Source organism: Dunckerocampus dactyliophorus, chromosome 2 (assembly GCF_027744805.1).
Source record: "Dunckerocampus dactyliophorus isolate RoL2022-P2 chromosome 2, RoL_Ddac_1.1, whole genome shotgun sequence".
Classification (NCBI taxonomy): Eukaryota; Metazoa; Chordata; class Actinopteri; order Syngnathiformes; family Syngnathidae; genus Dunckerocampus; species Dunckerocampus dactyliophorus.
Genome location: NC_072820.1, coordinates 4898649 through 4970737, shown reverse-complemented (window position 1 = coordinate 4970737; position 72089 = coordinate 4898649). Strand labels below are relative to the sequence as shown.

Here is a 72089-nt window from a genome sequence, read left to right as displayed (position 1 = left end):
CTTCCTTTTCTTGATCCATCCATCAATCTGTTTCCTGGAGCCCGGCCATGCTGACTTGGGGCTACACCCTAAACTGGTCGCCAGTTAACTCATTCAATCCCAGCCATTTTTCAAAAGACAACCCCTTCAGTACCGGCCATTTTAGACAAAGTAGGGGTACATCCTAAATTTGTCACCGTTTAACTCATTCAATCTGCAGGCTAAAAACTGATTTACTGAGACAATTTAATTAAGTAACATATACAAATAGATTTTAGAATAACTGTTTGCATTGATCTTTGTTGATTGAATTATTAATTGACAATTAGCTGAGTAGATGAACACCTGTTTAAATGTGTCAAAAGTTCAACAAATAGTGAGTGCTCACACACAGTGAAGGCCATCCGGGACCAGCAGCCAGATGAGGGCACAAACAAGTCAGTAAGCCTTGAGATAGACTGGGAAGTGTGTGACGTTTATGCTACATAAGTGTCAACAACTCAGCAACTATCACCTGCTGGCGTCACACAACTTCGTCAAAGAATCTTTGTCTTTGGAGAGACTGGCGCCAATGGTCTGGGATAACAGTTATAAAAAGCCTGAAGAGGGGAGAGTCCGGGAGCCTCTCTCATTCAGCTGGTGTGGAGGACCAGGGGACCGGTGGGGATGAGATGGGGCACGGAGCTTCGGAACCGTTATCCTATTCTGACTGATTTGTTCTCAATACAGTTGTTAAACGTAATCTAGTGTGTGAGTCTTCTTTCCTTCTTATAACTGGAGATTAAAGAGCACGTAAGGGGGAAGTGGAATTGGCTTAATTCATTTTCTAAAGTGGTCCTTTGACCTTTATTAGGTTATGGAGAACTTCATTTCCAACAAATCCCAGCCATTTTTCAAAAGCCCTTTTAGACAATTTTGACTGATTCCCCAAGGCACATATTGTGCTCTATGGCTAAATGAACATGGAACCTACCAAAAGAAAGATTAGCCTCCCGTCTGTCATCAGAAAAAAAAGTTTCTTTGTACTTTTTTCCGTTCTTTTGTAATCAGCAGTAGAACCTAAGTAAGTTTCAGGAAAATATCAGTTCCTGACTAAAAAAGGGAGAAAACCATTTTTTTCTTAACTTTTCTTTCACTTTGACACGAATATTTTTTACCTCAACATAAACAACACAAAAAGGGGTTGTTTTACATTAAAAAAAATATTTTCAAATTTTTTTTTTTTTTTTTTTTATAAATATACCACCATGAACTATTTCCAATTTTCACATTTGGAACTGAACTATGTGTGTGCATATGTGTGCATGCCTGCGCGCGCGTGCATGCGTTACAATTTCCTTACAGTGCGTAACCTTCCGCACGCTACAGTCGTCCACGCTCTCTCACTTCTTCCTTCTTGTCAGGTGTGATTTTTCCGTCCCATGACCCCTGCCGAGCTCTTATCAAATGCACTTCTGCCACCTTGTGGCCGTTTTCATGGCTTAAAATTGCTCTGAAGTAAAATGCATAAGTGGAGAGTTGCGGCATCACCTCTTTTTGCCTCTCGCTCAAAAAAATGTAAAAGACGAATAAAGACGTTATTTGGGGTCGGGCGTTCGGGTTTATGAAAACGTCTTTGGTATCGAATGAGTTCATCGCAGTGCACAACCATTCACATGCACATTCTGAGTGGGGAGTGAACCCACGCTGCCTTCACAGAAGTCAGGTGAATCAATCACTAGTAATTAGGTAGAATCTGAAAGAGCCTTTCACAAGAAAAAAAGTCGAAGAAAGGCTCGCAGCTGGCTATGGACCTTCGGTCGTCTTGGTGGTTGATGCAAAATCAAGCTGACAAAAGGAGAAAATGTTCTGATTGGGCCGCACATGTTCATTGATATTCATTTATGTGATAATTAAAAGACATCCGACATAACTGCAAAAAAAAAAAAAAGTTAGCCAGAGGGCTGCAAAGTGGCTAGAATTGAAGGAAATCAAGGTTTCCAGTCGCTGTCCATACGCTAAATTGTCCACAGGCGTGAATGTGAGTTGCTTTCAAACACATCAACCTTTCTTAATATCACAGAGCAGCTTGCAGCTTGAAACAATAACAGTTTTGTTGTGTATTTAGTCCTGATTGGCTATTGTTCTCGCTACACTAATTGGCCCCGTCTAACGTTGCTCCAAGCTGTCTGAAAATGTCCGCGTAAAGCACGGCTATTAATCTCGAGGAGTCACACTTCAGTTTTTCGGCACACTGCTGCGGCGGCATCAACGCACCTCTGCTGAGTATTGTCAGCTCAGGGCTTCTTTTTAATTGCACCGTTGCACACTGAGGTGGATTGCAGTCATTTCATTTTGGTAGGTATAGGATGGGTAAATGGTTAGGGAAGCACTGATCTTAACCTTACTTTAATCTCTGTTTATCTGAAGTGCATTAAAGGGGGCGACACGCGTGTCATATAACACAAGGCCACATACGGTACACAAATTACAATGACAACCTTCTTACAACACCGCTTTGAGAGGAAAATGTCACAAGTCAGCAGCACCAGACTAAATGCTTGAGTGTGTGTGTGTGTGTGTGTGTGTGTGTGTCGTGTCCCTACAGGACAAAAACTTTTTGAGAGGCTCTATAAAAAAAAAAAAGAATAATGATAATGATAAGAAATGAATGTTCTGTATGATTCCAATTGCTTTAACAGTTGTGTATGTAAAAATGGCAGAATTTGCATTTCCTAATCAAACACAGGGCAGAAACCTAAGCTACAAAAGAACTACAGTTCCCATGATCCCGAAACAGAAAGTGGTGCACTTCCGCAATAGAAGCTAATCTCACATGCTTTGAAGCCTTGTGTGTCGTGTTTTGATCTGACAAATCTTAAGTAAGTTTGATCAAGGGTAGACTTACTACAGCTTCTGCTTGGACTGGGCCTCACGTCTCATCAGAGCTAACGAGTGACACTGGGAACACCGAGTGTAGGTAGGATTTCAAGGTTTATAGTGTCTTTCTGTGTAAATATACCATGTTACAAGGTGGACACCTGCGACTTGTAGACACGTGTGGCCTGTATATGTCCAAAAATTTGTTCACTTTGGCTTATTCAGGTATGCTCAATCATCTGGAATTTAAGGTAATGTTGCAGAAACATTGACTGTATTGTACGCCATGACATTCTACAACCTGTCTTTCATGTTAAGTGTGACATCATTATTCTTGATAATCGAACAATAAAAAACAGAGACCTATCATACAGGAGGCGCTGGCAGTACTCGCTTCATCCTGAAGGGGTGGGGGGAGCGTGAGCTGGAAGGTGCTTGTCACTGCCGTCCGTCCATAGAGAGAATAAGCCAGCCTTTGTTTTGACAGCAGTCGAATGCAAGATATTTGTATGCTCTGCTCATTAACTGAACGAATTAATTGGAAGCTCACCAGGAGGTGATCACACTTTTACAACAAAGCATCAGAGCTTTTCTTGGGGAAGGATAGGGTGCCGACACTGACCTGAATGTTGATTATGCAGCATCTCTTTAAGTGAAATGTATATTTTAATGACCATGTAAATCACCATGTAAATCGCTAATGCTAATTGCTAGCACGTATTATGGGACAGCCAATGTAAATTAGCATTGAGCTAGTGCATTTGTTTTAATGCATTTTATTGATGGGTGTTTTTCAGTAGTAAAAAAAAAAATCACGCCACAATTTTGCCTCGGTTTGCGTGCATTCTCCGGTTAGAGTACAATCTGGCACTCGTCTTGTCGTGTCGTTAATATGCTGCGTGAGTTCATCTGTATTCTTAATGTATTTTTTTTGTTTGTTCGTTTACCGTCATATTAACTAGCTAACAAAATAGCAAACGCAACTGGAAGTTAGCTACGTTACGCTGCCCGTCTATGATATCATCAGCAGGTCATTCTCAAAAATGTTAACACAAAAACATTTTCATAGTTTTACAGTTATAAATTTACATGCTTAAAACTTCCTAAATGCATGTAAATGACGAAAGAAAGGGATAAATGAACATTTAAGGTTACGTTTACCTTCACTAAATGACTGACTTCATTCACTGTTCCCAAAGACACAGCGTGGTAGCGAGCTCAACCACCACCACCTTCCTGTTTTGCTATGGGTTTCTCACCCATGGCAAAACAGGAAGGTGGTGTCCGTGTGGTGTCTTGCTGCCACAGCATGTCTTTGGGAACAGTCACGTCAAGAATCACGTCTTCAATGAAGGTGAAAGTAACTTTAAATGTTCATTTATCCCTTTCATCCATCATTTATATGTATTTATATGCATTTATAATTGTTTTCCGCATGTGATACTATAAAAACTTGTTTTGTGTTAACATTTTTGAACGTTTTGCAACAAATGAATGACGCTAACCAAGGTTCCACCAGTAGCAGTGACAGCAGAGAAGGTTTTTGGAGTCTTTCTATGTCCAAGAACAGGACCTTAAATATTGTCAGGGGCCCCACACACCCACTTCATGGACTCTTTAAAGTCAGTTTCTGAACTTTGTAAAGTGATTTTGGATGGGCATTGCCAAATGTTGCAATATCCGTACAGTGCAGTAGCTCCGCCCTTTTCACAGTGGTTAAATCCACGAGTAATTGATATACTCATAAAAATGTCTATTTTTGACAAATCCTCCTGCCTGCTTCACATCCTCCTGCGATTTCGGATCAACATTTGCAATAAAAGTGACTTTTGTAATGCTAAGATTAGGTGGTGCTCTAGAACGTCTCTCTTCAATATGCCTCACACACTTATTAAACGCATTTCAAAGTATGAAATGTATCGGTACGCACCACTAATAAATGACGATATGAGATGATATGGTGCGTTCGAGGACCGCCAAACCAAGTGCGAAATCTCAAAGCTTTACGAAAAACCATTATTAGTGAAGCATAAAAACATAAATATGTTTACATTGTGGGCTTTTTTTAATAGAGGTACATGCATGCTGTGCATTTTGCCTATAAGGTAATCCCTTGTTTATCACCGTTAATTGGTTCCAGACCCGACCGTGATGACCGTGATGAGTGAAGTAAGATTCCTTATTTATAAATGGAACATTTTCATCTTTAGAAGCTAGAAAACCTGTTTACAATCTTCAAAATACTGTTTTGAACATTATTAGAGCACTCCAGACATGGAATAACACCCCTCTAGTCACCTTTACACCCCTATTACCCAATATAGCAGACATAAGAAGAAGAAAAAATAAGACATAGTATAGACGCACACATATTAGCATTGGTTGTTTCTTTTTTTTTACTTCCTGTTTCTGTACAGAACTTCCTGCGGTGGCTATTGCCTCATCAGTGTAAAATTACTGACACCTATTGACCAGTGTAGACTACTACAAATCACAACAGTTTTGAATGGGTCTTCTGCATGCCTTAAATGTGTATTTTAGTTCATTTAGCCATTTTTATGCTTGCAAATGCTGCATTTGTGCAAAAAAAAAAGCGCAACATTTGCTGAAATATGCATATTCTTGACTAATAATAACTTGTATTCAACCATAAAACAGCGATGATTTATTAACTTCTATATTTTTGAAAAACTATGAAGCCACGGAATTCAATGTGCAAAGTATTTGCAGTTGTATTCATGATATCAATCGCATTTTCTGCAATGGCGGTTTTCTTTCGGATGTAGCGCCATAACTTTTGAAGATACAAGAAATCCGTTGGCACACTCCAGTGTCTTGGCGATATTTAATGGTGTTTGTTGCGTGTTTATAGCTCCATTTGTTGTCTTCTATGATGACAATTCCAAAGGTTCAATGGTATCAGGAATTATTCCATTATCTGAATCAGTCTTTGCTATTTTGTAGAACCTGTTGGGAACTTGGCCTGTGTTTTGTTTTGTTCCCCCCCCCCCCCCCCCCACCACCACCACCCAAGTGTCCTGACCATTTTTTGTGGCTTTATATGCACCAATGCTGAAAATGGTCCTGTCTCGCAACATAAAAAAAAAAATCCTGGATCCAGACGGTGATCCGGATCACCCCCAAAATGTAATCACTCCTTCCATATCCCATTTCTGACAATTCCTGGAAATTTCATCCAAATCCATTCAGAACTTTTCAAGTTATCCTGAACACAAACAAACAAACAAACAGATAAACGCCAGCAAAAACAGAAGTAAAAATAATTTTCTGACCAAAAATCAACAAACGTGTGCGGTGGTGAATGCTGAATTGTGACTGTGCAGGGACCCACTATATACCACACATTCCTGAGTGGTTTCTTTTTTTTTTTTAACTCAATGTACCTCTGAGATTGGGCCAACGATTCTTTCTGAAATGTTGGTAAATGTTCGATTTGTTTGACGGCAGGATCAATTTTCCCCCACGGAGGAAATAACAGACATTTAATTCATCCCTTTCAGGGTCAAGCTGTCACCAGCATAAAATATTTATTACACAATTTAACTATTAACCATCCATTTTCTACAGCGCTTGGCACATACAGCCAAACATCCACTCACACTCACGTTCACACCGATGAACAATTTATAGTCTCCAATTAACCTAACTGGTATGTTTTTAGGACGTGGGAGGAGAAAACCCAGAGAGAATACGCAAACTCCACACAAGAGATATTCCAACAAACATTCTTACATGTCTTATTATTTTTATTACCCCTAAAGTCAAGGGTGTCCAAAGCACTGCCTGGGGGCCATTTTTGCACCCCAAGGGGCTGATTTAAAAAATATAAAATATAATTATTTTGAAAAAATGAAAGGTGAGGAGACGAAAAGCTGCAATTTACCTATAAAAAGAGGGAATGTGGCCACAAATAACCGTTTGCTTAGCCGCCCATAAGACGAACCTGAGATGTGCGCCCGCTTCGCTCAGCTCAGACGTTCCTGCTTCAGATGTTCACTGAGCAGAAGTCTCAAAGTAGACAATCAAACCATGACATGCTGCCTCCATTATTGATTTGGTTCGGCATCTGTGCATTCAAAGAAAGAGGGTTAAAAAAAAGAGGTAAATTGCTGCAGCTGCTGTCATTAAAATAATAGAACTGTAAAGCGTTGAAATACAGCACGTGTAACTCAAATCAGGATGGCCTTGTTACACATAATTGTCGTTCCCCCCCCCCCCCCCCCCCCCCCCCCCCCCCCCCACAATCCTTAATCATAGGAATACATAACTATGCAATACATTCTCCTGAATATCTCCCTCTGTAGATGTTCACAATAATAACCATTTCTTTCGAACTTACACTTATTATTTACTACCAACACGTGTGACGGTGTTCAAGTGAAACGTGTACTCACTGATGAACGGCACTACCCAGTGGTGACTTTGTAGTACTACATCTTCTTTACAATGACACCGATATGACCGCCTTGCTGGCCAATTGTCCCCTTATCTCCACTCATTTCACTATGGATGTATTCCATGTGTTGTTCTCCTTGGATTATCTTGCAACATCAGGCCTAAGGTTGGCGTATAAATAAGCAGGTTTACGTCTCGAGGCAGCCCCACCTGACAGGATGGTAAATCCACTGCTACTTGAAATTGCACGGCACCTCTGCTCTGTAGGGGACCTGTCAGATTGTGTTTGCAGATATATCTCGCCACGTTTTGTTTCTGCACCATACTTGTTACGGGGCTTTGCTGTTTTACATGCTCGTGATCTGAATGATAAACAGTTCTGCACACATCAATGTCTTCCCACATCAGTCACTCAAGAGCCGTAACATTAGGTACACCTGCTAAGCCTAATGAGATCCGCTACATCAGGGGTGTCAAACTCACGCGCACAGGGGGCCAAAACTCAAAGCCAACTTTAGAAACTGACACGTCAGAACACGACCCAATAATCCAGCACCAAAAGTAGTATTTAGTATGGTCAGATTTGGAGACGTTTTGACAAACAGATAATAAGCAGCACGACATGACTTTCTTATCTCGTGATCTCGACTCTTTATGAGTCGATTATGACTTCATATCTCATAAATATGACTTTCTTATCTCATAAACATGACTATTTAGCTCATAATTTCAACTTTGTATCTCATAATTGACTTTTTAATCACATACTGTAATTTTGAGTTGTTTTATCTCTTAATTATGATATTTAATCTCATAATTATGACTTTTATCTCGTAATGATGACTATCTCATAACTATGACTATCTCATAAATATGACTTTTTATGTCATGATGTCAACTTTTTATCTTTATAATTATGACTTTATCTCATAATTGACTTTCTATCTCATCATTTCAACTTTTTAGCTCATAATTATGACTTTATTTCATAATCATGACTTTCTTATCTCATCATTTTGACTTTTTAGCTCATAATTATGACTTTTTTTTATCTCATATGTATGACTTTTTATCTCATAAATTCAACTTTTTATCTCATAATTGACTTTTTAAACACATCATTTTGACTTTTTATATCATAATTATGACTTTCTTATCTCATCATTTGAACTTTTTACCTCATAATTATGACTTTACCTCGACAAGGGTTTCCGCCACTATGACCTTATCTCATAATTATAAGACAATTAATTTAATTTTAATTTTTATCTCATGTATTCAACTTTTTATCTCATTATTATGGCTTTTAGCTCATAATTATGCCTTTTTTCTCATAATGTCAACTTTTTATCTCATAATTATGACTTTCTTATCTCATATATATGACTTTATCTCATAAATTCAACTTTTTAGCTCACAATTATGACTTTTTATCTCATAATTTCAACTTTTTATCTCATAATTGACTTTTTAAACACATCATTTTGACTTTTTATATCATAATTATGACTTTCTTATCTCATCATTTGAACTTTTTACCTCATAATTATGACTTTACCTCGACAAGGGTTTCCGCCACTATGACCTTATCTCATAATTATGAGACAATTCATTTCATTTTAATAGTACAGTACATGTAGTTCACTTCCTGCATTCCATGTCATGTTTTCTGTGATAGTCAGGATAATACATAATAGATCATTTTTATCTTATGTATTCAACTTTTTATCTCATAATTATGACTTTATCTAATAATTGACTTTCTATCTCATAATTTCAACTTTTTATCACATAACTGACTTTGTATCACATATTTTCAACTTTTTATCTCATAATTACGACGTTCTTATGTCACAAGTATGACTTTTTATCTCATAATTACGACATTCTTATCTCATAAGTATGACTTTTTATCTCATAATTATGACTTTCCTATCTCATACATGACTTTTTATCGCATAATTTCGACTTTTTATTGCATAATTAGGACTTTATTTCATAATTATGACTTTTTAGCTCATAATTCTGACTTTCTTGTCTCATAATTCTGACTATTTATGATTATGATGTTCTTATCACATAATGACTATCATAATTATGACTTTTTATCTCATAATTTAAACATTTTATCTCATAATTGACTTTTTAATCACATCATTTTGACTTTTTATATCATAATTATGACTTTCTCATAATTGATTTCTCGTAAATTTGTGACTTTTTCTCGTACATTTGCGACGTGTTCTTGTAAATTTACAACTTTATTCTCAGAAATTTGCGACTTTTTCTCGTCTATTTCGACTTTTTCTTGTAAATGTATGACTTTATTCTCGTAAATTTGCGACTTTCTCTCGTGCATTTCCGACTTTGTCTTTTATATTTTTGACTTTATTCTCGTAAATGTACGACTTTTTCGCGTAAATTTCCGACTTTTTCTCGTCTATTCCGACTTTTCCTTTTAAATTCACAACTTTATTCTCCGAATCTCAAGGTTTTTTGTTTTTTTCCACGTGGCCCTAATGTGCCGTCGTGAATTACTGCTGCAGCTGCAGGGAAACAGCTTTGCCCGAACAGTAAAGGCTAGTAGCGATCCGAGAAAGCAATAAAGCGTTAAGTCGATGGGCAATTCTCTCAGGCTTCATGACAATGAGTGATCAATATGCTGATTGTTAAAAAATGGGACACAATACAGTTAGTGGAGAAAACGGTCCAGTCATGTGACATACTGCATGCAACCATCGACCATCAAAGCGTCAGTGGGGGCTGAAATCTTTACAGCATCGGAATGATGCGGGTCAGCCAGGCTGCATAATGACGCACGCCCCAGGCTCGTCTCCTATGTCCCGGGGATAGCCCAAACGATGTCAGCGCTAACAGACAATGACCATCAGCTGTCATTTATCAAAAGTTTGCATAAAGCCAAGCAAAGTAAGTCCCATATGACGTTGTTAGCGTCGATATGGGTGTTGGGAGGGGCATCGGTCGCTGTCATGCGAGCGTGCAGGATGAGGGTAGTCAGTGAGGCCGACAGAAAATCCGACAAGAGGAGGAGGAAGTTGAGGGAAGACTAATTGATGTGCAGAGAGGAGGAGCAATGAGTTGCAGAATGCCATAAATATGCTATGACAGGTCATCAGCGCAGTTAAAGCACGTCCCCCAAGGACGGCGCTGGCCGACCTGTCGGGACTGTCCTGCGTCTCCGCGAGCCTGAGAGATGGACTCCTGATGGAAGCTGGTGTGCTGAAGAGATATTCCCCCAGAAGAGGAGAAGTGCGGATGACCTTTAACCCGTGCCGTAGAAGGCAAACGGTGACGGATCGAAGGCAGCAGCGGCGGATCGAAGGTGGCAGCGATGGGATCTATCAATCACCTGGCCTGGAGAAATATTGGTTGTTATATAAGGTGACAGTGATCAAGCCGGTGGGGATTGCAGGAATGCCGCAACGTGCAGCGTTTCTGAGCCGCCTCATGAGCAAAGACAGCAATATGTTGTCCAGGGTGTCTCTGACACAATCTGGAATTCTTGCTGACATTGTAGCTCAGCTTTGTAAAATACTGGAGAGCAACTTTTACAACATCAGCAGCTACAAAGACACTTGCTCGTGGGCAGGATCCAAGTCCTTTAAAGCCACCAGACCCCCAGTACCGTACACGGGGCAGCTAACGCTAATGGCCAACTAGCGACTAGCTTCACCACACACGCTCGCTCACAATGCCTCAGGCCTCGACCGAAATGTAACGCTACATGTTGGAGCTGCCACCACTGCTGCTGTGTTTTGGTTTTTGAGTTTGGAAAAGCTAATGCTAGGTGTAGGCGTTCGTTTCTACGGGTATGTTGCTATGTGAAATAAAGAAGGAAGTTCCGGTAATGCTTAAAAGGACCAAAATATGGAAAAATACGGAAAAATACTGTAAGTGTTACATGTTATCATGAATGTACCCGTTACTACATGGTCACAGCATGTAGTAACCTCGATGGAGGTTAAGAACTCTAGCCGGGGCTTGAAGAGGCTCTGGCATGAGTTTTTGTGGATGGACTGTTGTGACACGGAGCAAAGAGCACAAGTGGTGGTCACGGCTGTTTTGGTCCCAGAGGTCCTACGACACCTACGTGGTACGCCATCTTGCTTATGAACGGGTTTTGGCACGTGCCAGGGGTGTATGCTATTGGCCTACTACTTGTATGTACAGTGACATCAGAACCTGGTGTGACCAATGGTACGCCTGTCAACGGAGAAAGTCCCCTGTCCCACGTCAGCAGGCCCCGTCTCACATGGTGAGGCCTTTTCAACGTGTCGCAGAGGATGGACTTGAGTTGTGCCTTTCTGACGGGGACTCGGATGACAGTCTGGGACCTGTTCTGGTTCTGGGGAGTCCCCTTCTCTGCCGTTTACCCCACCTAGGCTGTCGTGGGTTGGTAGGCCTTTGTGACATCCTGTGCAGTTTAAGGATTATGTGTGCAGGTGACTGTTGGGGTCCTATTTCTGTTTCCTTCTTGTGTATGGAGTGATGACTGTTCTCTACGTTATTTGCGCTTAACTGTAATATGTTATATGAGCATGTTTATATTTGTATATCTACTTTATATGTGTATTTATATGTGTTTATATTGTCCATAGGTATGAATGTGAGTGTGAATGGCTGTTTGTCTATATGTGCCCTGCCATTGGCTGGCGACCAGTCAGCCTCTCGCCCGAAGTCAGCTGGGATAGGCTCCAGCATACCTCGGCGACCCTAATGAGGATAAGCGCCATAGAAAATGGATGGATGGATGTTTCTTGTCATCTGCTACATATGTCATGTTGTGGGTGCTTTTGTTTCTGCAGAAATTGGGAGATTTCTTTGTATAAGTGGGGGACGCATGTAACATTTGGATTTGACGGAAGTTGATTGGTCGTGCCTGTTCGGTGGGGCGCACAGATGACGTCATAAAAAAGGGGAGTATTGTAGTTGGGCTGGCTGGCACATGTTGAATAAACGGAGCCGACACGTCCTCCCCAAAGAGCACAGGCTCATGAGTTTTTGTCCCTCAAAGAGTGACTATACACCCCACACCTCGGACGCTACACTAGCGATTGACCACAACAGGAAACGGCACAAAGGAGATTGACTGACAATGGTCTAAAACCAATCAGGGCGCAGAACATAATGGGCGGGTTCTCCCTTATAGCTAATGAGGACTGCTGTGACTCTATATTTGCTGTGGGTTCCTAATATGCTCGTACAGGTACGTAAACACATTCTGAGAGAGGTGAACCGCGATGTTGCGAATGTCCATCCATCAATTTTCTATGCCGCTTATCCTCACTAGGATGACAGGGGGTGTGCTGGAGCCTATCCCAGCTGACTTGGGGCGAGAGGCGGGGTACACCCTGGACTGGTTTGGTTGCAAATGGTGATTGTTTAATTCATTTGAAAATTGATGATCTGATTAAAACATTTATTCATTTTACAGCCGAAATAATTTATATATTTTTTTTTATTTTTCAAAAGGCTAACAAACATCATATTATGTAATAAGTGTTATAAGTTCCCATGTTTCTCTTTACATTGTAATTTTGCTAAAAGTTTTTGAGCTTAATTTCTCCAAAATGTACTATTTTTCATATCCAGGATGTTTTTCCCTTGTCTGCCTTTTCCCACTTTCTTTAAATCAGTGCTCCCCGACCTTTTTTGACCCACGGACCGGCTTGTGTTCCCACAAATCTCCCGCGGACAGTGGGGGGGGGGCACACTTCTTAATGTGAAAACATTTGACTTCTGACTTCTTTAGCACCCACTCTGTATTAGACCTGGTCCACTTTGAAAACAACTAGCCTCAGACTTCTCAAATCTGGACTGGACTAATCTACAGACCAAATTTCCCCTTAAGTGGCGAATCGGAAGCCAACTTCAGTCACACAGGTGAGTCATCTCGTATGCAGGAGGTGGGGTACTAATGAAGGTGCCCCAAACAGTGGAAGTCAGTGTTGTAGCAAGTTTCATTCTAGTTTACTTTTTTTTTTTTTTAACTGCAAAAAGACGTCAGCTCTGCACTTAAGAGGTGGAAAATCCAAGCCTGCACAGTCTTGAACAAGATTAAGGCCTGACACTTCGGGAAACAATTTTCTTAAAGTGTGTATTTTGGCGCCGGTTCCACTGTGGAGCTGTGCAAGCAGGAAAATGCTGCTGAGGTCGATATCACCTGGACAAGCTTGCTTCTTCTCCAGCTTTGTGATCATTCAGCACGTGGATGCCTGTTACTCAAATGGTCCGTGGGTGGGGCCAAACCGGGCCGCAGGAAACATTCAGGCGCATAACTACGTAACATTTTATGTAAATGGATATCAATTTTGGAAATATGGGCCGTTATTCTATTCCAAAAAAACAACATAGTTAGAAATCCCAGTTTTCGTATGTTTGTTGCGAGCGTTAGCCATCCCACTTCCTTCGATGGTCCTTGAACGCACCATCTAACTTTTTTCCACGCTGCACAAATAGACTGCTTTTTTCTTTCATCTCATATTTGGTCCCAACGTTGATATTATGTGGGAATGCAAAAAGGTAAGGTTTGATTACTTTATTGAGCGCTAATGTGCAACGTCAAGTTAATTCATGCAAACCTGTTATCACACACACCGCACACAGACGTTATAATCTCTCTGAAAATGGATGTGAGCCCCCCCACCACCACCACCACCCGGAGGTTTGTGGGAACGAGTCGGTCCGTGGGTCCAAATACGGTTGGGGACCACTGGCCTACTGTCATTTTTAATCTGGTAAAGTTGAGGAAAAGAATTGAACACAACAGCAGCGCTTAACTCACCGTCGCCATCTTGTGGACATTGAAATACTCCGGGTGTCACTGTCGCCATCTTGTGGACATGAGAATACTCCCGAGTGGAACGTATTGTAAAAGCTAATTCCTACTTCCGTTCATTCATACACGAGCATAATGACACCCTCGAACAGCAGAACTGTGTGAGTAGGTGTGGTATTATATTTTAATCTCATATTTTACGGAATACAAAGCCCTCGCACCCCCCAACCCACCCCGCCCTGTCAAGAAAAAGTGTGCACATCATCTTGTGGACTCCACTCAAGGAAAACAAAAAAAAAAAAAAAAGAGGAAAACTCAACAGCTGAGAGAGAAAATAAATTGCTTTTCTGGGTGTGTACAAATGTAGTTCAATGTGATCTCTCGGTTGTTCATATCAAAAAAGGACAACAAAAAACAGTAAACCCTCATGTTACAAATTTGAATGTTTGAAGGCTATCAGCCACAGCAGCTGAACAAAGAAATATCAGTTTTGAGTTTTATTTTAAAAGATTTAAAAAAAAAAAAAAAAATACTTACTTCCAACTAAGTTTTGCCTTATGACTACAAGCACAATAATTTACATGACTGTCAGTTCAGTCACCTGCTATGCTATTTTACACAATCACCGCACAAAAGGAATGAAACCGTTTCCCCTCAATTTGGATTTGGGAGGAAATGCAAAAATTTGACAAAAAAAAAAAAAGGCAACTATAAAGCAGAACTGATCAAGAGATCACATGAATACGACCTCGTACGTACTAGCAGCTGACCTAGGTCCAATAATGGGGGCGTTTTTTTTTGTTTTTTTATCTCCTAAAATGGCTTTCGAACGTCAGGATTTCAGGAAACAACTTACTTACTGTGTTTTCCGCAAGCATTATTACTGGAGCAAGAAGAACCGGAATGGTGCTCATTCTAGTGCATGAAAATGTGTAACATCACTAGATCATACATGAAATGTCTGATTCGTCAAGTCCACGTGTTGGAAGGTGGACTTTACTGACAAGATCCACCGACCAATCATCAATAATGTTCCGACAGTCTTTTTTTTTATTTTATTTTTTTTTAAGATAATGAACTAATCTTTTTCTGACCACAACATCTAAAACACACCTGAAAACAAACTCAGTACAATACACACAATCCGAGAAGGTGCTGTTTGAAAAGAGCCTGAGGTCCTCTTGTGTCCAGCTTGGCGAGCCGTCACCGTTTCAATGACTCGCAGTGGAGGTTGGAGAAAACAAAACAAAACAAAAAAAAAACAAACAAACATGGCAGACGTGTTCAGGATGATGGATCTCACCCTTGGAAAAGCTGCTGCCGTCTAACAGCCTCTCAGTTGCTCTTGTGGAAGGAGGGGGAGGGGGGATAAGCAGGCAGGCAGGAGCAGCTGTCCACGTCTGGTTGGCTGTTGGCAGACATTGCGAGCCATCTCGTCCCAGTGTGTCCTGCTCAAACCATGTAAGAGTTCTGGTTCTTCAGCTTGTCCAGCTCTTTGCTCTGCTGCCTCAGAAACAGGATTCTGCAAACAGTCGGCATGCACTGAGTCGTGTTTTCAGGAGCAATTCCTTACAACTTCTGTCGTTTGCCTCACCTCTGTTCCCTCAACGTGGCCTGAATTTCACTGACTCTGACCAGGGAGCGAAGGTTTTTCATCTCCGTGCACAGCTCCGACATGTACAGGCTGCCCATGTTGTGGATGTCCTCACGCAGCCGGGCCGCCTGACACAAAGACGGGACAGCGTTATTGTAGGACGACACGACTGCCACGCGAAACGCTATATGACTCTCCATCAGGCGACAATGCAACTGTAGCAGATTATTCATTTAATTACTGCTGTTTTATTGGAGTCTAAAAAGAAGCACGAGACGTGTAAATCCTGAGGAACTGACAGTACCAATGGAGGCATAAATGGATGCCTGTTATACGTCTTGTTATTTCACGGATTACACTCATTAGATTAGGAGGGAGTTAGTTTAAAATGGAAAACTACTGCCTAAATTACTATTTTAAAGCTCCTCTACACTACAGTATTATGCAAATTCTACTTTTTAATGAAGTTATTAGAGTAATGTATATCCCTAGAGCCTGGTTATGAGCACCAAATATGGAAAAAAACATCTCTTTCACTTATTTGCTCTCGATTATTCAATCTCGCTTCCTTTTTACTCACTCGGTGAAACTCGAGTCTTCGGCGAGAATTTGTGAGTCGGTGAAACTCGAGTCTTGGAACAATGTGGTGTCAGTGAAACTAGAGTCTTCATCGAGCAGAGGCGAGTTAGTGAAACTCAAGTCTCCATCGAGCAGGCAACTTCTTATGAGTGGCTGTCTGAAGTGAATCGGGTATTTCATTCATTCGTCACAAAGCGCACGCTGCTGATGCAGTGAATCGGGTACTTAATTCACTTGAGTCACCCGTCACACAACTAGTTGGGAAACTGGAGTCTTTGAATCTGTGAGTCAGTGAAACTTGAGACTCTGTCAAGCACCCGTGAGTTAGTGAAACGCGTGTCTTCTTCAACCCTTGAGTCAGTGAAACTTGAGTCTTCATCGAGCACCCGTGAGTCATTGAAACCTGAGTCTTCGTCGAGCACCAGCGAGTCAGAAAAACATGAGTCTTCATCAACTCGTCAATCAGTGGAACTCGAGGTTTCACCGAACCCCCGTGAGTCAGTGAAACTCGAGTCTTTGTTGAGCAGCCAACTTTTTATGATGAAGTGCATCATGTGAATGGAAGAATCACATGACAGGAAGGAGGAAGTGAGAGTGTGGAGGAGCGTAGTGTGCAGAAGGTTACGTATTGTAGGGACATTTTAACGCGCGCACACACATAGTTCAGCTCCAAAGGTGAAAATTGTAAATAGTTCATGGTGTTATATTTGTAAATAAATTGTTATTTCTATGTAAAACAACCCCTTTTTTGTGTTGTTGATGGTGGTATAGTTGTTTACATATTTCAGCTGTCGCAAAAGCTAAAAATATTTTGTGTCAAAGTGAAAGTTATGCTTGAAATGTATCTTTTCACAAAAAGCTGTTTTTTTCCCTTTTCGAGTTGGGAACTGCTACTTTCCAGAAACGCACCTACGTTGTACCGCTGATTACTAATAGCGGAAAAAGGCAGTTGCAACTTTGATCGTTTTGTTTTCCTTCTGTGTTTAGGCCACCCCGGCTTGATAACTAATAATGTGACTGTGATGTTAGCACCGTAGCTCACATAGCCATCTATGCTGGTGTTGCTAACATTTGTGTCCTCCCTCACTTCATGTAAAGTTTGATGAATGGTATCTATTACGTTGGATTAGTGCAGGGTGCAGAATGTATGATGTAAACACTGTGATAAAGTGCACACCTGCTTCTTGAGACACACTAACACAGCTCATTAGCATTAAAGCTACAGACACAACACGGCATGTTCCTAGTAGGGCATGCATTGCTGAACAAAGGTCAGGGTTAAAGATAGTCAACAGATACAAATGAATGCGTGTTTGAAAATCTGAAAAAGTGAAGACAGTATGTTCTCTCACACTACCTGTTTCTCAGTGTTCTCTGAAGGCCAACCTTGGATATGTTTAATGAGATTCTCATCAAAGTGAGCTGCCAGGGAGGGGGTGAAGGAGCTGGGGGCGTCAGACTGACTTTGGCCGGTGCTGCTGGAAGCGGCGTGGGACAACGCAGCGCCAGCTGTGTTTGATCCCATTGAGAGAATTTCCTGGCTGTAGGGAGAGAGAGAAAGGTGATCCCAGAAAACGTGCAAAAGGTTTCAATATTCGGGCAAATGGGTCAGGATGTCAGGGTTCAACAATGTTCACTTGCTGCATCCTAACTACCTTCTTTGTTGGAGAGTCCTGGGGTCCTCTGGGCGCTTCTCAGAGGTCTGAGCCAGGGGGGTCGGGCCCTGCTTAGCTGAAGATGTACCACCCTACGAAGAGAGGGGAAAATGTGAGCAACACACACAGGACATCTTGTGAAAGATTTATCCAACATATGGAGTGGATGAGGGCGGCCAAAATATTGTGAGTCATTAATAAGAGTGACAGCTTCAAAGCATCGACAGTATTTCTCACCCTAGTCTGTGAAGATGCGACGCTGCTGGGGGTTTTCTGGTTGCCCTGCTGTGTGCCATTCCGTGGTGAAACGTAAGGTCGAGGTGACGATGTGTCTGATGTCAGAGATGCAGGCGACTGGCTGGAGTGCTGGGCTGCAGAGGATAGAGCGTAAGGTCAGTGTAGAGGAGTAAGAGCAAACCTACTGATCAAAGTGCAGACAAATGTAGAGCTGATCCTCAGGTGACGGCACTCTGTGGTTAAGAACACGCTCCCAGAAATTAATTAAAAACGTAATTTTAGTCCATAAACACTCAACTCGCTCAACAACTATGAATACGGGATTCAGTGCGTGCCTCCTCCACAGCTAAACAAGAGTGGATTAACTTTTTACACTTCGTTATGTCTCCCAAGCGTAAGGCATGCTCTTCCGGTGGAAATACGCCAAGGAAAAGGAAAGCCATCACCATGCCACCACTTTTGTCCTCTTAATCGTTCCACTGACGTGACCATCATTAAGGACAACGCTATCTGCTCCTATGAAAGCGACAGTAATAACCAACCAGTGTAGTGGTCTCGTTCGTAACCCGAGGACCACCCGTCGTGGATATTAGCATACAAGTCAAGCATCTAGTCAAACTCTGAAAAATAAACACATGCGCTGATATGCAGTACAGTTGTCCCTCGCGACATCACGGTTCGGAGTCCGCGGCTTCACTCTATCGCGGTTTTTCAAACGTGTCTTGACGAATAAATCATGTTTCGTGGTTGAATGCGGCCTATGATTAGTCAAAAACATGCATATTGAAGCAAATGCCGTAGCATATTTTTTGCCTAAATGAAGCATTGCCAAGCATACAAATGGCTAAATGAACTACAATACAAATACAAGGAATTAGGAAGCCGCATTACAATTGTGAATGTAGTACAGTAATGCCTCGTTTATTGCGATAAGTGAATTTCCGCAAAGAATACCTGTTCAAGACCTTCCACACACCGTTTTTATTATTAGAACCCTCTAAACATGAAAGAACACCCCTGTAATCCCCTTTACAGTCATTTTACCCAGAATAGTACACATAATCAGAGAAAATAAGACATTTTAGACATAAATAAGTGTGTTTCAGTAAATGTCTTCCAGACGTGTGGACAGTAATGTCAGGGATGTCAGGGATTCAGAGTTGAGTTTTAGCTGGAGTAAGTACGGCTACAATAGTAGCCTGTGTTGTTATTATGGTTATGATAATGATTATTATTACTGCTGTTGTTATGTCTACTATGCCAGTTGTGAGATAATTCAAAGAGCAATAAAAGCCTGTTGTTGTCAAGTCTGATGTGTGTTACTAGTGACACCTAGTGGCAGCTCATCAATGTCTTGTATTTTAGTTCATTTCAAACATTTTTGAAATGCTTGATCTAGACCAAGAATATGTAACATTTGCTTAAATATGCATATTTTTAGAACAATAATAGGCTGTAGTCAACCACAAAACAGCGATCATTTATTCATTTATGAAAAACCACGACCGAGCGAGGGAGCGACGTTCGAACTGCGATGTGTCGAGGGACGACCGTATTCTACATTGGTCGCTAGGTGTTAGCAATTGTTCTGTGAGACAAGCACCAGACTTGACTGCCGGAACAACAGGCTTTTATTGCAGGTTTAAATGATCTTATAACATAATAATTATTAGAGAATAAATTATAACAATAATAATCATTACAACAACAACAAGGGTTACTGCTGTGGCTCTGAACGCTCAACGTCACTTCCTGTCCACACATCCGGAAGACATTTATGGCAGCACAGAAGAGCACGAGTCTTATTTAGGTCTTAAAAGGCTTATTTTCTCTGATTATATCTACTGTATTGGGTAATACGAGTGTAAAGGAGGCTACAGGGGTGTTGCTTCATGTCTAAAGGACTATAATGATGTTATCCTTTATCCGTAATTAGCAGATCACAAACAGGTTTCCTATGCTGTAACTACGACAATACTCGATTTATAAAAAAGGAATCCACTTATCCCGGCCGGGTCTGGAACCAATTAACCGCAATAAACAAGTGATTACTGTACTGTGGAAGAAGCCTTAAGGCAACCATTTACTAGTTTGAATCAACTTTTTCACAGCAGTAATTTTGATACAGTAAAACAGTAAATACAATTTACAAATTGGACTGGATAAAAGGGCTAATACAGGAGTGTATTGTTACAGTAAGTGGCATTCTAGTCGTATGTGGTCATTAGACAACATATCTAATAGTGGCATCAGACTTTTGCTCCGTGCTGTAGACCCAAAGTTAACTTTCCGGAAATGTGGAACTTCCCTGTCTGAAGGTCAGTGACAACAGTGGGTTTGCAAACCGAGTTAAGGGCATAAAGGACAGCGGGACCTTTGAAAAAGTACTGGCTGGGCATCGGCAGATGGTGAGGAACGGCGTGGAGGTCGTACCTTGGTTGGCGTGCTGAGCAGCTGAGAGCAGAGCAGTGATGTTGAAAGCGGGTCCAGCAGTGAGGAGCTTATGAAGCACAGACCGCAAGGAAGCTTGGGTGACAGCGGCTGCCAAGACTGGAGGGGAGGAAGAAGAAATGCAAACACACACACGCATACGGGTGAGTGACACACAAGTGAGTGCAGCGCAAAAGTACAGCAATGTTAGAAAAAAAAAAGATACCCATCACCGACAACAGCCAGCTTATTATAAATTCCACTTAACAAGCATGTGCGTGTCTGCAAGGCACACTCTTGGTTAGGAACAGCTGTGTGCGGTCACCCGCTTAAAACTGGTTCAAAAACAAACACTTACATGGAAAGAACAAAACAGGAAGCTTTGAAAGCTGTGTATACAACATTCGGTGGCACAACTATAAAAGTCAGACTGTTAGTAAAGGACAGAACACAGACGTCCCTTTTTACACGTTAAAATCACCAACAAAATGCATCATTTTACATTCAATGGGATGCCCTCACCCTCGTTGAGCTTGGCCATGTCCATCCCTCCATTGTTCATCTGCAGAGTAGCTTGAAGTGCAGGCAGGAGCTGCCGCAGGAGGGCTGGGTCCTGAAGCAGTGCCGGAGACTGGGACTGGACACTCTGAGTTAACTGGCCCGCGGAGGAGGAAGAGGAGGAGGATGAGGACATGGTAGTCGGGGCGGAAGTTGAGTTTAGGCTCTGAGAGGAAGAGCACACATGGCCGGAGTTGGACACACTGGATTGGTCCCCTGAAGTGTTCTCTGAAAAAGACAAGTGAAGCCTTAATAAACTTAATCATAATAAAATATTGCTTCCTTTAAAGTAACCATTTCCCACAGAAATGTACAGGAACTGTAATATTCTGAGGGTTCCGTGCATTTACAAGATACTGACCATCGGTTACTGTTTCAATATAAATTTTAGCACTGTGTACAGACCGGATACTTTGTTTTCTAGCACCATATTTTCTGTATTTTCACTGTATTCTGTATTTATTTGAGTATAAGTTGCATCAGTGAAAAAATACATGACCAAGATTTAAAAAAAAAAAAATTGTCAGTCGCTGCGGCTCCTAACGACATTAAATTCACGAGAGGACAAAGCCAGAGGGAGGGAGTGGTGTTTACGCCAACAAGGAGACAAACTAAAGCTACAGCTGTAAAATGTCAGAATGTTCTCGAAGCAGACACTTTGAAGATGTGACATGACGCCTGGGTGCATCCTAGTGTGTAGAAATATATTAAAAAGCCGAATTTTAACACCATTCACCCATTAAAAACTTGTGTGTGTGTGTGTGTGTGTGTGTGTGTAGTTTAGTCAGTGGCTGACATATCAGCAACAATCTCCAAGGTAGACATAAGTGTCCTAATTAAACAACACTGCTGTCTAAAATGACATTTATCAAGGCACACGGGTATCATATAATTACAGTTACACGTGACTTACACACTCAAACTCGTGTGTTGTCTCGTGACACGCCCCTACTGATCAGTTTTGACAGTTAGAAGTAGGGCTGCGATATAGCCAAGCATCCCGATATTTAACCCTACGATAAATTATTGATATGCGCTCGCCGTGTATACTTTTTAAAATTATTATTAAAATACAGCCGCTATAAAGGTCTACCTCAGCCAGTCACCATTTTATACGTCATCTTGGAAGATCTCCTCGCGAGAGTGGCAGAAAATTGGGACGGAAGTCACAAGGGAAGGAGAATAAAAGAACGCAGAAGGAGAAAAAACAAACAAACAAATCCCGCCCCCTGTGGCAAACTCGGGCAGGTGAAGTTCAATGGAAATATGTGGCAGCATAGTTGAAATCCTAAGTGTGGACTCACTTTAGCTTTTACAGCATGGATGAGCCAACGCTGACTTTGCGTGATGTGAGAAGTCTCAAGAAAATACGACACGCGGGTGGCACGACAGTCATGCACAGTCACCACGTTCGTGGCCACGCTCGTGGAGAAACTGCCTTGTAAGAGAAGTGTTGATTTTTCCATTCAAATGCTAAATGTTGTTATTTAGCCTTATCCGGGTCATTCTCTGTCTCTTTCCCCTGATTATGTCATTACTACTACACCACACTGAATTAGGATGCTCTGATCAGGGTTTTATGCTGCCGATTCCAATCATCCACGGGTGAAATCGGCCAATACTTGGATCAATTATACATTTTCAATTTATTCATGATGAGTGCTATTGGCCAGCGGTGAGAAGACATGTCCCTCGTCAAACTTACACGGGATGAGACCCCTTCTTTAAAGAGACTTTGCATGTACGTTGGTGGAGCTCTAGCAGGACTTCAAAGGAGCACATTGGTGTGCTCCCAGTGAGAGCACTCGAAAACTCTCCATACTCAGTCAAGTGTTCGGTCTTCAAACGCCGTATTAAATTAAAACTTTTTAACGTGCTACCCCTGCAAGATAGCTTTTGTGGCATGTGTTGGCAGTTAAGTTCCACACGGCAGACATGATTGTTTTTGTTTTGGCACGCCTGCGTGTGTGTGAAGGAAAGTGAGGGGGACACGACCCAAGACGTTAGGGCAAGGCACTATACTGCACGCAGGGATCACTAAAGGCTGCAGCCAACAATAGTATGAGCCTCAGGTGAACAGCTTTGAAAGGCATTTATCGTATACGCTGATCACGTGATTTTTCACGGAAATTAGCTGATACTGACCGGTGGCCAATCAGAACCTCCTGACACTAAACATTTATTTTTGTTATGCTTCTTCTTAATAGATTCGACCTACTTGAGAGACGACATGAGATGTTGTGTTTCCTACACAAGTTTAAAATAGTGTCATTGTTTGTCAGACACCTGAAATAAAACATCCATCCATTTTCTAAACCGCTTTACCAGTCACAGGTAAGCTGGATGGGGCCTATTCCAGTTGAAGGCTGCAAAATATAAACTATAAAATTATTAATTTTTTGTTTTCTTTCACCCTATCACCGTATGGAGATACTACTGTTTTCGTGAACCATGTATCGTATGGTATGGAGAGGTACTGTGAGATTCCCAGCCCTAAACTGTTTAAAAGGTGCACTACAGACACATACAGGACTCTAGCGGACCAGCAACGACCACAGAAGACATTGTCCGCACAGCGTGACCCCTTCAATCATCAACTTTGGGTCACGGTTTATTTGTATCGCAAATTGGAGTTTGAAAAACAGCGCTTCTAAAATCGTACAGCGTATGCTCAGCTCAAGTCAACCACTGACTTACTCGTAGCTTTGTCCTGTAAGGCCTCTTGTCTGTAGTCCATGTCTCGGGGGAAACTGTTCGCCGCCAACTTGACTGAGTCCCTCTGTCGTTGCTCTCTGGAGGAGATGCAAAGCAGAAATGACAACAACAAAAAACATTGCAACAAGCAAGTAACAATGTGTTGTGACACTATGAGCAAACAGTCCGTAGCGGCTTGCCTCTCCAACAGGTCCTTGGGCTTCTCCCACTGGGAGACCTCAGTTCTACAGTTGTAGTAGTACTTCTTCCCAGAAGAGCTGATGTGTTCTGTCCAGTCATCTGCTGGGTCCTGGTCATGACAGACGTACTTAAATGTGTATTTCATTAACACAAACCACAGATGATATGCTCACTGTAAGGGAGGGGTGCCCAGTACGTCGATCACGAGCTCCCGGTAGATCACTAAGGCAGTTTAGGTCAATCACGTAAATGTCACTTTGTAGATGTCATATGACATCAGTCAGCTGACATTAAGCTCCCCTCCTGATTCGCTCTTGCTCCCCCGCGGCGTTTCAAGCTACTCACGGGGATGCAACTTTTATCTTTATTATTCTGATTACGGATAAACTAACTCACCAAAAGTTATGTGTTCACTTGTAGCAGCTAGTTATGTATGGGGGAAAAAAAAGCGTCTTGACGGCTTTGCTTCGCATCATGAACTCCGCTAGAGAAATCAGTGTTTTCTACACATCCGCTTCTTAAACTATTATTTCATGATGAAACAGAACATGCGGCCATTGCTGAAACCTTTTCAATATGTTGCCTTGACTTCAGCTGCATTGTCTTTTGCATAATCATCTTAAATTTTATATATGTTGTGTTTATAGAAAGAGGTAGATCATTTGCATTGTAACTCGCATGCTGAAAAAGCGTGTGCGCCCGATATACATGTATAACGTACGTATATATTTACAGTAGGAGGTAGATCTTTGGCACTTGGTCATTTTAAAAGTAGCTGGCGGGCTGAAATACGTGTGCGCACCCGTGCTGTAAGGCAACATATTGTGAAAATGAAGAATTTGATATGGACAGTCACAGCACATCGGGGAGCCTGCATGTTTTTATTGCACATTGCTGATGTGTAGTTGGGAAAGAAGGTTTTCAATACATGCTGGACACCCTCTTACTCGTTCTGCAGGCCGGCTCTGAGCTGAATGCGAGTCGGCACCATGGTGGGAGCTGCTGTTTTGAGAGTTCTCATGAGGAGAGTCGCTGGTCCCTACAACAAAGCCATGTATCATCATATCATTGTAGAAGAAGGAAAAGCACAACGAGGTGGCCATTTCTGCAAAACAGTGTTTCCCATACATTCATAAATAAGCACACATTTGGACCGCCACAAACAGATTTGGCGCTGGCTGTAGGCCCTCGCTCCTCAACAAATTATAACACACCAGATCTGCCAGAGAATAAGACTGTGGTGCCATTCGCAATATATAACAAGTAATCACACCCCTGTAGAAACTCTTTCAAACAAGCATCTAGTCTGAAGTCTTTTGGAGAGATTGAAATGAAAGCACATATCGCTCCTCTCAACAAGCAGCGAGTGCAGCTGTGGGCCCCTCCCCCATCACAAAAGCGCTCACTTGTGGCTCGGTCTTGTTTGTGACATTTGGAAAAAGAAAAAAAAAAAGACAACAAAATGACGTGACAGAAGAAAGTTCATTTGCAGTTTTTGTCTAACTTATTTGTTGTCATGTTTTTACATATGGGGGTGGGGGGGATTGTTTTTACTAAGCAGCCCGGTGCTAATTGTAAATATTCAAAGCATGTTTTGGGCAGGTAACTACCATAAAAAAGGTATAATTTGGCTGAACAGAGTCTGATTGGGGAAGTAAACAAGCCATTAAACTGAATTACACTGAATTTAATGTAAACTATAAATATAGTAGTGCATTGCTGTCAAATGTTAAAAATAATTGGAGTTACTTTGCGTTTTCAGCAAACTAACTTTTGTAGCTGTAAGAGAAAGGTTTGTTTTATAGATTTATAGAATACAGTAATCGCTCGTTTATTAATTTCTTAATTGGTTCCAAACCTGACCGTGATAAGTGAATTTCCACAAAGTAGGATCCCTTATTTATAAATGAAAAATGTTCATGAAGCAAAAGAAAACCTGTTAATCTTCTAAATATGATTTTTAACATGACGTGAATAGAGCCCTCGAGACATGAAATAGCACCCCTATAGTCACATTTACACTCGTATTCCTCAATATAGTAGACATAAGAAAAAATAAGGTGTTTAAAACATAAGTAAGACTCGTGCTCGTGTACGCTGCTGCAAATGTGTTCTGGTGCTTGGGGACCTGGAGCAGGAAGTGGAGTTGAGTTTTAGCTTGGCATGGGTGACGACTGCAACAGGAGCTCGTGTTAGGGATTATTGCGCTTGCTGTTAGATAATAAAAGCTTGTTGTTCCGGCTATCGAGTCTGTTACTTCTGTGTTCTACTCAATCATCACACCATCTTTGAATGCATCTTCTGAATGCCTTTTTATGTTTAAAAATGCTTAATTTAGTAAAGAAAATATGAGCAATTGTATTGTGAGACTATTGTTATCATGTCACGAGTTTGTATGCAATTCTCAACCCTTCTAAATGTAAACACATGGCAATGACGTAACTTAGTTGTGCATCAGGAAACAGGGAAAATTAACATTGAAAAAACATTTCAGAAACCTGTTCACAAACAACAGCCATGTGTTTTCCTGCAGCCACCAGAAGGACACATTCTGTCTGCAGGAAAAATGTTCCGCATCTGTGTACGTGTGCAACACTCCAAGGTTGTGGCTTACCATTTTTCGCCCGAACGGTGTGAGAGATCTTTGCCTTGCCGTGTCCTGTGCTGTCAACATGTTTGTTGACAGGACTTTCATCCGAGCGCCGCAGCATCTTATAAGGGGGCGTGGATTCTGATGAGCCATCCCGCACCTTGTCGTAACGGTGAAGGCTGCTGGACTGGCTCTTTGGCTGAGATTTATGGGTCTGGAAAGGGTAAACAGAAAGCAGAAATGCATGTATTATTTAGTAAAGGGGAAAATATGTCCCTTGTACTGTTTACTGGCATTGTTGTGTGAACGGCTACCACATTGAGACTATAGAAAATCAAATGTTTACATAGAAATATTCATGAGTGTGGTTGGGATTGCGCTCCTTACTAGCCAGCTAACCATACAACCGTAAAATATTTATTGGGCAATTAGCAATTAGCCACTTTGAGGTGGGCTGGTGTCTGTTAAGAGTGGAAAAAATCAAACAATGATACCTGATAGGATTGTGAATCCCTTCTGTCGGTGCACCTAGGTAGACAAAACAAACGACATCAAAAATTACCAAGCAATACGTGATTAAAAAAAAGAATATCTTTGCATTATTTTCAAACATGTTTCATCGTCCTATATCTCAAATAAAAACGGGCTACACTGTTTAGTTATTACCACTTATGCTACCAAATGTGTTGTAAATAAGATCAGCAAAACTGATGTTTAGCTAACGGTAAATATGCAGCCTACATCCGCAACGCGATTGCAATTTGTTAGCATTTAGCGCTAGCAGCTAATCGCTAACAGGAAACCTAGCAGGGCGAACGATCCGCGGCTTACATTAGAGTGAGATGTATTTAAAACATAATGTGTCCAAATGTGAAAGCCAGTGCTTAATTTACCCATCACTGACTCTTGCTGGTTTCCTTGCATACATCACCATCAAGGCCGTGGTGATGTGTGCGTGTGTGTGTGTTAGCGAGAGGGGGGACCGTGGCCTCCTGACTGCTCTGCTCTTGGTTCTCTTTTTTTGCCTCAAAGCTTCCTGGACCCACTTTCTCCAACCAAACAACGACCTACAAGGCGCGCACCGACAACCAGCGCAACATTACGGGTGGTGTTGAGTTAATACCCCCCCGTGAGCATCATTTGGCACGTAGACACGGTAAGCTAGGATCGGCCGACGTCGCTAAGCAGAAAGCAGCAGTGACGGGAGGAAACCAACACCACAAATTCCACAGTGTTTGGCTAAGACAAGTTCCGTTTGTTGCCTGTCAGTATAAAGGACCACAGATCGCAGACTAAAGGAAGAAAAACGTCAGTTGTGTGAAGTAATCGTTTAATAGCACGCCTTCGCAATGTTATACTAAAAAAACAGCTCAAAATACACGCTCAAGAAAGTCGTGAGAATAAGTCGCATAAATATCACAAAGCGTATGTGATGACGAAATAATCTTTTGTTCTTTTAAGTGAGATGTTTTCTATGACGATGTTGTGAAAAATGCCAGAGCGCCAACCGTCACCATTGTGTTTTATTTTGAAAAAGACTATAACATTTCCGGTACTTGCGTAGCTGTCAGTGGACAAAATGACGTATCTGAAAAGGACGCTCGTATGATGCCTCTGTGTTTATTCTACAGTATGGGACACACCCACGTCTGCTCTCTCCTGTCCATCAGTGGACACAGCGTGTTAATATCAGCACATATTTCCTGAGCTGTCATCTTTTTATGCACACGAATATATTCAGATCGTTTAGCTACGTGATAAATGACATTTCCCAAAATGCTAAATGTTTTGCAGCTGATTACTGGGAATACTATCTTGGACCATCTATAATCATAATGATAAACATATTTTTGAATAAATTAAAGAAAAATAAAAGTAAGAATGAGAGCATAAAAATAATGTACTAATGTTAGCCACTTTGAGAAACCATTGTTTACAAGGTACATGGAATGGGGCTTTATATTTCAATAAGGTATTATCTGGCATCTATTATACATTTATGTATTAATTAGCATGTTTATGTTAGTTTTATCTATAATATATTCTGTATTTATCTATTCATTACACAAAATTTCTGTCAGTTTTTTCTCCTATAGTTGTTTAATTAAATACATTATTTAAATACATTAAAGTGAACAGACTACCGGTAGGATTTATGCTCTGCTTCTTCCCTTTTCGGATAAGTTGAATTGTGCAAGTGTAAGATGTACTGTACTCCAATGTAATTATGTGAAGCAAACCATTTCTACCACCTCACACGAATCACCTAAACCAGGGGTGTCCAAAGTGCGGGCCAGGAGGGGCCATGTCAAAAATAGCGCGTTAACGGCGGTAACTAATATATTTCATCAATTAAGTTATTTGTTTGTGTGTAATTAACGCACACACATCATGGTAAGGCAGGCTCTCTATTATGACGACAGACAGCGGGACAGTGTAGCTCCCCACTGAGTCACACTGTGCCTGGCGCTCTTTTATAACTTTATTCTTACCTGAACACATCAACAGCAGTGCAATTCCAACACCATATACCTGTATGTGTTCTCCTACACTAAACGAACACGTCTCTAGTCCATTCATTGCAACACTTCCTTATTGTCACGAGACAGAGCGCGAGATGCGTTCATGGACACTCCGAAAATCACAACAAAGTCTTTATTATGCGTGTATGGGTGGTCTAAATAAACAGAAATGCAATGAAAATCAATAAGTGGATATTCTTATCACTCACTTTGTAACTCTTAATGCGGAAGTACAATTTACTGCATTTAAGTGTGCTCGGAAATCGGAAATTCACTCAAAACGTGAATTCAACTTAAATGAAGTGGTGTCTTTGAACGCAACTCCTTGTTGCGCTTAACAACACAGTTAATGTCTGATTCAAGTATTGTGCTATCAAAGAAACCAGTGTTAGGTAAATACATTTTCAGACATGTGTGCCATCTCTTAACGTGATTTAAATGTTAAGTTAATTTGGCGCTGTTAATATGTACAAATACATATAACCCTGCACCGTCATTTATCTTTCTTTCAATAAAATACTGTAAAAACTGCATATTTCAGACATGGCAATGGTATTAGTTTCATTTATTTTGAACATGCATATAAGTTATATTTGAATACATCACATAGTACAATTTACTGTTCTTCTTGTCCAAAAAGGAGTAGGAAGAAGCAAAGCTTATTTAATCCTACCCCCCATCCGTTTCACATCAATTGCAATACATTCGTTCACTTCCTGTATTCCAAATGTACTCTTTGCTAGTTTAAAATGCATAGGTAATGTGATAATAAGATAAGGTAATACAAGGTAACATAGTGTGACATGGTGATTAATCATTTGAAAGCCGTGATTAATCTGATTAATTTTTTTAATCATTTGACAGCCCTACTAATAACACCAATAATAGTAACAGACTACTGTATGTTCGATTCATTTTAGCCTGTTAACAAAATTAAAAAATATAGTAATGTGGCCCTCTGTATCCTTTGTTTTTAAACAAAAAAAAAGTATTTTGTCCACCCCTGACCTAAACTCTAACCCACTTGTGACTGTTGTGAATGATCATTTCCACATCATTAAGCATATTTTCATCATATTGACCTATGAATCAAAAGCAATTTCTATATTTCCATAGGTGCCCACCAAATAAAGTTTGAGAATGGCCTCGGCGTGACGTTGTTCAGATCCATTTCTATATATTTTCCTCCAGCGTGCAAAGTGAACAAGTAAAGGCTGTTGTGTTCGCCACCCCGTAACTGCTCTATTGATCGTCTGCTGGCTTGATTTAGGTCAGAGTTGGCATGTATTGACCGAATAAGAGTGTCTTTTACAGTCCGACCGGAACACTTTACAACTTCTCTGTGCAAGTGAGTGCTGAAAGCTCTTACTCCTCCGCGGTGGCAGAAAATATGCGACCTGCGACCTCCAAGCACCATGACGGGTAAGTGGGATTCTGCAACGAAACACTGGCCGCCGCAACTTTATGGCCACTTGCTGAATGCCATGAAGGCTTTACAAAGATAATAATGATACGTTTTGATTGAAACAAAGTTCTTCCTTTAAAGATATGTTTGTTTTTGTGGTATTAGTTTGACATTGTGTAGAAGTGCACCGGTACTGGTACTGGTACTGGAAACTGTACTGTATCGTTTGATATCACAAAGACAAAATAGGTGATTGAATGGATGAATGACATTTTATCTTATGGCAATTGCAAAATGCCATCACGCTTTTGTAGTAATTGCACTTACAGTACGCATATTCCAATAATGTGTTCATGTTGCGATACCTCTCACAAACAACAGGGGGCAGTAATATCTTAGAAGATGGGTTACAGTATTATGAATTCAGCTTTCTCAGCCTCTTTTCCCTGAACCACACATGAACTACTTTTTATTTCTTTGGACTACTATTTTAACAGAAATACAGAAGTTGTACAGCACGAGACAAATTTATACTGAATTGAATTAAATACACAAACAGTTGTGATCAAAAGTTTCCATACACTTGTAAAGAACATAATGTCATGGCTCCCTTGAGTGTCCGGTTATTTCTACAACTCTGATTTTTCTCTGATAGAGTGATTGGATTCGATTGTTCAGGTCAGTGATTTGCGTTTTCAGATCCGTGCTGAGCTCCTTTGGCTTTCCCATTGTTGAGTTTGTGGGCGTTTGTATCCTACGAGCACTGTTTTAATGGCCTCAGAGAAGTCACCAGCAAGAAGTTAAGAGGCCACGCTATGAAGCTCCTTTCAATGACGCGGCATTCTAAGTCACCAAAATTGCTAATTCATGTTGCCAGCAGATTTGGTCACATTTTCAGTTGACCCATAATAAAGTCCTAAAAGAACCAAACTTCATGAATGTTTTTTTGTGACAAAGAAGTACCTGTTCCAGTCACTCTTTCAGAGTCGTAGGAATAACTGGAAACTCAAAGCGAGCCATGACGTTATGTTCTTCACAAGTGTATGTAAACTTTTGACCACAACTGTACCCCACACTCTCGCCATGTTTGTTTAACCTTTCACCTTTCCAGTATGTTGCCATCAGCTCCAATATCTGGGACGGGGTCTCAAGCAGATCAAGAAGCGCACTACCGCTTCCTCCACAGCATGTTGATGGAGAAGAAGCTCCACCTGCTCTTTAAGGTAAGGACTGGTTTACGTTAGACTACTCGCTATTTTTCCTGCATGCGTGTGGATTGTGTGTAAACATACGGTACTCTACGTAAAAGGTGTCTCTTGGCTGCACTTCTAGTGTTGGATTTTCTTGTCCGATCAGATTTCGGCTTCTATGTGTTGCCATGTCAATCTAATCTGCCCAGGGCCTTCAGAATCAGGAGCGCAGGCTCATGTCATATAAACACTATCAGCAATGGGGCTGTTTCTTTAACCAATTAGATTTCAGATTCACCTCACAGTTAGGCGGCCCGCAATCACGTCAGCATTTTGTCTACGAATAATCAGCATTCCTGATGAGCCTGATGTGTTTTATTTACATTTTTTCATGTTTTTGTCAGGTTATTAAATAAATATTGACTCTGACCACAAGCACAAGGAAGGTTATGTTGCATTTTTCTATATGATTGAAAGCATCCTTGTAACGTGATAGTGGTGGTATTAAGAGGTGGATTAAGTCGATTACGTCCCCGCTGAAGTCTTATAGGCTCTGATTACAATGTGCAGATGTACCTTATTTGTATTTTATTATCTTCTCGAAGTAATTTTAGACTTGCACATTTGCATTATCCTCTCAAGGGACGATACAGTAATCCCTCGCCACTTTGTGCTTCGAATATCACGGCTCCACGGTTTTTCAAAACTATATGAACAAATCATCGCTACCTTGTGGTTGAATATGGCCTGTTAGTCGTCAAAAATATGCACACTTTACTCATTCAATCCCAGACATTTTTCAAAATTCAACCCCTTCAGTAGCGGCCATTTTGACGGATTTTTCAAGAATATTGTGATCTATGGCTACATAAACATGGAACCTACCAAAAGAAAGATGAGACTCCCGTCTTTCATCAGAAAAAAAAAGTTTGCTTCTACCTTTTTCTGTTCTTTAGTAATCAGCAGTAGAACATCGGTAAGTTTCAGGAAAATATCAGTTCCTGACTAGAAAAAGTCAAAAGATACATTTCAAGCATAACTTTCACTTTGACACGAACATGCTTTTGCTTTTGTGACAGCTCAAATGTGTAAACAACTACGCCGACATAAACAACACAAAAAAGGGGTTGTTTTACATCAAAATAACAATTGATTTAAAAATATAACAACATGAACTATTCTGACATTTGGAACTTGTGTTCAAATTTCCCTCCAATGCGTAACCTTCTGCTCGCTACACTCCTTCATGCTCTCTCACTTCCTCCTTGCTGTCGAGGGTGGTATTTACAAGCAAAAGATCCATGCTGAGGTCTTATCAAATGCACTTCTGCCACCTTGTGGCCGTTTTTATGGTCTACAACGGCTCTAACAGTGACATCTTTTAGCGTGCACCTGTGTCATCACCTCTTTTTGCCTCTCGCGCAAAAAAAGTATGTTTGGCATCAGCCGTTAGGGTTCATAAAAACGTATACATATTTGGTTTTGAATGAGTTAAGCAAATTTGACATATTGCCTAAATTATATATGCCTAAATTAAGCATTTTCAAGCAGGAAAATGGCTACATGGACCGCCATACTGTATAAATACCCTATAAGGCACCCAGAAGATGCATTCAAAGACATTGTGACGATTGTCACTAGGTGTCAGTAATGTTACAATAATGAGACAATAGCCACCGCAGGAAGTACTGTACAGAAACCAGAAGTTAGAAAAAAAAGAACAAGGAACTCTCCCAATGCTAATGTGAGGCTATACTGTTTTATTTATGTCTTATGTATTATTTTCTCTTATTATGTCTACGATATTGGGTAATGTGAGTGTAAAGGTGACTATAGGGGTGTTATTTCATATCTAGAGGGCTCTAACAATGTTAAACACATTCAGATGGTCGTAAACAGGTTTTCTACAAAAATATTACATTTCTAAATACTCGGGGTGTAATGAGACACTCAGTTGACGAGACGATACCCAAGATTGAGTCTACAAGAACGAGACGAGACAAGATTTTAATATTACTTTTACGAAAAGTACAATGGAAAAATATATGGCAATCTACTCATTTAATTTCTACTTTGTTACACTCTACGTCTGCAGTCTGTGTGTATGCTAGCGGCCCCGCCTCCACCCACCGAGACAGAGAGACTGTAGGACTGACAAAAGGGCTCACTTCATGCCGTCGTTCTATGGAAGAAGCGCGCCAAGGTGCTGAAACCAAATGCACAGAGTGAACCTCTTCATGCCTGTTTGGAGGCAGGAGGCGAGGAAGACGGGCCCGCGTGCACATGGCAACATATTAGGGCCGGCAAAACGATCGTGTTCATTCTCATTTATTGTGTGATTTCATGAATTTATTTATTATCGGCCCAGGCTTGGTGCCCATGAGACATTTTTTTTCCCGAATGAAAAATCTTTTTAAAATCGGGAGATCTTGTGAGACCCCTAATAAATACGGAATCCTACTTTGCGGAAATTCATTGATCCCGGTCGGGTTTGGGACCAGTTAACCACGATAAATGAGGGATTGCTGTTCTCCCCTTTGTGAGCAAAAACAGCAGATGTTGCCAGTCGGTGTCCTTTCAGCGCACAGAGAACTTTCCTGTCATACTTCACCTGACTCCACAGATCTACGAGCGGCTGCGGCGCTTTGTGAAGCGAGGTCCTGTTCCCGTTCAAGAGCACGCAACCAGTCTGGCCTCGCATGTAAGCCCCTCTTCAAACATCTTTTGCAGACAAACACACCGCTGAAGGATGACAGGGTGACTGCAGAGGCGAGGGAGGCGATTTGTCATGGTTTCAAGTGTTTGCTGCTCCGTGCCCATCACTTTACTGTCACACAGACGCAATAAATGGGGCACAGGGCTCGACAGGAAATATATGCACATGCGGTAATTACCTTTCTGACTCTGCCAACTGTGTCTGAAAGCAGATGCAGCGTGATTTTTAATGTGGATGCGGAGAGTTTGGTCGCTGAGGACAGTGCACGAGCTGCTAAACTCATTCGGTGTAATGTTTCACTTTGGAGGAATACAATTAATTTCACATTTAAGACAAAGTGACAGCGCCCACACACACACACACACACACACACACACACACGCACACACATTACAGCTTTTACCCAAAGTGGCACACAACATCTGCGATGTCCATCATGTTTCATAATCTGCACATCCATCCTCTCTTACCATCAAGCCCAAATGAAACACCCGTCTGTTATCTTGTCATACGAACAGCAACTCTTGCCATTTTTCCATACTGACCATCAACTCCCATCCTTCTCTCACTCTCGTCGCTTCTGATTCGGTCCGACAGCCCCTCTCTGCCTGGCTTAAATCATCAGAACCTGCTGGAATGGCCAAACCGCGGGCCTGTTTCCCCTCAGAGACGCTTCTGTTTGCTCACAGTGGAAACTAATGACCTTCATGCTTTGTGTCTCAGGAGTGCGCCTCGACATCTTGAAGCAGTAGAAGTCATTACAGTAATACTCTTGACAAGTGGGCGACTGCGCACGGTCGCTGGCCGCCTGACGGCCACGGCTGCTCTATTTTATCTGTCGCCGCAGCTGTCGTGTAGCCTTGAGGACGCCGGAGCTGGTGCCGTTTCCAACGTGCGTCGCAATGAGTTGAACGGGGCCGTATGAAACGGTAACACTGATGACGTGTCACCGAATCAGGCTGAATTCTCCCCCCCCTCTTGCTTGCATCGCACCTGGAGTTGGTGCACAAGAACAAAGCTTCATATTAAAGCTATCATATAACATTCTGTCTCTGTTTTCGCTGTTTTCAGCTTTTTAAAGACCTGATCCAGCATGAATGGAGAGAGGAAGTCAAAGAACTGTTTGCCCTGTTTTCCAAACCTCACTTTAAGGTACAGTTCCGATTTCTGAAGGTGTCCCGATGTGTTCTTTTAAGGACTTAAAACTTTTTTTCTGGAATTTTGCCCATCATTCTTATGTGAAACAGGAACACACGCATTTCCCTCTAATGCCTTCTAAATATACATAATTAGCTCTAAAGAACAGCTCAAAAGAGGCAGCTAAGAATGCACGTAAGGACGCACCTATTCCACCTATAAAGTCGCCTGAAAAAAACAAGCTACAGCAACGTTGTTATTATTGTTACGCTGAAGAACTATGCTACTGGCGTAGTGACACCTTGCCACACCACACCAGCTAGCCACCGCTGCTGTGGTTTTGTTTTTGAGTTTTGGAAAAGTTCATGCTAGGTGTAGGTCAGGGGTGTACCTAGTACGGCCCGGAGGCCATTTGTGGCCCACGGCTGTTTTTTATTGGCCGATGGCACATGAAAAAAATATAATTTAACAAGAAAACCAGAAAGAATTATAATGAGAAAGAATTTGTAATCTAATAAGAATGGGGGGAAGAAAAAAGTTGCATTCTAACAAAAATAGATCGCAATTTCACAAGAATAAACTCAGAATATTGTGAGGAAAATGAACGTGAATTCAATAGCATACACACGAAATATTTACAAAAAATACGTTATTTTTAAAAGTCATACCATTATGACAAACAAACAAAGCAAAATAAAGTTGTAATATTTGGAAAATTGGGTTATATTATAGGAATAAAGTTACAATATTACAAAAAGAACATTTCTGATAGAAGAAAGTAGAACTATTTGGAAAATGTAAAAAAACAACAACAGCATAAATGTCGAAAAAAAGGGCAAAGACTGACATTTGCACTAATAATGGGCTTTTTCACCCATATCACAACGCTGATATGCAACTTCTCAGCAAAACTATATTTGTTGCTTTACAAAATATCAAAGTGGCCCTGGCATCTTTTCATTTTTCACTATGTGGCCCTCGGTGGAAAAGGTTTGGACACCCCTGGTGTCAGTGTTTCTATGTTGCTTTGTGAAATCAATGCGGCCATGAAGGAAGTTCGGGTAATGCTTAAAATCACCAAAATAGGGCAAAAGACTGTAAGTATTCCATATTATCATGAGTGTACTTGTTACTACATGGTCACAGCATGGATATAACACCATGAAACCTTGTTGGAGGTTTTTTAATAGCAGGCTTTGTAAGCGGAGTAGGTGTGTTCCATTTAGGGCATTCTTAGCGGCCTCTTTTTAGTTGTTTTTATATATATAGAACGCACAGAAAAGAGAAAGACAAAGAGAAGGGATTGTGGATGATGGACAAAATTCCCTTAAAAAGTGTGGTTTTCCTTTTGGTCAAAGCGGTCTCTTTTTTTTATCTGAAAATAGTCATTTTTTTCCACAGAAAACACACCTCATTCACCCTAAGTCGGGAATAATGTATAAATAAAGTCAAAACTCGTTTTTAATGTTCCAATTTTCATCCGATTTTGGGTTTTGACAAAAACATTTGCCACAAAATTGCGCCTATTGCATTTACTGCATCAGCAAAGCACCCTCCTAAATAACCCGCCATGGGGCAAACGGAGATGACGTCCTCTCCCCTCCTCCTCTCTGCTCGCGGCTGCCTCACCTTAAGCTTCTGCCCTGTACTTGATCAGGAAATGTGCAAATTCACCAGTTTTTCTTAAGAAATATTAAAACCGATTGGAATCCTAGAGAAAATACATTTAAAATACAGGCTCAATTGACAAATATTAATTAATATTTATTTCATGTTATCATCACCTGCCTCCCGTGACCGCACATCAGCGGACGTATCAAGTCCTCGCAGTTTTTCACCATTCCTGAAAGGTAACCCCCGCAAAATGCTGGGATCAACATTACAGTATACAACAATTGCACTAATTCCTTTAGTCCAGGGGTGTCCAAAGTGCAACACACGGCTTGTTTTTTTGATTGGCCCGCGGCACATTGTAGAAATAAAATTAAACCAAAAAACCCAGCAAAAATGGGGAAAATAGAGCAACAATGCAAAACGTAAAGAGAAGAAGCTGAAATGTTGATACTAATAACCAATAATAAAATAAAGCTTTGTCTTTAATTATACATAAAGTAGTTTTTTTTTTTTTTAGAGTTTTCGCTAAATCAAAAAATACATAAAAATATCAAAGTGGCCGCCATTTTCATTTTGGACACCGCTGCTTTTGTCTATTGCCTCAAATAATTACGCTACAACATGTGTGTCCAAACTATTCCCACCAAGGGCCGCATACGAAAAAATCCAAAGATGTGGGGGCGCTTTTACATTTTTTTTTTTAAACCAACCCAAACAATATATATACAAAGCGTGACAAAGCGTATTATTATTAGTATTAATATTACTATTATTATTATTATTATTATTATTATTATTACTATTATTATGGACTGTCCATACATTACTTTTTGGCTTTTTTTAAATTTTATTTTTTTTACAAATACTAACGTTCTAGTTGTACATTTGCTTCTCATACTAATATGACTTATTCTCATAATATTTTGACTTTATTATCATAACATTATAGCATTTACCCAACCTAATTTTCCTAAAATTTCTAATTAAATCTTTGGGGGTTTTTTCTTATATTACAACTTTTTTAAAATAACTGCTTCCCCCCCCCCCATTTTTGCTGTTGTTTTTTTTTTATTTTATTGTTTAATCACATTTTTAGAATGTGCCGAGGGCCAATAAGATAGCAGTCGCGGGCCGTAAATGGCCCTCCGGGCCGCACTTTGGACACCCCTGCACTACAACATGTGTCTAACACAAATATGCTAATCTGAAGGCCTAATTTCTATTCAATGAGCTCCTCTGACTTAAAACACACACAGTTCAAGGCTTTTAGCAATTGCTTTCTGGCACTTCCCTCCTATTTGGGTTATGTGAAGTGGCAAATGAGTTGAAATTGATTGCCCCTCTTCCTTCTCCAAATAAAAGGTGCTGCCTCCTTTCATACCTGACTACTAAGTTATGTTTATTAGTGTTCACCGGTGTCGAGGACCAGGCAGACACGTGTCCAGACTTACACAACCGTCCAGCGAGTGAACTGAGAACTAGCAGATTTGTTTGGGCAGTACCTAATGACCTGCTTGTTTCTGGCCTAAGCTTAGGTGCGCGCATATAGGAGAGACGCTGCGGTTTAATATAGTGTGAATAAACGTTTGTTTTCATGAGAACTTGACTGCAGCCAAAGCCACATGGCAGCGTCGAAGCAGAGCAAGTGTTGATGGACACTGGGATAACAAGTACACCAAATGACGGCTGCACAAGGTGACAATAGGCAGACATTTCTTGCAGCTAAATAGGCCTTATGGCAGCTGTAACTCCGCACAGCAATTTCCTCCAACAAAATAATGTTTTCCTAGTAACAAACATAGGATTTTGACAAGGTAAAAGTTCACGCCAGATGAATACCTGTCTGGGCATTGGTAGAAACAAGACTATGGAGTCATAGTTTCTCTCCAAACACAACATAAGACATGCGACGTTTGAGCAGACACTTGTGGTGGAATGAGTTCTTGCAGGTGGCAAAAAGGGCCGTCTGTGCATTCCAAGCATCGCCACATTTGGCATGCTGCTAACTGAAAGTGCTTAATGTGCTATAATGCATCAGGCAGGCCGGGGGGACACTCATTCACCTCCCGATCACCTTTGGTCCGTCAGTGAGGCATGCTGTAGTTGCACCTGCTGCTTCGAAGCTCAGCAGCGCACAGGGGGGCGCCGTAAGGGGGAGAACAGTGGCGCTGATGCTGAGCGGTCCATGACTGACAGGGGTCGTAGAAATGCACATGAAAACGACCAGCACCAGGTTTCTGGGTGCAGCCAGGGTGTTAAAGGGATCCGGTTTAGTGGCTGCAGGATTGGATCTCTGCTTTTTGCAGATGATGTGGTCCTGCTGGCTTCATCGGGCCGTGATCTTCAACTCTCACTGGATCGCTTCGCTGCCGAGTGTGTGAGAATCAGAACCTCCAAGTCCGTGGTTCTTGCCCGGAATGTACAGCAAACATGTACCACCGTTAAAAAGACCACAACGTTTACATATTTACGTCTTTAAGCTTCACTGATCATGTTTTTTTGTCAGGCGTTGAGACTTCGCACTTTGTTCTGCGGTCCTTGAATGCACCATAGCTGCTGTGAGATGCAAAAGTGAAACTTTATACATAACTTCTACACCGTGACTCCGATTGCATCTGTTCATGGATCACCTTCCATTATCATGCATTAGCAGTGTGTTATGTTTAAATATGTTTAATTTGTCTAATAGGTGTGTGAGGCATATTGAAGCGAGAAGGGGAGGGTTCTCTAATAATTACAACAGTCACTCGTATTGCAAATGTTCCAAAATCAGAGAAGGTCAACATCAACCTAGCAGGAGGGGATTGGAGGGTGTGGGGGAGCGAGCCGAGTGTCCATACATTTACAGTAAGGGAGACAATAAAAGTGTAAGAAACTGTGGTCAATATATAAAAAAACCCCATCTAAAATAAAAAGTAATAACTGATAACTTTGTTTTGTTGTACAGAGTCTTTTGCATGTCCATGATGCAGTCGCTCAGAGAGACTATGAGCCTACGCTGCCACCAATACCTGACAGCATAACGGATGACGAAGACGATTCCGTCAAGATTGTCAGCCTCGTCAAAACCAAAGAGCCCCTGGTCAGTAACGATACTTTTTATTTATTTTTTGCCACAAATTAGATGACAATTTTGAGTCCCCGATGCCAGCCATACTGAGCGCCATACTGACTTTTTTGCTGAACTTTCAAGACCCACAGAATATTGAGTTTTAGGACTACATAAACATTGAAACCATCTAAAGAAACTTTAGACGCTCTTCTTTCAACAGAAAAAGAGGTTTGTTTGTAGCCTTTTTGGGTGTTGAGATATTGGTGGTAGAACATCGGGTAGTTTCAGCAAAAACACTTGATTTTGAGCAAAATAATAATAATAATAATAAAGGTACACATTTTATCCTTAGGTCCCAAAATGGTCCGTTTCCTAAAAGTGAAATAAAACCTTATTCACACATAAAACCTGGTTTGTTTTTGACGGTAGAGGCGAGGATTGATTCGGCATTCCTGGGAAAAGCATACGTCACGCTTACAAAATGAACATGTGGGAGTCAAAGGGATCAAATCAGTCCCAAGGGTAAAGAGTGTAGGCATATATGCAAATGTCCTAAACACCCTGCAATGAAAGGTATCATGGAACTGTAGAAATAATAGTAAAAACGCAACAATAGCTACTGTAGGTTTCATCCTTCAAATTTACCGATCTATTGAGGGTCCCTCCCATGAATGGTGCCAAAGTGGCCGGGTGCAGAGCGAGCTGGGTGGCGGTCGAAGCCGGGAACCTTGGCGGTCTGATCCTCGGCTGCAGAAGCTAGCTTTTGCTACGTGGAATGTGGGGAAGGAGCCTGAGCTGGTGCGCGAGGTGGAGAAGTTCCAGCTACATATGGTCGGACTCACCTCGACGCACAGCGAGGGCTCTGGAACCCGTCCTCTGGAGAGGGGCTGGACTTTATTCCACTCGGGCGTTTCGAGCAGTGAGAGGCAACGGGCAGGGGTGGCAATTCTTGTTGCCCCCCGGCTCAGGGCCTGTACGTTGGAGTTTTAAATGAAGTTGGATACTTCACGGATTTCACTTATTGCGGACTATTTTGGGAACCTACCCCCCGCGATAAACGCTATGCTATTAAAATGATGTTTTTCCTCAAAATATATCATTCTTGTAAAATTACAAGGTTTTTTTTTTTTTTTTAGATTACAACATTTTTCTCTTGATATTTTGATTTTATTCTTGTGAAATTACGGCAGATTTTTCCATTTTTGCTGCTTTTTTTTAGTTTTGTTGTTAAATTATATTTTTAGAATGTGCCGCAGGCCGCAAACGGACACCCGCATCTATTGTGTGTCTCCTACTATTTTACCATGGGTTATCGGTGAGTTACAGTATGTGCAACTCTACAGTAATTGTGCTATGTGAGTGTGCACTGAGCTCCAGTATTAGACTGAATCTACAGGTGCAACACATAAACACATAAACGGAGGACCACCTGACCACCAACTATAGACTTGCTATGACCAGTTTGAATGTTGCTGTCTGGGCTTCTTGTCTGGTCTCCACAGTACTTCATTGATGCGCTTCAGTCATTGTTTAGTTAATGGTGAGTTATGTGCAACTCTAATTGTGCTATGTGAGTGTGCACTGAGCTACAGTATTAGACTGAATCTACAGGTGCAAGAATAATATATAACTATTAAACAGAGGACCACCTGACTATAGTTTGAATGTTGCTGTCTAGGCTTCTTGTCTGGTCTAGACAGTACTTCATTGATGCCCTTCAGTCATTGTTTAGTTAATGGTGAGTTATGTGCAACTCTAATTGTGCTATGTGAGTGTGCACTGAGCTACAGTATTAGACTGAATCTACAGGTGCAAGAATAATATATAACTATTAAACAGAGAACCACCTGACTATAGTTTGAATGTTGCTGTCTAGGCTTCTTGTCTGGTCTAGACAGTACTTCATTGATGCCCTTCAGTCATTGTTTAGCATTAAGATCGACTGAGATCATTCCTCTGCTGCGCCTGATATAAATTACCTTTCAAGGCTGGTCTTTAATCATGACTAATTTCCTTGGTCCTACCAGAACATCTTATTCTGCCTCGTTCCAAGTTATTGTCACTTGTCTCTGGAAATTTCTTGGATCAGGTGGTACCGGACTGAAAAGGGATGAAAGTTCACATATTTCCACCAAGGCCACAAAGGCCTCTAAATTTCGTATTTTCCTTGAAGAAAACGGAGCAGAAGTTTGGGGATTTGAGCGTGGATCAAGGTCTATATAAAGAATATATGGTGATCGTCTGCTAGGAGTAACACGTCCCAGATTTTGTTCCGTCAGCAGGTCCAGTAGTTCATTAGTAAATAGCAACAATCCATTTAATCCTCCTGGCGCATCATCAAAGCATTATCTGTCTCATCCTATGATCTTACTTCTAATTTAATATTATCGACAGCGCAACTGGAAAACAACAAACATGGTGGTGCCCATTGTAATCAAAACAAAGTACGCTTAGCATGATTAGCATTCAAGGCAAATATGAGAATAATTGACTTAATGAGTAGCATTTTTGCTTTGAGAGCGTGGAGTGAGCTTGAAACCAATAATGGAGAACAGCCGCTTGTATTGATCCCAAAACTTAATTGGAACGAGACTGCCCTTTGTCTGACATGTGCTCTTTTTTTTTCATCGATCCGACATGTTCCAGTTTTCCATACAACAGGACTACACCCTGATTGTTGTCAACTACACAGGGTGCTCTTTCCTCCGTGATTTGCTCCAAAGCAACAACATCTGTTGAAAATAATGCAAGTTTGGATAACCTTATCCAGTGCTTTGTGTGTTACATGACAGCAGCTGCCTAAACGGTCCCATCTTGATACAAATAACCTTCACTGGAATAAAGTGACTCCTAATAAGAAGCCTGTCTGGATTATAATATAAACAATGTGTTTTCACTATCCGTCTACTCCTCGCTAAGGGAGCAACAATTAAGAGGGACGAATCCACCGGGGCGATTGTCGTGGCGAGAGTCATGCGAGGAGGCGCTGCCGACAAGAGTGGTAAGCTCGAGTCTCGACTGTGTGAACAGTGCGGGCTTTTTGTTGCACAGTCGCTGCTGTTGTGCACCAAACAATGCAACAGTGAATAGTGTTCCACGTCGCAGGCCTGATCCATGAAGGAGATGAGCTAAAAGAGGTGAACGGTGTCTCCCTGGAGCGCAGGAAGCCCAAAGAAGTTCTTCCCCTCCTGGTGAGTCCCACTGATGTTCAGTGTTTTAGGTTTACAGCGGAGTTACGTTGAGGGTTCATCAGCGAATGGCAAAAAGCGCCCGTAAAAAGGGTCTATTTGAGACACACGGCTCGCTCCCCCTCCAAACACTCCTGCTAGCTTGACGTTGACGTTCTCCTCTGATTTTGGATCAGCATTTTCAATAAGAGTGACTGTTCTATTTTTTTTTTCAATCTAAAAAAAGAATCATTTATAAATAAATAAAAGAATAAAGTAAGATACATAAATTATACATCCATAAGCAAGGTGTTAATCTTAGAATTGTAAATCAAAATATTTTACATTTTTATAAATATTTGCACACTTAATATAAAAATATAAATAATAAAAAATAATTTGTAAATAAATAATACAATAAAATAAAACATTTAAATTCTACATTCATACAGAAAATGTTATTTTTAGAATTGTAAATGAAAATGTTTTAAATATTTAAAAATATTTTTATATTTAAATAAAATTAAATATAAAAAATATAATTAAATTACAGTAAAAATATATCAATAAAATAAAAATAGATAATATGCATCCATACAGTGTTATTTTTAGAACCATAAATAAAAATATTTTACAGAGTTGTAAATATTTTTATATTTAATATGAAAATCAAAAATACAAAAAATAATGAAACAAAAAATAGAAATAAAAGTGTAACAAAGTTACGCAAAGTGTAAGTGTTATTGTTAGAATTGTAAATGAAAATATTTTAAATATGTCTAAATATTTTTATATTTAAATAAAAATAAAATACATAATATATCAATAAAATAAAACAAAATGAATAAAACAAAAAGTAGAAAATATACATCCATACAGTGTTATTTTTAGAATTGCACATGAAAAATTGCAAAATAATAATATTTGTATCTTTAACATCAAAGTAAAATAAAAAATAATGAAACAAAAAATAAAAATGATACATCCATGCACAGTGCTATTTTTAGAATTGTAAGTGAAAATATTTAAAATGTTTCTAAATATTTTTATATTGAAATAAAAATTAAATATAAAAAGATTAATAATTACAGTAATATATAAATGAATAAGATACAAATAAAATAAAATAAAAAAGAGAAAATATTATAAACATGTTTAAATATTTGTGTGTTTAACATCGAAATAAAATAAATACAATAAAATAACAAATAATGAAACAAAAAATAGAAATTATACATCCATGCGAAGTACTGTTTTTAGAATTGTAAGTGAAAATATTTAAAATGTTTCTAAATATTTTTATATTGAAATAAAATTAAATATAAAAAGATTAATAATTACAGTAATATATAAATAAATAAGATACAAATAAAATAAACTAAAAAATAGAAAATATTATAAACATGTTGAAATATTTGTGTGTTTAACATCGAAATAAAATAAATACAATAAAATAAAAAATAATGAAACAAAAAATAGAAATTACACATCCATACACAGTGTTATTTTTAGAATTGTAAATGAAAATATTTTAAACATTTGTAAATATTCCTATCTTTCATATAAAAATAAAATATAAGTAAAAGAAATAATAATAAGAACTATAGATAGATCCATATAAAATAAAAAACACATAGACTATATCCATCCAATGTATAGTTGCAATTAACTGCATGTTCCCCACATGCCTGCATGGGTTTTCGCCGGGTACGCCAACCATTTGTAACGGGTGACTTCTTCCGGTGCAATCATCCACGTTTGTCACACAGGCTGGTGTTTATGACAGAACTATATTGTAGTTGTGTCATGAAACCCAATGTCTCATTGAGTTTTTCTATTTCTGGACAACACAAGACAGACCAATCAAGCATTTCCTCTTTTGGCTCCACAAACAAAACTTGTCAGTAAGATTAATTTCATGTTAGTTTTGGTCTTTTCGAGATATTTGTTGCCAATAACAAAAATATGAAACATGAACAATTTGAAGCAATACAGCCAAGAAATGGTTAGCTCAGTGAATTCCGACACTGAAGCCAGCGTGCCAAAAAATTGTCTCTGCTCATAATTTGCATGAAATATGCCTCATGTTAATTACTGAGGTTGGTAAATGCAGACGTGCGGATGGATGACAAATAGAGAAAACTAAAGCTGCCATTCATATCGTATAGCTATTAGAATATTTTACCGCACTCTGCATACCCATGATCCAAAACATCTTTTGGGAGAATGTTGTTCATCTCTCGTGTAGGCTTGTGTCAACGATGCCAAGGTGCATACTGGAGATGCTGGCCAAACACTTTACAAAGACCCTTTACATCGTTTGTTTCCTTTATTTTTTTCTCTCTTCTGTGGGTACTTTTAGACTTGATGGGGTTTTCTTTTGGGGGGGGGGGGGCATTTCTGACAGATCCAGGTGGTATGTTGTTGAGGGGAAAATGTTAACCCTTAGTAGACAAGAAAAAGGCGAGCGAGGCACCGACTCCTTTGGAGTTTTGTTTGTTTGTTTGTTTTAATGTTAATACAAGTTGCTCATAAAGAATATAACGAGAATTTTTTGTTGAACAAATTGTTTTCAAATACTTTCTACTCACATTTATTTTTTTTTTAATTAACTAAAAAAAACATTTGTGGTCTTACCTTCTTTTTGGTAGATGAAGTACATGCGCCCCAGGGAAAGCTCTGATACTTTGTTGTAAAAATCTGGTCACCTTCTGGTGAGCTTGGATATACGGTACAGTGGTGTGAAAAAGTGTCTGCCCCCTTCCTGATTTCTTTTTTTTTTTGCATATTTGTCACACTTAAGTGTTTCAGATCATCAAAAAAAAATTTAATCTTAGTCAATCACAACACAACTGAACACACAATGAACACAAAATGCAAAAAAAGAATAAATAACTGGATTTTCCTCTCTATGGAAGGACGGCAGTGACAAGCACCTTCCAGCTCATGCACGCCCCCGACCCTTCAGGATGAAGACAGTACTGCAAACACCTCCCGTATGACATTTCCGTAGATTTTATGGTCCGATTAGCATTATCTTACATTCAAGACATTACACAGGCTGTAGAGGGTCATGGTGTATAATAAATGTTTCTGTATCATATACAGTATTTGGTGACTTGCTAACAAACAGAAAGTCAGGTAGTAGGCAGGGCTTGCGTACTAAGCCGAAAGGACAAACATATTAGGTTTCTGTCCTGTAATTGATCAGGAAATGTGCAAATTCAGTCATTTTTATTGAAGGAAATGTTAAAAACGATTGGACTCATACAGAAATAACATTTATAATAGAGTTCAATTGACAATAGTAATATTCATTTTATATTAGCTTTTTTTTTTTTTCCGCATCCAGTCAAAGCCCCTCTCACACACACACACACACACACACACACACACACACACACACACACACACACACACACACACAGATAGTCACCAGTGACGTGCAGTCAGGGGAGGCAAGTGAGGCAAAAAACAAATAATAATAATAATAATAATAATAATATTATTATTATTATTATTATTATTATTATTATTATTATTATTATTATTATTATATTATTATTATTATTATTATTATTCTTGCTAATTGTACAATATAATACAGAGAAATGTCTGAAGTGGTAGGGGCGTGCATGAGCTTCCATAGAGAGGAAAAGCCAGCCTTATTTTTTTGTTTTGACAACAGCGGCACCAGCTGGAGAGCAGCAAGTCAAATACATTCAAAATATTTTTATGCTGTGCTAAATTAATGAATAAATTTGACTGCCAAGACGGAGGATTATCTCTCCAAGCTCACCCGTAGGTGATCAGACCTTTACAGCAAAGTTCCAGAACTTTCCCTGGAGAAGGAAAGGCTGCATGTACTTCATAAGGCCTCCTTAGCGAAACCCTCCGCAGACAGACCAAAACACCGTTCCATTTCTTGATGTTAAGCTAACGCCTCCCAGCTGCAGCGTCATATTCTGCAAACAAACACAGAAGGAGTATCAATCACCTCATGTAACAAAGAAAAAGCAAACATTCGTATTTCCCTAACATTGAATGTGTCACTAATGGTGTGCAGGCACGCTCTCGAGGTGACGTCACATTCACAATCGTTCCTGCCTCCTCCAAGCAAGATGTGTCGTCCAATAAAAAGGTACAAAGGATGACATATTCTCTTGTGGTATTTCTTTGACTTGAATTGTGCATTGTGGCTTTATGTGAGCGACCGCCCATCTGGTAACAGTAAAAGCTGATTTTGCCATGTGTTGGGTGTGTTTGGGCTTGGCCACGATGCCTTTAAGAATAAGCTTGATCCAAATCATGGAAATTGTTAGAGAAATGCTTCTATTGCATTGGATTAAGACAAATTAGCATCTGTGGCTGTGCTCATTTCTCAAGAAATGTGCTACTTTTCCACGTCAGTAAACGTCTGTATATGAGTATTGTGATATTTCTCATTGCCGCAACGCATTTTTATATAATTCCCTTCTCCCTAGTTGTTTGTAAGAGCGCTCTTTGACTACAACCCAAGAGAGGATCCGGCGGTGCCGTGCAAGGATGCAGCAATTGCTTTTAAAAGAGGCGACGTGCTGCAGATTGTCACCATGGAGGATGACGCCTGGTGGCAGGCCTGCCTTGTTACTAATAATAACAACTCCCGAGCAGGACTCATCCCCTCACAGCAGCTCCACGAGAGGTGATGCTTTCTTTTGTGTCTTGGACCCATAAAAAAAAACAAAAAAACATGAGGCATTCTTACAAACCACTGATTTGATTTAACGTCCTACAGAAGAGTTGCACTGCAGCGACCCAAAGCCATGTTCCAACCGCAGCAAGTCAAACCAGCAGGTGATGAACTGACACTTTTTTCCACAAAAGCACTGCTGAAAAGAGCCAAACACCTTTTAAAAAGGCCACCAATAAACACACTAAGCCTGGCTTATGAGGGAGAGTTGAGGTCAGAAGGTGACAGTCAAGGTTGCGGGTCATTCCATAGCTGTTGTTACTCAGTGTTGTGCTTTTGTTCCACATGCACTGCAGATGAGGGCATTTACATGCAGAACTGTTCTCTGAAACTTACAAAGGAGTATTGGGGTCACAATGAACAGAAAAAGAAATGGGGAAAAAGGGAGAATAAAGTTGTGTTTTTTTGGAGATTTCTAGGGCCCAGCCTGTGCAAGGATCCTATTGTAATCATTGTGTTTATTATTATTATTATTATTATTATTATTATTATTATTATTATTATTATTATTATTATTATTATTATTATTGGGGTTCAAATCTCCGTTTGGGCATCTCTGTGTGGAGTTTGCATGTTCGTGGTGTTTGTCCAGTTACTCCGGTTTCCTCCCACGTTCCAAAAACATGCACGTTAGGTAAACTGGCGACTCTGAATTGTCCATAGGTATGAATGTGAGCGTGAATGGTTGTTTGTCTATATGTGCCCTGCGATTGGCTGGCGACCAGTCCAGGGTGTACCCCGCCTCTCGCCCAAAAAGTCAGCTGGGATAGGCTCCAGCATACCCCCGCCACCCTAGTGAGGATAAGCGGCATAGAAGATGGATGGATGGATGGATGGATGGAAACTTAAGGCCCACCCTGTGTTAAAAATAACGTCTTATTTCTTCAACACCGCTGCTAAAATGATGTTATTTCTCCTCATGATATGAGGAATATTATGTTATTTTCATAAAATTACAACTTTTTTCTCTTAATATTATGACTTTTGTTTTTAGAAAATTACTGCAGATTTTTCCATTTTCGCTGTTAAATTGTACTTTTAGAACGTATCGTGGGCCAATAACTCAACAAACGCGGGCCGCAAATGGGCCCCGAGCCGAACTTTCGACACACCTGTTTTACAGTAACGGGTAATCCAATGAAGTACTATTTGGAACGTTACGACGGCGTTACCGACAGTGAAACGTGCTGCGGTATTACGCACTGATCTGTGTCAACAATCTGCATGTGGCTTCAGTCGCCATTGTTGACTGCAACTACACAGGAAACTCAACCGCTAGTCAACAAGCGCTGAGCTTGCTGACTCTCAGGAAAACACTGCCCACTCGTGTTTTGGTTGCGAGTCAGCAGCACTCAGCCCGACTCTCTCAACGGCACACGCCTCTGCAAAGCTAAATCTGACTTTGTTTACATATTCGAAGGTTTTTCAAAAAAGTAACGCGATAATTACGTTCCCTGGTAACGACATTATCACTACATTTATATTTTCTTGAAAAGAATATGACTTGAAAGTTATTATTGTTTTCTTTTTAGTGTGGCCTTAGTACTATAACATATATTCAGAGGTTTTTTTGGTGATTTGAAGGTCTGCACTTGCCAAAGTAGTTCTATATTTTCCAAAATGTCGAACATTCCATTGACTGCTTCAACCACTTTGTAAGCCGGTTATTAATCTTTTTCGATTCTGGATATCGCTCCCAAATCCAACTATCATTTGAATTTCCAAAGCAAAATAGTGATACATTTGATTTAGACCATGTGCTAATACTTTAAGCATGAAATTTCAGATGTTTGTGTTCATGGTTTTCCCTCTCTAGTTTTTCCAGTCGAGGAGGATGTCGACTACGGCGCTATAACTGGAATCCACATTGGTGAGATGTTTGACTTGTTCCACATAAATCCCACTGATACTGGAAAGAGTACTGGTGTTAAAAAAAACAATACACTCGAGGCAATTGGACAGGACAACTCAACAGCAGCGGCCACCAAGAAAAATATACAGGACCGCTGTATCTGATGAAGCATTTTGGAGGTTGAACGATTTAAAGGAAAGGACGTGAACAGCAAATGTGGTCTGAGCCTTCCAGCTTTCCAATCTGTGCTGATCGTGGATTTGAAACGATGCGCCTGTTGTCGTGTGTGCACGTGAGCAGAAAAATGTGTTTTTCTCATGACTGACACTACAATTGTAACTGGAACAGGGCTTTTTCAAAGCATTCTCTTGTCTGATAGGCTCATACACTCCTGATCCTGTTGGGCTTCAAAAAGCAAAAAGAAGAGACAAAAACAATTTTGAGTGAACAATTCATTGCAAACAAGCATTAAAGCTAAATGGGCTGTTCATCAGCTGAACAAAAGTTTAAGACCATAGCTAAACAAAAAACAGAAACCCCCCCTAAAGTAGTAATGAGTAGCTGCACTATTCTTGTTAATCAGCTCAAAAATGGGTTTGGGCCTGCTTGATGCCAGTGTTTCCAGGAGGCTCATGGGAATGTTGCTCCAGGTGGTGAAGATGGCTTCAAGAAGGGCATCCACTGTCTGGAACTGATGTCCATTTTTGTAAACTTCCCTTGCCATCCATCCCCAAATGTTCTCAATTGGATTTAGATGAGGGGAACACGCAGGATGGTCCAAAAGAGTGAGCTTATTCCTCTGCAAGAAGTTCTTTGTCAGGCGGGCATTGTGAAGTGCAGCGTTGTCCTGTTGAAAAAGTCAGTCATTACCACACCGATAAGGTCCTTCAGTCATGAGGGATGCCCCCTGCAACATCTCCACATAGCCAGCTGCCGTTTGACGCCCCTGCACAACCTGAAGCTTCACTGTTCCACTGAAGGAAAAAGCACCCCAGATCATGATGGTGTGGAAAACATCTCAGGTGGGATCTCCTTGTCATGCCAGTAACACTGGAAGCCATCAGGACCGTCTTCCACCTTTCAATGTCCCATGTCTGGTGCTCTCGTGGCCAAATGGGAAATTTTTTAGTGTCCAAATCTCCTGACTGTGTGGCCAACATGCTAACCATTAGACCACCGTGCGGCACACCCTTAAGATCCGACAGCGCCAAATATAAATTCTTGCATTTTTCAGCTGGTCTAAAAATTTTGATCAGGAGTGTATGAAGCTGCAGCTTTGCATAGCGCAAAGTGGCCCTGTTTTGTTGATTATATCATGTAATAATTGATCCCTCTCTTAAAGCACAGATAACATACGTATGTAGATTATGTAACATACACTATATAGCTACACCCACAAACTACAAGCACAAAAATAACCATACTGTTAAATTATCACCTCACTGACAATGTCAATCAAAACTGATGAGTTGATTTGCCCATAAAAATGTCTATTTTTAACACGTGCCTCGCTCCTCCCCCTCTAAATGCTCCTGCTGGCTTGACATTGCCTCTGATTTTGACTGTTGGACCCTTCTCCTTCTCTCTTTAATTGCCGTTGTTCACTCGCAATGGAAGCTAACAAGCTAAATGCTAAACTCCTCATCCCGGTTTAAGGCCCACATATGCCTCACACACTTATTAAAACACATTTCAAGTGTAAAATGTATACTCACTGCTGATGAATGATAATGTAAGATAACTGAGGAACAGGCGGATTCGGACACGACTACGGTGTGTTCAGGGACTACCAAACAAAGTGCGAAATCTCAACGCTTTACGAAAACATATCACCAGTGAAGCATAAAGACATGTAAAAATGGTGGGCTTTTTTTAACTGTGGTACAAGTACGCTGATTTTACCTGTATTAGAGATGTGTTTTTTGGGATTTTTCTTTTGTGGACCAAAAATCTGAGAATTTGCGGGGTTGTGAATGCTGAATCGTGAATGTGCGGGGATCCACTGTAACAATAATAAGAAAATAAGATCATGTTTTAGCATAAATTCAATTCAATAGCCTGTCTTAGGCTGTGTGCTTTACCTAACGGGGTACATTGTTGTAGTTTACGACCGTGAATGTCGACGTTTAGTTTTATGTGCTGGATTACCTCATGGAATCTAACAGTCCGTGGCAAATGTTCCTGGTTAAAGTCATCATCGGTAGTCAAACATCTTAATGCAGCATGTCCAGTACCTCTCTGTACAGGTCTAAACCCGCAAGTCGCATCATCCTGTAAAGTAGAAATAACTTAGCAGTAATTACTAAAACGGTTTACGGTTCACAGCATTTCTGTAACAGATGGCAATTTCACTGCCACAATGACTTAAAACTGAAAATGACAAGATGTTTTCTTCTTAAACCTGTTTGACTTGAAGAAACAGGGTCGGACCTTTAAGTTCGGTGCCATGTAAACAAACACTTGCTCACTGTGTCACGCTGCACAGGGAGGAAACAGACAGATATGCTTACAAAGTCAAATTACAGTCTATGTCGAAGAAAGCCTGGCATCGCTGTTCAGCAGTAGTTAACGTCATGAAAGAGAGCGCGCCGACAAAGACGGGCCAAACCGCAGGCGCATGGCAGACGCTGGCTGTCAGAATGCGTACAAATCACCCTTGGCACACTGCTCGGGGGGGGGGACCCGACCCCCATCTTGTCGTTTCTTCACTGTGGTTTTACGTTGCTAACAGTGCTGGATCGACACGCTGCTTAACAACAGGTTTTGGTTTGGTTTCGCTTTCTGACATATCATGAATCCACCTTTCTGTTATCCCTACTGTCCTCTTGCTACTGTCCATAAGCTACCTTCAGTTTCCCAGGATGAAAAACGTGCGTGTAGGTTAAGTGGAGACGCTACATGACAGGTGGACCCCGCCTGTCATCTTAAAAGACAAATATAATGCCTTTTTTTTTTTTTTTACAGATTAAAGCAGTTCTCCGGTGTCCTAATAAAAGGTCTATTACAGTGGATCTCAGCAAATTTGAGGATTTATGATAAAAAAAAAAAAAATCTCAGAAAAATAGGTCGTTTTTCCCCACAGAAAACACATTCACCACAAGTCGATAATAATTTGTAAACACACTACCGGTCAAAAGCTTTAGAACAGCCCAATTTTTCCAGTTATTTGTTGAAATTCAAGGTGTTCATGTCCAATGAATAGCTTGAAATGCTACAAAGGTAAGTGGTGAAGTGCCAGAGGTTAAAAAAAAAAAAGGTTAGGTTACCCAAAACTGAAAAATAACGTGTATTTCAGAATGATACAAAAAGGCCTGTTTCACGGACCACAAAATGGGTCAACAATTTAAAGCACTTCTGCAGAAACGGAGGTTGATCAAGCCTTGACAGTTGGCGCAACTCATTCCTACAGGTGTTCCAAGTTCTGGGGTACTTACTGCCTCCTCTGTCTGCGTGAAAAAGCAGTGTTCGGAACACAGTGTGGTACTATCCCCTCGTGAACATCAGTTGAACAGCATTGGACTGGAGAAAGTCATTTGTTGCTACCAAAATGGCAAGAAAAAAGGGAATTAACAATGGAAGAGAGACAGAACATCTTAACACTTAAATATGTTGTTTTTTCCTCCAGAGAAATTGGAGTGTTCTTAAAACTTTTGACTGGTAGTGTATGTCATACTGAGGGCTGTCAAAGTTAACAGAAGTTTCCGGCAGTTGACGGCACTATTTTTTTTTTGACATGCGATTAACGTGCACACATCCCGTTTGACCCTCGGCCCACACCGTAGTTTGAGGAAACGCAGCGGTGACTGTGGCGCGACAAGCAGGAGCAAATATTGAGCAGAAACGGACAAATAAAAGGGTATTTTATTTGGTAAATTTAGCTTCAAAACCTGGCAGATGGCTCTCGCAACAAGACCGACGTTACGGGAGCACTGCCGGTATTTTTTTATTGTCATTTATTTAGCGGTGTCTTGGCATACGAGTGTCCCACCTAACGAGTGTTTTTTTAGATGAGTGCCTGATTTTCTCGGCTGATTTTTTGGTTTTGAACCGCAAGCTAAAATTTCGGTTACGAGCTGCTATCGAATGGCAAGCAAGGCTGAGGACAGCTGTTTGGGGGCTTGTGTCAATGTGACCATGGCTGAAGACGAGAATGGATGTAAATAGCATTAGCAGCACGCTAGCCAGTCACCGGGAAAGATTTTCAACAAATCAGTAAAACATCCGTGCTTTATAGCGATGTGACACCCCTGCTGCTCAGTGATTGCTTGAGCCTAATTCTTCCCCATTGCAACCATGTCTGACCAGGGTTGCCAACTCCTCAGTAAGAATAATGGCTATTGGCTGACCGAGGAGTCATTTGATGACGTCACTGGCTAATTTGCATATTATTTGCATATGATGTCGTAAAAGATTCTGTAGGAAAAAAGCAGAACCTTGTAGGAGAGACAAAAAACACATTAATTACGTTTAGAACTACAAATAAACTTGATTTCTGGTTTGTTCATTTAAAATCGCCCGTTCATCAAAATAAAATAATTCTAATATTTTATCTCAACCAGTGCCTCTCAACGTCTAGCCAGCGTAATAATTACATCCGGACTCGCCTCCAGCCTCCACCTTTTATCTTGCAGTTATCTACAGTACAATACGTGCTTTCACTGTTAAGTCTCCAAATATCAGAAAACTCTCCAACGACGCCAGAAAAAGTCGGCAAATTTGTCGCGAGTCATTTTTGAGAAAATACGTCGCCAAGAGGCAAACCTATGGTCATGAGCTTTCGGTAGTGACGGAAAGCAGAAGATTGCGGGCACAATGAGTTTTCTCTGTAGGGTGGCTGGGCTGTCCCTTAGAGATAAGGTCAGAAGGACTGTCATCCGGGAGCAACTTGGAGTTGAATCGCTGCTCCTCCGCATTGAGAGGTGCTGGATGTGGTGGCTTGGTCATCTGGCCAGGATGCCTGCCCGACGCCTCCCCAGTTCAGTCCACGTCTGACCGGTAGGAGGCCTCGAGGAAGATCCAGGACACGTCGGAGAAATTATGTCTCTCAACTGGCCTGGGAACGCCTCGAGATCCGCCGGGAGGAGCTAGACGAAGTAGCTGGGGTAAGGGAAGTCTGGGCTTAGGCTGCTGTCCATGCGACCCAACCTCGGCTAAGCGGTAGGAAACGGTCGGATGGCTGGATGTCGCCAAGAGGGTTTGGAATGTCACCGGTTGGCAACAATGTCTCTGACACCATAAAATCAATGCCTACCTCTCTTTCCTTCTCAGCTGGCTTGAGAAAGAGTTTCCGACTCGGCAAGAAGAGTAATTGGGTGAAAGAAGCAGCTCGTTCCAGGAGGTGGAGCTCCGGAGTTCATGACTCCATTTGTCCACCTACCTACGTCGAGGTCATCCCTTACCACAAAGACCCTAAAGACAGACACCGTCTGGTCGTATTGGTCGGTACGTATGAACGAATCGGGCTACTATACTTTACTTGAGGTCACTATATCACACGCACACCCATTCAAAGCGATGCACCGTGATCCCATTTACCTTAGCTGCAGTTGATCAAAAGGGAAAATGAGGCACTGATGAAGATTTATGTTCCTACTTCTGAATGACAGAACGAGCCTTTCCCATCAGAACTACGTAAACACAGTCAGAATCGTTTGTATTCTTTTAAGTTTCTTCAGTGGCCCACCCCAGATTCGCCTCTCTGCCAATCCCGCAGGCCTGCTATATGTATTTCTGAGCTCCGTCTCCCCCAGGGAGTTTACACGGAGCCCCGCTGAAGGTCTTTTTAACGTCATATGACTGTGGGTCATCTGGGCCCAAGGGATATATGCAACAAATTGGAACAACGATGAGTAGATGTCCAAAAAGAAAACACATAATTGGATTGTGAAGAAAAGCCCTGGAAATGTCAGCCAAGTGCTCCATCGTCAAACTGGAATAGTTAAGGCAGCTTGGATTTAGATTGTTTAATTGGGTTGGATTCTACCTGAGTCTGGATTCAATTTGACTGTCTGCAGAGAAGGCCACAGGTCATCATTAAGATTGTTTGGCATTAGGAGTTATAGACAAGAAAAAAACAGACCCCGGATGCATAAAGTCGAGCAGATTGAATAAAATAAAACAATATTCCATTGTGCCCTACAGACGTTGGTGTAAATGACTGCTGGCACTACATAGCACGCAACTCAAGGAGGAAGGTGAATGGACAGTATCCACACGGCCCGATGTGGCTTTTCTCTGGGTCTTAAAAGCCACTGTGGAAGCCATTAGCATTGTAAGAGCGGAGAGTCCTAAAAACTTGATATTTTGTAATGTACTGAGTCCGTCCAACACTGTGATGGAAAAGGCAGGTATGTCAGGAATCCTACTTTCATACGCAGCTCCAAAGAGTCTGATGCAATCTAGGGCCGGACAAACCTAGTTTAGAGGAATATCCCAGATGCTACTGCGAGTGTGTGTGTGTGTGTGTGTGTGTGTGTTCATCCTACATCCTACACTGTAATGACACTGATACTATGTGACTTTGCAGATGTTATATTTTTATGTGCGGCTATGGATTTTCCAGAGGGTATACAGCATTAATCGCGGTGCAGACAGCAAAAAAAGAGCCTGATTGGTTAGAGAATCAGACCGAAAACAGCATGAAATCAGAGCTCTGTCTGCCTGACTGTCTTACTCATTTTTTTTTTTTTTTTTTTTTTTACCCCGATGGCAAACACAGATGTACCACTCAAGTCACTCGGTCCATGAAATCATTAGTGCAACCCTGATATGGGGGTTCATTACACATACAACATATTATACAGACATACGTTGATTGGAGGGAAAATCCGGAATTTTTACAACAAATATCAAAATTAGTCATCCCTCGTTTATCGCGTTGTCGTTAATTGGTTTGAGACTTGACCGCGATATGTGAATTTATGCAAAGTAAGACTCAATATTAATAACAAAATATTTTCATAGTTGGAGCATAGAAAAGAAAACCTGTTTATGACTCTATAACATTATTAGAGCCCTCTAGAAATGAAATAACACCCCTATAGTCACTCAAACAGCAACCATTTAATAATAATTTTTTGAAGAACAGGGATATAGTGAGGGAGCGATATTCGGACCACGATATAGCAAGGGACCACTGTACCACACAAACCTAAACTCAACAGTATCTATTAATACAATAATATCTGTTAAAAAACACTTCTGGTGAGATCCGGGGTGTCCAAACTTTTTCCACCAAGTGCCACATACTGAAAAATGAAAGGATGCAAGGGTCATTTTTACATTTTTTTTAAACCAACCCATGCAGATATGCAAAGACATTTTTCATATTTAAAGAAAAAAAACGACCTTTGTTTCATCGGTGACCAAGCAGATTATTACTATGAACTTTGTCTCCTTGCATTATATATTTTTTGCTGTTTTGTTTGTTTTAGTTGCAAATATTTCAACTTTCTGCTTGTACATTTTTTCCAATAATATGATAAAAAGTGGAAATTATTAAATAAAGTCAAAATGATGAGCTAAAAAGTCCAAATTATGTGATAAGAAGTCATAATTATGAAATTTAAAAAAATCAAAATTTCAAGATAAAAAGTCACAATTGAAATAAAAAGTCCAAATAACAAGATAAAAAGTCAAAATTCTGAAATAAAAAGTCGAAATTACGAGATAAAAAGTCACAATTATGAGATACGAAAGTCATAATTATGAGATAAGGAAAATCTAAATGATGGGATAAAAAGTCATAATTATAAGATAAATGTCCAAATTCTGAGATAAAATGTTGAAATTATGGGATAAAATGTCGAAATTATGAGATAAAAAGTAAAAATTATGAGGTAAAAACGTCATAATTATGAGATAAAAAAAGTCGAAATTACGAGATAAAAAGTCACAATTATGAGATAAGAAAGTCATGATTATGAGATAAGAAAAATCAAAATTATGGGATAAAAAGTCATAATTATAAGATAAAAGTCAAAATTCTGAGATAAAAAGATGAAATTATGGGATGCAATGTCAAAATTACGAGCTAAAGAGACAAAATTATGTGGTAAAAACATCATAATTATGAGATAAAAAGTCTAAATTATGAGATAGAAACTGTGCATGTGCTGAGGGCCATGTGACGAAGGCTCCAGTGAAGAAGGCGGCACAAGCGGTTTGTATCTCATAATTTTGACTTTTTATCTCATAATTATGACATTCCTATCTCATAATTATGACTTTTATCTCATAAGTTTGACTTTTCATTTTTTTATTTTTATTTTTTTAAACTTTTTTTTATATTATATAAGTTTGACTTTTTAATCTCATAATTATAACTTTTTATCTGGTAATTTCCACTTTTTTATCTCATACTTATGACTATTATTGTTTTTTTTTTCTTTCAGTGACGGCAACAGGCTTCCATATAATTATAGTTATATTTCTTGTAATAATATCACTTTATTCTTATCAAATTACATTCTTTTTTGATAAAACCAAAAAAGAAAATTCCAGGTAATATTACGATTTTATTGTCATGTTCTTTCTTCTTAGTGTGAGCCAAATTCTGCTTTGTAGCTTCAGCACTGATGGTGCAATTGTCCCCATTGATGACTACTACTGCTACTGACAGAACCACTGTTGTATGCATTGTTGAATTCCTTCGACGTAAACAATTTGCCGTTTTCTTCTTTGTCTTGAGGCCCCAGCGGTGTTGGCGTTAATGAACTGAAGAGGAGGCTCCTGATCTCAGACCCTGACGTCTATGGTGTAACTGTACCATGTAAGACCGTAAGACAACCTTGTCACTATTTCCTCCTGTACGGCCTTTTATTATTAGGGTGGTTGTCGTCAGCTTGCCAACTTCTACTCTTTCAGACACCACGCGTGACAGGAGAAGCCAAGAGACAGAAGGAATGGATTATCATTTTGTGTCGGTCCTCAAATTCGAGGAGGACATTCTCAACCACAGGTACATGTGCGGGTTTCCTCTCCTGTGTCGTTAAAATGTAGTCTGACATGTGTTCTGGTCATTCTATACTATTCAAGTCTGTTTTGAAAGGAAAGTCCACCCTTTCTGCCATTCTTTTTTTTTCAGCCCTGGCTTTTATGTCCTTGTCTGCCCCCGTTAATGTCTGCCTGCAGGTTTATAGACTATGGGAGATACAGAGGCCACTACTATGGAACAAGTCTGGACTCAGTTTACCGTGTGATGGCTGAGGGCAAAGTGTGCCTACTGGACGTGCACCCTAGTGTGAGTAATGGGCTATCAGGAAAGGCTGTAATGTTTACTCTAAACCCGGAGGAATAGTAAATAGCGATACAAAAGAACACTGACACACCACAATCTGTCTGGAGGATCACTGACTTTTGTGCTGTATGGAACATTACGCGTTGAAGCAACAGGCGCACAAAGATGTTATTTCTCTGTCGTAATGAAGTAAACATGTCTTTTATCGTGACATTTTTTAATTCCGCAATTGACGTTTTGGAAAGCTCTGCAGCTAAGAGGAAAAAAGACTAACTCATTTCTGCAGCGAAGCTCGCGTACTGTTTTTCATTTCAGTCGGGAAAAGCAATGTTGGACATGATACGAGCAGTCCATCATTTTATGTTCAGAAAGAAAAAAAGACCCCAAAAAAATCCACATAATAAAATACCGTTAGAAGGGGGTAAACAAAAACGTTTCTAGTGGAACCTTGGTTAGCGTCATTTATCTGCTCACAAAAGGTGAGCTCAGACCGAAAGGTACTCTAACCGAATACATTTTTTACCATAAGAAATCATGTAAATCCAATTAATCCGTTCCAGAAAGCCAAAAATGTTAACACAAAAGACTTTTTTTTATAGCTGTACAATCATAACAGTTTTACATGCAGAAAGCAATTCAATGACAACACAACTGAACACAAAGTGCAGTTTTTAAATGAAACTTTGTATTATTAAGGGAGAAAAAAATCCAAACCTACATGGCCCTGTGTGAAAAAGTGATTGCCCCCTAAACCTAATAACCTAATAACAATTGCAATCAAGCATTTGCGATAATTTGCAATGAGTCTCTTACAGCGCTGGGGAGGAATTTTGGCCCACTCATCTTTGCAGAATTGTTGTCATTCAGCCACATTGGAGGCTTTTCCAGCATGAAGCACCTTTTTAAGGTCATGCCACAGCATCTCAATAGGATTCAGGTCAGGACTTTGACCAGGCCACTCCAAAGTCTTCATTTTGTTTTTCTTCAGCCATTCAGAGGTGGACTTGCTGGTGTGTTTTGGATCATTGTCCTGCTGCAGAACCCAAGTTGGTTTCAGCTTGAGGTCACCAACAGATGGCCGGATATTCTCCCTCAGGATTTTTTTGGTAGACAGCAGAATTCATGGTTCCATTTATTACAGTCTTCCAGGTCCTGAAGCAGCAAAACAGCCCCAGACCATCACACTACCACCACCATATTTTACTGTTAATATGATATTCTTTTTCTCAAATGCCACGTTACTTTTATGCCAGACGTAATGGGACACACACCTTCCAGAAGTTCAAGATTTGTCTCGGCAGACCAAAGGTCTTGGGGATCATCAAGATGTTTTCTGACAAAATTGAGACGAGTCTTAATGTTCTTTTTGTTCAGCAGTGGTTTTTGTCTAGGAACTTGTTTTTGCCCAGTGTCTTTCTTATGGTGGAGTCATGAACGCTGACCTTAACTGAGGCAAGTGAGGCCTGTAGTTCTTTGGATGTTGTTGTGGGGTCTTTTGTGACCTCTTGGATGAGTTGTCGCTGCGCTCTTGGGGTAATTTTGGTTGGACGGCCACTCCTGGGAAGGTTCACCTCTGTTCCATGTATTCAATAATGGCTATGATAATGATAATGGCTCTCACTGTGGTTCGCTGGAGTCCCAAAGCTTTAGAAATGGCTTTATAACCTTTTACAGACTGATCGATCTCAATTAATCTCAGTTAAGTTATGTTTTAACTGGGGGTCACTTTTTCACACAGGGCCATCAAGGTTTGGATTTTTTTTCTCCCTTAATAATATAATGTTTCATTTAAAAACTTCATTTTGTGCTCAGTTGTGTTGTCATTGACTAATATTTACATTTGTTTGATGATCTGAAACATTTCAGTGTGACAAACATGCAAAGAAATCAGGAAGGGGCAAACACTTTTTCACATCACTGTATTAGCAAGCAAAGTGGCAGCTAACATTGCAACAAGTCGCGTGCCGTATTGTACGCTAACCAGACAACATACCGATTTTGCCGTGAATTTTTGACGTAAAACAAAAAAAAACACTAGCTGGGGCGTACGCTCACCTGGATTCCACCATACACTGTTTTCTTTGCACCTGACGTTTGATCTTTTTCCCCTCCAGAAACTCAAGCGTGTCTACACGTTTGAATTCAAACCGTATGTGGTTTTTGTGACGCCACCCGGTATCGAGGAGTTACGCCTCACCAGACGGAGAGTCAAATTCATCTGTGAGAAAGAGGACGCAAACCAAGCCAGGATGTTCTCAGTAAGAGCAAGTAGATGACAAACACACGGAATAGTATACTGCCTTGGCGCATGGGTGTGAGGTCGCAAACCCTGACCTCCTTCCCGATACCTGAACTGCACACACCTTGCACATGATTGACATTTAAGGGAAAAGGGTGGTGATTCTGCTGAGCGGTGGGTGGCCCCTTGCTTCACATATGATATGCATGCAGTATATGTTGTATTATGATATCACAAGTGCATGCTTGTGATAAACATTTGTGCTTGTTTATTACTGAGTAACATGGTCCTCCAAACAAGCGCATATGTTCGACTATGCATATGTTTTCAAGGTCACTTACGTTCATCTGGCCTCTCAGTGTTTGACCTTGGCTGCCCAAGTCACCCTTGTTAAACCCATGAGGTCCCACACCTGCGTTTGCTTCATGGTTGGGACGTTGGGCGGCCCGTCTAGTGCACAGGTGTCAAACTCAAGGCCTGGGGGCCGGATTTGGCCCGCCATGTCATTTTATGTGGCCCGCGAAAGCCTTGAATTAATGCATGTCGAAAGGACACTTATTTTAATATTTAAAAATGTATTTGTAAATATATTGTAATTTTGTTATTAATATTCATTTTGTCTTTACTTTTTCAAGCTTTATTTTTCATTTTAAATTTATGCTATTGTAAAATTATATTTATATTATTGTATTTTTATATGTAATCTGTAATTTCTTAATATAAATATATTTAAATAAGTAAAAACTTTAATATATAAAAAATATTTTTACAATATAAAAAAAATTATATTTAAAAAATATTTTTACAATAATTCAATAAACATTTACCGATACATTTACAATAGATAATAAAATACATATACATATATGTAATACATAATACGTAAAAACAAAATTAATATTACTAACAAAAACTATTTTTTAAATTAAAAAGATAATCTTTCTTGCTAAATGTATTTGTTGTCAGTATTGACAAAACCGTATATTTTTTTTATTAATTATTAATCTAGCTATTTTATTACTTATTAATGAAAAAATAATGTAACAATTAATAAAATTCTACAATATAATTATTAAAAGTGGCCCTCTGAGGATAACCTTAACCGCGTTGTGGCCCACGGTGAAGACGTGTTTGACGGCCCTGGTCTAGTGTAAATCTAACCTATTTGTCCAGTTTGGATTTTACAAAACACAGTGGGCACAAGGCCAAACTGTACGTTGTAGGATAATATTGGTTTATTATCTTGTGAGCTGAGTAGGTGAACATTTATTGCACGCGGGTTATCGAAAACACATAAGATAAAGTACATTCAAGCAGCTAACGGATTTACCCACAGATAGGTACTCGTAGTAAGTAGGCCAAAATTAGGATGTTCCGTACGTGCCTCTCCTATTTCCTTCAGAAAAGTTGCTGACGGAAGACTACGATGTCAGAAAAAACACAACTCTCAGCTGTTACTGCCACACGCGCACTCACAAGGAATGTTCCAGATAAGGTATTTTGGCACGAGGGCGTACGTCAGTGGTCTGGAGAGACCCCTATAAAAAGCTGGGAGCTTCCACACGTGGGGCGCAAAAATCTCTCTTCTTCTGGTCAGGAGGCCGCAGGAGTACATTAGAAGAGACATTTTTTAGCCCGGTAATGTGATTCTATTCTGTCTGACATATTTACAATACGTTTTGTTAACCCTCCACTGGTGTGTACGTCTTATTCCTTCTCATAAGTGTTCCTTGAGACCTCTGTTAGGTTGCGTCAAGTGAACAATGATAAATATATACAGCACCATGTAAATGGTAAATCTTTCACTTGTCTCGCGCTTTTCCACCTCCAAGGCACTCAAAGCGCATACAGTTCAGTTGGTGTGGACTGACGGTTCCCACATTGGTTTAAATGCAGGTAACCTCTGCATTACTCCACTTATTCCCATAATACTGTACAGGGTGTATCAAAAAAAGAAGACTCTCCAAAAAGTAGCCACAAAACCATGCAGGTGCGACCCAAAAAACTGACTAAACAATATTACTGTCTACATTATTCTGAGACCAAATAAACCACTGTTATCTAATATCTAATAACAATAAGTAGTATATGATAATAATGCCATATATTCCTTAATATGTCATCTTTCACTAATACTTGTAGTTCCACAGATGGCCCCTGCGCCACACTTTGGACACACGTGTGTGTTTTGCCGGCAAGACGAGGTGCTGCCAAGCGAAGGAGTTTGTCTGTCTCTGTCGGGTTGCATTATGGAGGTTTTAGAGCGTCCAGACTGGCATTGCACTGCTGCTGCACAATCAGAGGTGGAGATACTCTGTTGACCGCTTGTATTTAATGACCGAATAAATGCATCACGCAAGAAACACTTCCTGTCGTTCACTTTTAATGCGCGGGTCTCCTTTACGTATGAGGTGTGTTATGAACTGTGGCAGAGACAGACTTTTTTCATTGGGGTGACCAAGGTGAGACCATTACTCAAATGGGGGGGCAATAAGTTGATACCTGGAATGTCTAGATGGCCAGCGGGGTGGCCGGAGAGTGACCAAGGGGGGCCGCGGCCACCATTGGGCACCATGTAGCTCCGCCACTGGTTATGAAGCGGAGTTATGGTCGCCGCAGTACACCGTCATGTCGGACGAGCAGCCCCGAGCAACCTCCTGTGGCCGATCCCAACATCCTATTTATACGTCTTTTACGTGAGCGGCAAAAAGAGGCGATGACGCAAATCTCCACTGATGGATTTTCACTTCAGAGCAATTTTAAGCCACAACAAGTGCATCTGATCAAAGCTCAGCAAAACGGAAGAATCACACATGACAGGAAGGAGGAAGTGAGAGAGCGTGGAGGACTGTAGCATGCAGAAGGTTACGCATTGTAGGGACATTTGGACACGTGCACGCGTGCACACACATGCACACACATAGTTCAGTTCCAAATGTGAAAATTGTAAATAGTTCATGGTGTTACAGTATATTTGTAAATAAACTGTTATTTTGAAGAAAAAAAAAAGAAAAACTTTTTGTATTGTTTATGTTGGTGTAGTTGTTTAGATATTTATTTAAGCTGTCAAAAAAGCAAAAAATATTTGTGTCAAAGTGAAATTTTGCTTGAAAAGTACATTTTCACAAAAAGCAGTTTTTTCCCTTTTTTTAGTCGGGAACCGATATTTTCCCGAAACTTACCTATGTTCTACTGCTGATTACTAAAGAACGGGAAAAGGTAGAAACAAAGGGTTTTTTTCTGATGAAAGACAGGAGTCTAATATTTCTTTTTGTAGGTTCCGTGTTTATGTAGCCGTAGAACACAATATTGTGCACGCAGAATCAGTCAAAATCTTCTAAAATGGCCGGTACTGAAGGGGTTGTCTTTTGAAAAATGGCTGGGATTGAATGAGTTAAATACATTATTAATTTAAATGAATCATTTCAATAATGAATCATAATTAATAATAAACAATAATCAATTTAAGTTATGTATTTATTTATTTATTAGAATTAGAATCAAGGTAGTGGAGGGATTTACAGCTTTATATAGATTTATACAGATTTATACAGATTTATAGCCAAGCTAATATGCAGCAACAGAAAAAACAGGACAGAATCATGGTTGAATTAGTCCTATAAACATAAAAAAATGAAAATAAGCCAAATAATGAAATAATTAAAATAAATGATTAATTATTAGGAAGTCCTATAACAATGAAAAATGTATTGGCGAGTCACACGTGGCTCCGTTTGCCATCGGTCATTGGTTCAACAGACAAACCTTTCAGACCAGCATCACCTCAAATGACTCAAGTATCCAAAGTATCAATATTTTCATTTGAGAATCGAGCATGATCCAAGAGCTGGTATCGGAAGTATTGATATTTCAGTACCGATCCGCGCATCACTAGCGGAAATTCACTCATCGAGGTCAGTTCCGGGACTGATTAACCGCGATAAACTCTGTTATGTACGAAATACCCGCAAAGCACGCTCGGTACTCCTTTTGAACATCCCCACTCTGGCTGACGTTTTATGTCTTCTTATTTTTATTTTTTCAGGCCATGACCCATGTCTGAATGGGACCATATGGGACAAAAAACTCAATGGCACACTAAGTCCTGACACGCTCACGCTTAACTAACGCTCAGCATGCAACCATGTGCTACACCCTGGTCGGTACAGCTGCATGGTTGCGTGGTTCTTGTCCACATGCTGATACAGTCGGTTGCAGCATGTGCATCGTTTTCTAAAAACAACTTCCTGGAGGATGTTTGGTCACCCAGTTATTATTCCATCAGCGGGGCCTCTCACGGTACGTTCACCGCACAGTTAAAACCCAACCTGAACGCGCTCTGATTCCTTTCTTCTTGTGGTGACTCGACTCACAAATCACGTCCTGTGCTGAGGTAAATGGATCTGCTGACAACCAGATCTATCATTTTAATGCTAAAATAAACACAGCCAAGTGTTTTCTTTTTGCAGGAGGAAGATTTTGAAGACATGATTCACTTGGCTGAAACCATGGAAGCCCAGCATGGTTACATGTTTGACAAGGTGATCGTTAACGGAGACATCGCCACGGCCTTCAGAGAGCTTAAGGCGGACCTCCAGCGGACGGAGGAGGCAGAGGTCCGCTGGATTCCTGCAGAGTGGCTTCGCTTCTCGCCAGCAATGGCAAGGAGGAGTTGTGGTCTTTTGGCTGGCTGGATTTGAACTTTAACGTAGATGTAAGCAGAATTTTACACGGATTAGTGGGTAGTGCATAGCTTTCTGCTTGTAGCACTCATTTCCCCCATTTATGAAAGGTTTTCCATTTATAAACAATGCCTGCGATCGCTACAGTATGACTTTTCCATAAAGTTGTCCCTTAACATGCAGCTAATTACGTGAACAGACTCTATCTTCCATTCTTTGTCGCAGAGCCAGTTTTTCTATTGGTATTTTGGCTAAAATAACATAAAAAAATAAAAAGTGGGGAAGGGTGATGGGGGGGGGGCGTTCTGCTCAGCAGAGCTTGTGGCTGAGCGTTATCCTTCCCTGCCAAGTCGCAAACATCAGCATGGAATTATTCTGACAGCTGCTGCACTTCAATTAACTGTAATGCACACCAGAGGAATATTATTAGTAGCAGGCGGGGGAAACTGTACAATTTAGGGGCATAAACAAGAAAACATTCCCTTAAATCCTGTGCAGACGCTTCAGTTAAATCAGGGGTGTCCAAAGTGCGGCCCGCGGGGCCACTTGCAACCCCCAATATTTTTATTTATGATGTATATTGCAATACAAATTTGACGTGATCTGTTCCGTATTTCTCTTATTTCTCTTATCTCTCATGTGAAATGTGAATTTCTCTTGGAGAGTAATAAAGTATCTATCTATCTATCTATCTATCTATCTATCTATCTATCTACCTATCTATCTAGCATCTCTGTATGTTCTTCAAGCGCATTTTTATGTTCCGTGAGAGTGACGACCTGCATCGTTGTGATTCCCTGTCTACCCATTGATATCGAGGCAGCAGTCAGAGCCGGGGCTAAGATGAAAAAGTCAAGCGGCAAGGAAGTGGAGATTCAAGCCTTTGGTACCTTCTATTATCATGGGAAACGTGAATTCACTACCAAGCAAGATCGACGTGCTGGCAAGAACTTTCAGGGAGCGCAGCTTATTTGTGCCTCAATGAATGGCTAACAGCTAGCGTGCCTGAGGCTAACGTGAGGAGCTAGCCGACTTCATTACAGTCAGAGCGACCAGGAACACAAGAGCCTGTGGAAAGCGTAAAGGAGGTGGGCTTGCACTGTATGTGAACAAACTGTGGTGTCATCCTGGCCATGTGAACATTAAAATGTCCATCGATACAGCATTTTTTTAATATCGGTTTTCATTGTCGGGGAAAAAAACCCGATACCGATGTCTACCGATATCACATTTTCATGCAATATCGGGACGAGATTATATGTGGACCGATATTATCGGACATCCCTAGTAATTTTAGTAGCAAAAGTAAAAAAAATAATAATAATTTGAAGTTGAAGTTGGGAAAATTAGGTTGCGAAAAAAGATATAAAAAAATATATGGGGATAAAGTCAAAATATTACGAGAAGAACATTTACTAGAAGAAATTTGAAATAGTTGGGGGAAAAAAACAAGAGTAGAAATGGGAAAAAAACAGCTGTAATTTTATAATAATATAATTTATTTTTACTTTATTATTACTTTATTATAATATAATGTGATTTTATCTAAAAATAATTTTGTCTAAAAATGTAATTTAACAAGAAAACTTAAAAAAACAAAACAACAACAGCAGCAAAAATGGAAAAATCAATCAAAAGTCAATATATTAAGAGAAGAGTTGTAATCTAGCAAGGAAAAAAAGGCATCATTTCTCAAGAATAAAGTCATAGTATGAGGGAAAATGTCATTTTAGCAGCATGACGTTGAAATATTAATTTACATTTTTTTTTAAGTAAAAAACAATAAATAAAGTTGCAATTTTTGGAAATTTAGGTTGGGGGAAATTTTAAACACGGCCTAAAGTCAAAATATCAGGAGGAAAGAAGTTGAAATATCTGGAAAATTATACTCAAAAAAATCAACAGGAGAAATTTTACCAGAGTAAAGTCAAAATATTACAAGGAAAAAAATCCATTTCTAATTTGAAAAAATGTGAGAATAAACTTGTACAATGAGGAAAAATATCATTTCAGTAAAAATGCTGAAATAAAGAAAACAAATATTCTTTTTTAAAAAGATATAAAGTTATAATTGAGAGAAGAAAATTTACAAGAGGAAAGCTGAAATGAAATAGTTGGAAAATAAAAAAAAAAATCAGCAGAAATGGAAAAAAACTGGTGTAATTTTACGGGAATAAAATCAAAATATTAGTCATAGTCGAATCAAGAACAGAAGTGCCAATTTTACAAGAATGAACTGGTATTATGGAAAAAACTTCATTTTTAGTAGCGTTTCACTTATGTTACAAAGCTGAAATGCTGTTTTTTCTTGAGCTACATACAGTATAGCTTCTTAGCATAGCTACATGTGTTGCTTTACTAAATATCAAAGTGGCCCTCGGTGGAAAAAGTTTGTACACCCCTGCTATATGTTGCAGTAATGGAAAATGGAAAACGATTTCCCAGCAGTATTGAGTGCCAAATACAGTAAATTGCCCGTTCATTTTCAAAGGGAAAACTGTCACAGAAACTGTGAAATCACAGTAAATGTGGTCACTTTCTGAAAGTGAACGAGCTGAACATTTTGACACGGGATTGGTTTGAATCGGCTGAAAAATGCGGGAGGAGTTAGCGGACAAAAGAATGAGGCGGAACCAGACGACGTGGAGGAATACAGGGAAGGAGAAATTGCGTACAATTTCAGCCATCACACGACGAGCCCGCCGCTAACAGAAGCCCCCAGCTGAGCCGCACAGAACTTTAATCACACGTCACAAACGGGTGCGCTCCCAGCTACGCCCAACAAGAGTAAAGGTCACGCCTCCAGTGCCAGACGGGAAACAGAAATAACGCAATGAAAGTACAGAACCAAAAATAACGGCAGGAGCAGGAAAAAAAAAACAAGCAAAAATCCAAACTGTCATGCGTCAGCGTGACAGAAGCTGCCTCATTGAACTCTTCCTGAGTGGCTGGATTCCTTCACAGGCTTTCCTTCCTTCTTTTGGATGCTTGGGCGGGAGAAGGAGGGAGACAGTAATTGCTTTTTTGGGGTTTGGGCCTTCGCAGAAAGGTTAAAACCACGCGGAGAGGCCCACAATGGCGGACTAGGCCTTAGGGATGAACAGCGTGGTTATTTGTGCTTTATGTCGTCAGCGTTCAAGTGGCATGGAGATGCAATAGTTGCGCAACATGCCTGATCACGCCAAACGCTCTCCCCGCCGCCAGACGCGGGGTTCGGCGTCAGCCGAACGTGGCAGCGTAATTTCATCACAATGCTGAGAATCTGCAGGCGCCCTCTGAGATCATAACAGTGCCATTAAGCCGGCGGCCCGATCCAACGAAAACCTGACGTTTTATGTCGACTGCAGCCCCAGCTTCGAACATTACGCAGAAAACGGTGACGTCAGTTGGTTTCGGATCATTTGGCTCAATCGTGTAAATGGCTGTTCAGAGTATGAAAAAACAAACAAGATTAATGTTAAACAATGTGTTCGGCGCTGAACGATAATAAACACGGCTTGCTGAAAGCGGGGCAAAAGGCAGTGTGATAAAAACGTTAACATGTAAAAAAAAAAAAAAAAAAAAAAAGAGTCAAATGAGAAGTGGGTGATTAATCAACAAACGTCACAAAGACTTAGTTGTGCGTATTCAGTGGTTTCGCTGCTATAGTCTGGGATGACGCTGGCGTCCAATCCTGCCTGTCAGCAAACTTGAGATAAATGCCACACGGCGTTAGGACTGCACGTCTCTTGTTGCATCCATCGCTCATACAGAAAGGAAAATAATCAGGAGCACCGTCCCCATCCAGCACAGAGGTGGGCAAGCTTTGTGACTCGCAGGCCGCATATGGGTGCTTATCAAAGAGAGCTACTGTACGTACTTACTCACAGTGCAACGACACGAAAACACAACACATTCCCAGCAAGTTCAGCACCACGAGTCATGTTGCCGGATACAGCTTCCATGTTTCAAGGTATACCACGATATGAAAAAGTCACAAAAAACCCACAAAAATGTCCGTCATACCGTTCCTGCGGTATGGGAGGAAGTGGAGGTCCAGCGCGGCCGCCACGTGGAAATGCTTTGTCACGTCTTGTGTTATTCTTTGTAGTCGGCGCTAGGCTTCGATGTGTTGAAACCGAAGGCGTGTGCTTTTTGTTGTCGTACGTCAGGCATGAATAGTGTTGAGCGGCACCGGTTTTTGGTCGCTTATTTGAGAATGGTCGAGAATTTCCTTATTTTGGTCATTAAACATCACCTTTATGTTGGAATTGAATCAAAGTAGAAACTATTACACAGAGTTTCACATGTAATTATTCAACGTAAATTACGTAAAATCCATTTTTAACTCCGTCAAGTGCAGCGTGGAGGTTATCTTTTTGCCGGCGTTTATCTGATTGTTTGTTTTTTTGTGTTCAAAATAACTTGAAAAGTTCTGTATGGAGTTGGATGAAATTTGCAGGAATTGTCGGTAATAGGACATGGATGAACTGATTACATTTTGGGGGTGATCCAGAACACCGTCTGGATCCAGGAATTTTTTAACATTGCGAGATAGAACCATTTTTGGCATTTGTGCATATAACGCCCCCCCCCCCAAAAAAAAGGTCAGCACACTTGTTTGGGACGTAGTCTTCTAGTCACGCTAATGTGACCATGTTAACACAGCAAGCACGCTGGCATATTTTGCTATTTCCATGGGTGGACACATATAAACACCAATATCATGTTAGCATTCTAACATTAGCATGTTATCATTGCCAGCATGCTAATATTAGCATAGTAGCATTTGTAGCCGTTTTCATGGGTAGACACTTATATGAAAACTTAGCATTATCATGCGAGGAGTTACCATGCTACCATCAGTTGCTAGCATGCTAACATTAGCATAGTAGCATTTTTAGCCATTTTGATAGGTAGACACAATTATGCTAGGTGTTAGCATGCTAACAAGAGCATATTAGCATTTTTTTTACAATTTTCATGAATATAAACTTAAGTACACACTATCATGCTAGGTGTTAGCATGCTAACTTTAGCATGTTAGCATGCTAACATAATTATCCTAACATTTTTAGAATTTTCTGAGTTAGGCACTTAAACACTTAGCGCTATTATGCTAGGTGTTAGCATGCTAATGTTAGCATGTTGGCATTCTTTAAGTCATTCAAACCCTTACATGGTATGTTTTTATGGTCAAGGAACCTAACTATGTAGATAAAATAAACGTAGGACTAATATATATGGTGTAAATCCCAATATGGGGGAACTCTGGCACTTGGCGGAGGTCTGCGCTCTCAGCATGCTTTTCTAGTTTTTAATGTGTGGAGCTATTTGAATCGTTTTTCAATTTATTAAAAAAAAATGTTTTTATTTGTATTGCTAGTTTATAATACATAAAGTCTACAATTATGGTGAAATAACTTTGAATGCTACTGTAGCTGCACAAACACACACTCACACTCGCACTTGAATCCCGCTGTCCAAACAAGAAGAGATATACGTCCTTCCGTGTTTGCGAAAGGTCTCCGTGCTGTTGAACGTGGGTGTGTTCCCTGCTAATATCAACACACACGCTGGTGAACATGTCACAGAGGGACAAGACTAAATGGTGTGTAATCGCATGTAGCTTTCTGCACAGGAATGCGAGTGGAAGAATTTACTGCGGAGAACAAGGGATGCGCCTCGTCCATGTGTTTTTCAGCTTTGGGAGCCGCAGTCAAACGACTTTCTAACACAGCTGAACTGTGAACCACAACGTGACTATAAACAATGTAATGAAGTCCAACTAATAAACAGGTGCTCGCTGGTCAAAGCTGTTTCCAGAAGTTGTTTTATCGCCTTAAATAATGGCTTGAAGAGGATCAATTTATGATGTGGCGTGGCAAAGTCATAATCCTATATCCATTCAGTCTTACGTAAGTATGTTTTCATATTTCTAAATTTCCCTCACAGGATTAATAAAGTGTATTT

At 40.3% G+C, this 72089-nt stretch overlaps 2 protein-coding genes across 5 annotated transcripts; one reads left to right on the top strand and one right to left on the bottom strand.

Annotated features, from left to right (window-relative positions):
* Nucleotides 1–14548: 14548 nt before the first annotated feature.
* Nucleotides 14549–27813, bottom strand: LOC129177578 (WW domain-containing adapter protein with coiled-coil-like). The gene is made up of 13 exons (XM_054768844.1): nt 27485–27813; nt 27086–27119; nt 26616–26805; nt 24949–25040; nt 24001–24110; nt 23804–23898; nt 21071–21334; nt 20552–20668; nt 18119–18252; nt 17882–17973; nt 17584–17767; nt 15648–15775; nt 14549–15575 (listed from the first exon to the last, which is right to left on the bottom strand). The coding sequence occupies exons 1-13, from the start codon at nt 27523–27525 to the stop codon at nt 15506–15508; spliced, it is 1551 nt and encodes a 516-aa protein (XP_054624819.1). The 5' UTR covers nt 27526–27813; the 3' UTR covers nt 14549–15505.
* Nucleotides 27814–30394: 2581 nt separating this feature from the next.
* On the top strand, nt 30395–67562 carry LOC129177248 (MAGUK p55 subfamily member 7-like). Of its 4 annotated transcripts, XM_054768154.1 has the most exons (18): nt 30395–30535; nt 31630–31741; nt 34332–34409; nt 35496–35576; nt 40123–40257; nt 43147–43228; nt 43333–43418; nt 47461–47535; nt 47879–48078; nt 48172–48230; nt 49943–49996; nt 55247–55420; nt 58668–58748; nt 58844–58937; nt 59111–59219; nt 61331–61474; nt 65925–66169; nt 66866–67561. In XM_054768154.1, exons 1-17 carry the CDS (start codon nt 30504–30506, stop codon nt 66153–66155), a joined length of 1827 nt encoding a protein of 608 aa, XP_054624129.1. In that variant the 5' UTR covers nt 30395–30503; the 3' UTR covers nt 66156–66169; nt 66866–67561. The 4 variants fall into 4 exon arrangements, with proteins under 4 accessions (XP_054624129.1, XP_054624128.1, XP_054624131.1 ...); XM_054768153.1 differs by having other exon boundaries at nt 65925–67562; XM_054768156.1 differs by lacking the exon at nt 34332–34409 and having other exon boundaries at nt 65925–67562.
* The last annotated feature ends 4527 nt before the right edge of the window (nt 67563–72089 follow it).

Coding starts and splice junctions, on each gene's coding strand:
- LOC129177248 (XM_054768153.1), top strand. CDS start 30,504: ATGCGACCTGCGACCTCCAAGCACCATGACGG. Junction 49,997..55,246: donor TATAACTGGAATCCACATTG/GTGAGATGTTTG, acceptor TTTCCTTCTCAG/CTGGCTTGAGAAAGAGTTTC. Junction 61,475..65,924: donor ACCAAGCCAGGATGTTCTCA/GTAAGAGCAAGT, acceptor TTCTTTTTGCAG/GAGGAAGATTTTGAAGACAT.
- LOC129177578 (XM_054768844.1), bottom strand. CDS start 27,525: ATGGTGATGTATGCAAGGAAACCAGCAAGAGTCAGTGATGG. Junction 24,111..24,948: donor AGAGCCGGCCTGCAGAACGA/GTAAGAGGGTGT, acceptor TGTCATGACCAG/GACCCAGCAGATGACTGGAC. Junction 15,776..17,583: donor CAGAGAACACTGAGAAACAG/GTAGTGTGAGAG, acceptor TCTTTGTGTCAG/GCGGCCCGGCTGCGTGAGGA.